At 43.4% G+C, this 71,886-nt stretch overlaps 3 protein-coding genes across 4 annotated transcripts; all 3 read left to right on the top strand.

Moving 5' to 3' along the window:
• Window positions 1-8,100: 8,100 nt before the first annotated feature.
• On the top strand, window positions 8,101-21,098 carry LOC311101145 (poly [ADP-ribose] polymerase tankyrase-2-like; the record flags this gene model as incomplete). Its single annotated transcript, XM_084142216.1, has 26 exons — window positions 8,101-8,389; window positions 8,794-9,018; window positions 9,238-9,333; window positions 9,559-9,595; window positions 9,702-9,777; window positions 9,969-10,063; window positions 10,193-10,259; window positions 10,425-10,611; window positions 10,819-10,940; window positions 11,104-11,195; window positions 11,403-11,481; window positions 14,348-14,519; window positions 14,651-14,730; window positions 14,850-14,995; window positions 15,152-15,317; window positions 15,531-15,750; window positions 16,599-16,708; window positions 17,668-17,856; window positions 18,528-18,872; window positions 19,048-19,168; window positions 19,416-19,513; window positions 19,620-19,694; window positions 19,906-20,011; window positions 20,209-20,395; window positions 20,642-20,798; window positions 21,036-21,098. 26 exons carry the CDS (start codon window positions 8,101-8,103, stop codon window positions 21,096-21,098), a joined length of 3,600 nt encoding a protein of 1,199 aa, XP_083998342.1.
• A 13,021-nt stretch (window positions 21,099-34,119) lies between these two features.
• LOC311100591 (TBC1 domain family member 12-like) lies at window positions 34,120-50,693 on the top strand. Of its 2 annotated transcripts, XM_084141513.1 has the most exons (14): window positions 34,269-35,709; window positions 36,544-36,667; window positions 38,697-38,753; window positions 43,037-43,179; window positions 43,695-43,777; window positions 44,110-44,227; window positions 46,003-46,109; window positions 46,519-46,599; window positions 47,284-47,375; window positions 47,477-47,548; window positions 47,647-47,775; window positions 47,891-48,000; window positions 48,349-48,607; window positions 49,623-50,687. In XM_084141513.1, exons 1-14 carry the CDS (start codon window positions 34,367-34,369, stop codon window positions 49,692-49,694), a joined length of 2,790 nt encoding a protein of 929 aa, XP_083997639.1. In that variant the 5' UTR covers window positions 34,269-34,366; the 3' UTR covers window positions 49,695-50,687. The 2 variants fall into 2 exon arrangements, with proteins under 2 accessions (XP_083997638.1, XP_083997639.1); XM_084141512.1 differs by lacking the exon at window positions 38,697-38,753 and having other exon boundaries at window positions 34,120-35,709; window positions 49,623-50,693.
• A 157-nt stretch (window positions 50,694-50,850) lies between these two features.
• Window positions 50,851-71,395, top strand: LOC311100839 (nucleolar complex protein 3 homolog). The gene is made up of 20 exons (XM_084141814.1): window positions 50,851-50,991; window positions 51,501-51,705; window positions 51,960-52,083; window positions 52,457-52,620; window positions 52,760-52,825; window positions 52,967-53,097; window positions 54,200-54,455; window positions 55,268-55,443; window positions 55,692-55,820; window positions 56,069-56,200; window positions 61,910-61,990; window positions 62,114-62,214; window positions 62,309-62,381; window positions 62,465-62,528; window positions 63,822-63,893; window positions 64,453-64,634; window positions 64,783-64,911; window positions 64,998-65,095; window positions 70,873-70,957; window positions 71,073-71,395. The coding sequence occupies exons 1-20, from the start codon at window positions 50,983-50,985 to the stop codon at window positions 71,205-71,207; spliced, it is 2,412 nt and encodes an 803-aa protein (XP_083997940.1). The 5' UTR covers window positions 50,851-50,982; the 3' UTR covers window positions 71,208-71,395.
• Window positions 71,396-71,886: the final 491 nt, after the last annotated feature.

The raw sequence follows: 71,886 nt of genomic DNA, 5'->3' as shown, positions 1-71,886 counted from the left end.
TGCCTAGTTTGTGCTACTTCTGACAGACTTGTACTTTGAGTATTAAGTTTGTCGTAACCTCTCCGGCCGTGAAAATAAAGATTTGCTCATTTAACTTTGACTTTGAGTCTTTAGTGGTAATTTACACAATAGAGTCTCTCCTATTTTTCTCTGCAGATCCTCTCAAGCTCGGTCAGGTTGGAAAGGGAGCGTCGCTGCACAGCTATTTTCAGGTCTCTCCAGAGATGTTTGATCGGGTTCAATTCTGGGCTCTGGCTGGGCCACTCAAGAACATTCAGAGACTTGTCCCGAAGCCACTCCTGCGTTGTCTTGGCTGTGTCCTTAGGGTCGTTGTCCTGTTGGAAAGTGAACCTTAGCTCTGGAGCAGGTTTTCATGAAGGATCTCTCTGTACTTTGCTCCGTTCATCTTTCCCTTGATCCTGACTAGTCTCCCAGTCCCTGCCGCTGAAAAACATCCCTACAGCATGATGCTGCCACCACTATGCTTCACCGTAGGGATTGTGCGTGGTTTCCTCCAGATGTGACTCTTGGCATTCAGGCGAAAGAGTTCAATCTTGGTTTCAACAGATCAGAGAATCTTGTTTCTCATGGTCTGAGAGTCCTTTAGGTGCCTTTTGGCTAATTCCAAGCGGGCTGTCATATGCCTTTACTGAGGAGTGGCTTCTGTCTGGCCACTCTACCATAAAGGCCTGATTTGTGGAGTGCTACTGTCACGATCGTCTGAAGAAGCGGACCAATACGCAGCGCGTGGAGTGAACATGATGACTTTTAATTAGAAAAGCACGTCAATACAAAACAAAAGACGAAAGTGAAGTCCAACAGTAACAAAGACTAAACTTGGAACAAAAACCCACAAACCAAGGAGAAACCACACAGTTTAAATATGGCTCCCAATCAGAGATAACGAGCCGACAGCTGACACTCGTTACCTCCGATTGGGAGTCATATGACTAATCAAGAACAATCACCCAACATAGAAATGAACAACTAGAATCCCCAACATAGAAATACACCCAAACAATGAAAATGAACAACCCTGGCTCAATAATCAAAGTCCATGGAGCCAGAGTGTCACAGTACCCCCCCCTAAAGGTGCGCACTCCGGGCGCACCAGCATACAGTCTAGGGGAGGGTCTGGGTGGGCGTCTGTCCATGGTGGCGGCTCTGGCCCAGGTCGTGGTCCCCACCCCACCTTAGTCACTATCCGCTTCCGTAGCCCCCTCCACCTGACCACCCCCCAATTAAACCCCACTGGATTAAGGGGCGGCACCGGACTAAGGGGCAGCACCGGACTAAGGGGCAGCACCGGACTAAGGGACAGTACCTGACTAAGGGGCAGCACCGGACTGAATGGCGGATCCTGGCTGGCTGGCTCTGGCGGATCCTGGCTGGACGGCTCTGGCGGATCCTGGCTGGACGGCTCTGGCGGATCCTGGCTGGCGGAAGGCTCTGGCTGATCCTGTCTGGCGGAAGGCTCTGGCTGATCCTGTCTGGCGGAAGGCTCTGGCTGATCCTGTCTGGCGGAAGGCTCTGGCTGATCCTGTCTGGCGGAAGGCTCTGGCTGATCCTGTCTGGCGGAAGGCTCTGGCTGATCCTGTCTGGCGGAAGGCTCTGGCTGCTCCTGTCTGGCGGAAGGCTCTGGCTGATCCTGTCTGGCGGAAGGCTCTGGCTGCTCCTGTCTGGCGGAGAGCTCTAGCGGCTCCGGTCTGGCGGACGGCTCTGAAGGCTCATGGCAGACGGGCGGCTTTGCAGGCTCAGTACAGACGGGCAGTTCCTGCGGCGCTTGGCAGACGGACAGTTCAGACGGCGTTGGGCAGACGGGCAGTTCAGACGGCGTTGGGCAGACGGACAGTTCAGACGGCGTTGGGCAGACGGACAGTTCAGGCCCCGTTGGGCAGACGGCAGACTCTGGCCGTCTGAGGCGCATCGTAGGCCTGGTGCGTGGTGCCGGAACAGGAGGTACCGGGCTGAGGACACGCATCTCAGGGCTAGTGCGGGGAGAAGCAACAGGGCATGCTTGGCCCTGGGGACGCACCGTAGGCCTGATGCGTGGTGCCGGAACTGGAGGTACCGGGCTGAGGACACGCATCTCAGGGCTAGTGCGGGAAGCAGCAACAGGGCATGCTTGGCCCTGGGGACGCACCGTAGGCCTGATGCGTGGTGCCGGAACTGGAGGTACCGGGCTGAGGACACGCATCTCAGGGCTAGTGCGGGGAGAAGCAACAGGGCATGCTGGACCCTGGGAACGCACATAAGGGCTAGTGCGGAGAGCCGGAACAGGGCATGCTGGACCCTGGGGACTCACATTAAGCCTAGTGCGGAGAGCAGCAACAGGACACACAGGACTCGGGAGACACACAGGAGGCTTGGGGCGTGGTGTAGGCACTGGTGGGAAAGGGCTGGCGACGCGCACCGTATCCCTGGTTCTCTGCCTCCGTTAGCCCCGTCGTCCAAGCCATGTGCCCCCCCCCAAAAACTTTTTGGGGTTGCCTCTCGTCCTTCCAACGATGATGGCCCTGCTGACGCCGTTGCTCCTCTCGCCGTCGCCTCTCCACCGTTTCGCTCCATGGACGGCGATCCATCCCATCCAGGATCTCCTCCCAAGTCCAGGACCCCTTTCCGTCCAAAATCTCCTCCCATGTCCAGGAAGCCTTTGGAGCTGGGTCCTGTTGCCGCTTGACACGCTGCTTGGTCCTTTGATGGTGGGTTTTTCTGTCACGATCGTCTGAAGAAGCGGACCAATACGCAGCGCGTGGAGTGAACATGATGACTTTTAATTAGAAAAGCACGTCAATACAAAACAAAAGACGAAAGTGAAGTCCAACAGTAACAAAGACTAAACTTGGAACAAAAACCCACAAACCAAGGAGAAACCACACAGTTTAAATATGGCTCCCAATCAGAGATAACGAGCCGACAGCTGACACTCGTTACCTCCGATTGGGAGTCATATGACTAATCAAGAACAATCACCCAACATAGAAATGAACAACTAGAATCCCCAACATAGAAATACACCCAAACAATGAAAATGAACAACCCTGGCTCAATAATCAAAGTCCATGGAGCCAGAGTGTCACAGCTACAGAGATGGTTGTCCTTCTGGAAGGTTCTCCCATCTCCACAGAGGAACCCTGGAGCTCTGTCAGATTGACAATCTGGTTTTTGGTCACCTCCCTGACCAAGGCGGTTCTCCCCAGATTGCTCAGTTTCGCCAGCTCTAGGAAGAGTCCTGGTGGTTCTAAACTTCTTTCATTAAAGAATGATGCAGGCCACTTTGTTTATGGGGACCTTCAATGCTGCAGAATTTTTATGTACCCTTCCCTAGATCTGTGCCTCGACACAATCCTGTCTCAGAGCTCTACGGACAATTCCTTCGACCTCATGGCTTGGTTTTTGCTCTGACATGCACTGTCAATTGTGGGACCTTATTTAGACAGGTGTGTGCCTTTCCAAATCATGTCCAATCAATTGAATTTACCACAGGTGGACTCCAATCAAGTTGTAGAAACATCTCAATGATGATCAATGGAAACAGGATGCACCTGAGCACAATTTCGAGTCTCATAGCAAAGCATCTGAATACTTATGTAAATAAGGTATTTCTGTTTTATTGTTTTTATAAATGTGCAAAAATTTCTAAAAACCTGTTTGTTTTTGCTTTGTCATTATGGGGTACTGTGTGTAGATTGATGAGGGAAACATTTTTATTTTTTTACATTTTAGTCATTTAGCAGACGCTCTTATCCAGTGCATACATTTTTCATACTTTCATACTTCATACAGTGAATTATAAGTGAAATAATCTGTCTGTAAACAATTGTTGGAAAAATTACTTGTGTCATGCACAAAGTAGATGTCCTAACTGACTTGCCAAAACTATAGTTTGTTAACAAGAAATGTGTGGAGTGGTTGAAAAACGAGTTTTAATGACTCCAACCTAAGTGTATGTAAACTTCCGACTTCAACTGTACATCCATAAAAATTATGCTGATTCATGATTTCGACTGGCTGAGAAAAGCTGCCTGCCTCTCTGTCTCATCCCAACTCCAGACACATTCATGACTATGGGACAGCTGGAGATCGAATTTAAATATTGAAACAATGTTGCAAATGTCGGAAAGACAGACAGCAAGGTTTATACAAATCTCCGCTGTTGAAAACTAAATGTTATTCTAAAAGAAATGTGAGATAATGTCTAGATGTTTTTTAGAGTGGAGATCAAGTTTATAAATTGCCTGGCTGGGCTGATGAGACAGTGGATTGCGCAGTCAGATGGAACAGAGTAAATAGGCATTTTAACGTCATAGATTTAGCCGGTGGTAACTTATGGAATAGATACCAGCTGGAATTCGGTTTGAACCAATTAGCATTTAGGATTAGACCCACCCATTGTATAAATAAGGGATAATCAACAAGGGGCTATGAGTTCTATGGAAAATAATGAACGACGTGGAAGGTGTGTTCCACCACACTAGTGGAGTGTACTGTAACTGACCTTCCAAGGAGTTGCATTATTTTCCAGAGAACACTGAGTGGATTATCCCTTTAATACCATGGCTATAATTTAATACATTTGCTGCTAGAAATGTGTTCATTTGCCGGTAGAAATGTGTCAACATCCACTGAAGTAGCTAGCTATATTATTATTATTATAAGTTTACTAGATAGCTACAGTAGTTGTCATGGTAACCAAACAAACAGACTTGCTAGTTTAGCTAACAAAACCATCAGTCCTAGCTTGCCATTATGAAAATCAAATTCAACAATGCCAATAATATTTTCAATTCGACTTTTGCTTTCAAAAGCAGCTCAAACATTGAACATGTAAGAATGAACTATATCCATTGAATTCTACTGTGCAAATACAGTGCATTATAGGGAAATAATGCACGTTCTAGAATGCTCTACAAGCCAATCAGAAACAAGTTTCAACAATCCTGTGGTATAATTAAGCAATATGGCATGGAGGGGTGCGGTATATGCCCAATATACCACAGCTAAGTGCTGTTCTTAGGCACAATGCAACGCAGAGTGCTGGATACAGCCTTTAGCCATGGTATATTGGCCATATACCACAAACCCCTGAGGTGCCTTATTACTATTATAAACTGGTTACCAACGCCCTGCTGATAAGGGTGGGTCGGTTGTACTCATGGATAGGACAATTTATGTAAATGAGTGTCATAGACAACTGCTTGACATCAACACCTTTTACAAGAAACTCAGAAGTGACCCCACTTCCCAATTTCAGTACACTATCTTTACTGTTCTATATGTGTATTTAAGTTCTCGTCAAATCACCAAAAAAGAACACGACTTTTTGGCTATTCAACACCATAAAATTGCCACTTTCTATACTTTGCCGAAATTTCAGAAGAATGTTACAAAAGCTCCAGGGCGCCCTATTGTAGCGGGCATTGATGCAGTAACATCCCCTTTATCGACTTTTGTTGACTTTTTCATTAGACCACTGGCAAAACAGCTCCCCTCCTTTGTAAAGGACACCAGCAGTATGATCTCTATTATTGAATCTCTTCATCCTCTCCCTGATTGTACTTTGTTTGTTACTTTTGATGTTGAGTCGTTATACACGAATATTCCACACGAGGGCAGTATTGAAGCCATGGAACATTTTCTTCTGCAATGTGACCCTAATGAACTACCTTCCAGTGCATACATTATAACATTGGCTGAAATAGTACTCACACACAACTACATCATGTTTCTAAATTATTTATTTATTCAGACGAAGGGTACTGCTATGGGATCCCCTATGGCTCCTAACTATGCTAATTTCTATGTGGGTTACATGGAGAAACAGTCAATTTTCAACCCTCTCAAAAATGTTGTCTTTATTATTTGGAAACGGTAGATTGATTGTATTTTTGTTCTACGGAGGGGTGATTCAAAACAGCTCCAGGCATTCCATGCTTTTCTCTTAACTCTTGTTCTGAGTACCTGAGATTTACTATGCAATCTGACACAGGTCATATCAATTTCCTTGATCTTCTGATTTTGTGTGAGGATAATGTTCTATACACTGATTTTTACAGGATGCCTACTGATCGTAATAATTTGTTGAGGGCTGACAGTTGTCACCCGCTTCCCTTGAAAAACAGTTTGCCCTACAGCCAATTCTGTCGAATCAAAAGAATTAGCAATAAACTATCAGATTTCGACAGAAATATGGTTGAGACGCAAAGAAAATTCAGGTCAGATTAATAATGCCAATGGTCAGATTAATACTGCCATTGAGAAAATTCAAAACAAATCGAGACATGATCTTTCAAGGACTGTCTCGCAAAAAGAAGCATTCTTGCGTTCTAACTACACGAGATCAATTGGTAAACTCTGATTTACCACCCCAAAACATCCCTGCACAACGTCTATTTGCGCCTCTACGGGATGGAAACTAGAAGTGTAATGGCTGCGTTCAATTAAATGGCACTTACAAATGTAGATCCTTCTAACACCCCCAAACAGGGAAACAGATCCCAATCAACGGTGTTATCACATGCTCCACTAAGGCAGTTATTTATCTTATGACTTGACCTTGTGGGGGGGGGGAAAAAGCGCGATTTAAAAGTATGAATCTCGGAGCATCTTAGCATAATTAGGTGCAAAAACTCGACACACCCAGTCGCAGCCCATTTTTTGGAAGTCAACCACTCCATTTCGTCCCTAAATTATATCGGCATCGAACATTTTATTGTTAAAACAGAGGCTGCCTGGATCTTTAATTTAAAGACCCTTGCTCCCTTGGTCTCAATGTAGACTTTGATCTGAAGCCATTCTTGTAATTATTGTGATTTTGCTGTACATTGTAAATGTTTGTAGGCCTATGTAGCCAAATTGTACCAATGATCGTATGCTGTCCATTCAAGTTTTTTGCATGTTCTGTTTATCTGTGAATTAACCAATGATATCAGGCCACACCCGGCCATGATTACAGACTCCTGCTGTGTCCTTCGACACTATAGAAACTAGTGACACAGTGCTTGTCTGTCGAAACGTTGGTTATTCAATTATTGCATCTGAGCTCCTAGAGTGTGCTGCTCTCCTTTTCTTTACCAACATAATTAGAACAGTAAAAATTAATTTTTGGTCATACCCTTGGTACTGTATATGGTCTGATATACCACGCCTTTCAGCCAATCAGCATGCAGGGCTTGAACCACCCGGTTTATAATCTGTATTATTCAGTGCCCCATGAAATGACACCATATGTAGATTCTACAAACCCTACGGAGTACTCCCAACCCCACTTTTATGTTGGCACAAATAATATTTGTTTCACTATAAGCCAATATGTTTTTCATATACAGTGATTTGCGTTGCGGCCTATGGAATGGGTGTAGTAAAAGGCCAGCAACACTCCGTATTATTTAGTGCCCCATGAAATGACACCATATATAGATTCTACAGACCCTACTGAGTACTCCCAACCCCACTTTTACATCAGCACAAATAGTAGTTTTTTCAATATAAGCCCAATATTGTCAACATACCACTCAGAACATTGTATTTTTCATTAGTGGTCTTAAAATAATGTTACAAAAAAATTACAAAATAAAAATAATGTATCCATTAATTCCCTCTTGCATTTGCTTATAAGCACAATAAAAATCGGCATTGATTAAAATGTAATATCTTTTGAATTAGTTATCCACCTTGCAATGTTTTGAAATGCGGGATTTTATTTTGAAGGTTTCCTCATTACCATAGTAAAGTGACGTTATCGTTAGTGCTACTTGCAGAATAGCGGTTCTGTTATTTTGGGCGTACAACCACCTTTAGTTAGGCTTTAAATATTACTTAATTAATGTATTGCTTTGTGCAATCATAATGGAGTTCGGTATTAATCGATATTTTTGCAGGTGACGCATCTGCAACATGAGAGAAGCTTCAAGCCGCCGCCTACAGGCTGATTTTAATGTGGACTGTGTATGGGATGCTTATTTGACAGCGCACTGATGTTCTCGTTGCCATCAATGATTTGACTCTGACAGTCATATTTATTGTCGATATCATAGAATTCATCGCGCATTTCATGTTTTGCAACGATATGCGATAAATTCGCAGAAACTCTTCCTTTTTATGGCCTCGGTGGCACGATTTTGGATGTCTGCATACACAAATTCCAAGCCCTACGGTTACGAAAATACCACACCATTTATGTCCACCCGACAGTGTTCAAGGGTATTGGGCTTGGGTGATGCTGTCTCCCCGGGAGTACATACACCCGTGTCCGGCGAGCCTAACAGGGAGATCTTCGAGGCCTGCAGAAACGGAGATGTGGAGCGTGTGAGGAGGCTTGTCACACTGGAGAATGTAAACAGTAGAGACACTGCTGGCAGGAAATCCACCCCGCTGCATTTCGCCGCTGGTAAGAACAGTTGATACAATGTTGCTAGGCGCAGGAAACATCTCGCTACAATGTTTCACACTGCGAATGTAACATGTATAGCAGACAATGTAACAATAAACGCTGTACAGTTAATAGTTTATTGTAACAGAATAATCCAGACACAAAGGCGTCTGTACAATGTGCACCCACAATATGCACCCACTGAATAAATTGATTAATAAAGGACTTATTTTGAGGATGTATAATGTTATTATCTTGTGTTATTATACCTGCTATTTGATTTATCAATGTATTTATTAATAAGCAGTAACAGTCATTTTCCAATTATGAAAATGAATCAAAGCATAATCACTGAGTAGGTCAGCTTATGCCTCTTTGTGGACCAGGTGCACCTATAAATCCATACAATCTCTCTTATTCAGGATTTGGCCGCAGGGATGTGGTGGACTACCTACTACAAAATGGAGCCAACGTGCATGCCCGGGATGAGGGAGGCCTCGTATCCCTCCACAACGCCTGCTCCTTCGGCCATGCTGAGGTGGTCAACCTGCTCCTGCACCACGGGGCTGATGCCAACTCCAGGGACAACTGGAACTACACACCCCTCCATGAGGCTGCCATAAAGGGGAAGAGCGATGTCTGCATAGGTACAGTTGGAAAATATACATTGTTTAAGCACAGTGACTGACTGTTCTCTTATGGCTTCAAGTATCATGGTCACATCTCCAGAAGACTCAGTCATAGATACACTTTTGTAAGAGCCAAGTATGGCAACTTTGGTGTGCCCTCTTCATATTGTTGGTGTTGAACATAAGCTATTTGTTGATGTATTGTAAATGCTGATATGGGTGAATTTGGTGTTTTAGTGCTGCTGCAACATGGAGCAGAGCCAACGATTCGTAACACAGATGGGAGGACAGCGCTGGACCTGGCTGAAGCGTCCACTAAAGCAGTGCTGACCGGTGAGTGGGAGGAACATGTTCCTCACAAGCACTTTATAAGCACTACTTTCATGATTGAGTTAGTTTGCACTAATTGCATCTATTTTGGGCATGGGAACAGAATAAAACTGTTCCTCTGGGAACCAAGAGTGACAGAACAGGTAGCTGAATGAATCAAAACAATGAAGCACAAAAGTTATCTTGGAATACATGGGCTAATATGTTTCCACACTTTCCTAATCACAGGTGAATATAGAAAAGATGACCTGCTTGAAAGTGCAAGGTGGAGTATATCTCAGATTTTTAAATGACCACCATTCAGATGCCTTGTAATCGACCGTGACCATTATTGTGCTCTACATTTTCTAATACATGTGATGCTTTCATAGGAGTGGGAATGAAGACAAGTTGATGGCCCTGCTAACACCATTGAATGTGAACTGTCATGCCAGTGACGGTCGGAAGGTAAGTCACATGCTCTCCTAAACTATTCATGAAGAGACTACATTTTTCATCACCTCTCTAACATTCCAAATGCACTAAAATGAGGCAAAAGACAGATATTTGTGCCCAAAACATGTTACCAACAAAGAGTGTGTCAGTCTGGACAAACAAACAAATCCATTTTAAATGGTCCTTTGTGGTGCATCTTTCAGTCCTCCCCACTGCATCTGGCTGCTGGCTACAACCGTGTGAAGACAGTGAAGCTGCTGTTACAGCATGGGGCTGACGTCCATGCTAAAGACAAAGGGTACGACTTGGCCTCTATGCTTTCGTCATCCTCGTTGAATCATTATTGTATGCGGCATGAAGCCATTGTATGTCTTTCCAATACTGTGCCAGCAATTTCTCTGATGGATGACTCTCTCTGACATTTCAGTGATCTGGTGCCTCTTCATAACGCCTGTTCCTATGGACATTACGAAGTCACTGAAATTTTAGTAAAGGTTTGTCTATAACACATTCTTCCTGTATGTAGCTTATGCATTTTTGTGTCACTGTGTATCAAATCTACATTTCTTAACCCAGAGGCCCATTGAACATTCAAATGCTCATTGTACAAGTCTCGTTTGACCCCCTGACTCTCCATCGCTCCTCCCTTGGTAATGCAGCATGGTGCCTGTGTGAATGCCATGGACCTGTGGCAGTTCACCCCCCTGCACGAGGCTGCCTCTAAGAATAGGGTGGACGTGTGCTCCCTGCTAGTCAGCTACGGAGCCGACCCCACTTTCCTAAACTGCCACAACAAGAGCGCCATTGACCTGTCTCCCACCTTGCAGCTCAAAGAACGCCTGGCCTGTAAGCCATGTTTATTTTTTCCTATTTTGTATTGTTCCTATTCTTTATGAACCTTATTTTTTTTGCTTAGAGGTCACCTACAATACTCTAATAAAACTTAAGGAAACAAATGATTTTAGGCAGGGGGCAACATCTTGATGATGAGCCCTGTTCTCCTTATGTAATAGTTGAAACGCTCTCTCAACTGACCTCTTGTGTCTGTGACAGATGAGTTCAGAGGTCATGCCTTGCTCCAGGCAGCACGTGAAGCTGACCTGCCCCGCCTAAAGAAGCACCTGTCACTGGAGACCATGACCTTTAAGCATCCGTTTACCCATGAAACTGCACTGGTAAGACACCTCACTACTGAGTCGCCAACGTGCTGCAGATTATACAGTCAATGTATTGCAGTGCTAGTATCACATAGATTGTTTTATTTCCCTGGGTTACTCTGTTACTCTGCTTGCCTTTCATCTAAGTAGTGTTTTAAGATCTAAGATATGTTTTTAACAGCACTGTGCAGCGACATCTCCCTATCCCAAGAGAAAACAAGTGTGTGAGTTACTGCTGAGAAAAGGGGCAAACGTGAATGAAAAGACTAAAGAGTGAGTACTGCAAAGTGTTTTCTGTGACCCTTATCCCACAAGCAATTAACAGTCACTTTACTCTTATCATTGTTGAAATGACAGATATAAATTAGTCTGAATGCTCCGATAAGACTCTGAAGTAAAGGTTGATTGTTTTTCCATTGTGCAACCCATAGAAATAGAATTACAACCACTTTAACTTGTTTGTGATGTAATTTGTCAAAGCTTCCTGACACCCTTGCACCTAGCTTCTGAAAAGTCACACAACGACATAATCGAGGTGTTGGTGAAACATGAGGCAAAGGTAAGTTCAGGTGTTATCATAGTGTTATTAATAGCATAAAGATCAAGCCAACGTGTGTATTTGCTCTATGGCCTGTGATTCAGCGAGTGTGTGTGTGTAATCACGGTGTGTGAAAATGGTGCATCAGGACTTTAAATGTAAAAAAGATCATTGGTAGCACTAGTGCTCCCAACTTAAAGTTAGGAGCACAAAATAATATCTAGGAACACCAGAATATATACAACTCTGGAAAAAATTAAGAGACCACTGCAAAAATAAAAGTTTCTCTGGTTTTACTATTTATAGGTATGTGTTGAAATGAACATTTTTGTTTTATTCTATAAACAACTGACAACATTTCTACCAAATTCCAAATAAAAATATTGTCATTTAGAGCATTTATTTGCAGAAAATGACAACTGGTCAAAATAACAAAAAAGATGCAGTGTTGTCAGACCTCGAATAATGCAAAGAAAATAAGAAAATAATGCAAAGAGAATAATGCAAAGAAAATATGTTCATTTTTAAACAACACAATACTAATGTTTTAACTAAGGAAGAGTTCAGAAATCAATATTTGGTGGAATAACCCTGATTTTCAATCACAGCTTTCATGTGTCTTGGCATGCTCTCCACCAGTCTTTCACATTGATGTTGGGTGACTTTATGCCACTCCTGGCGCAAAAATTCAAGCAGCTCTGCTTTGTTTGATGGCTTGTGACCATCCATCTTCCTCTTGATCACATTCCAGAAGTTTTCAATGGGGTTCAGGTCTGGAGATTGGGCTGGCCATGACAGGGTCTTGATCTGGTGGTCCTCCATCCACACCTTGATTGACCTGGCTGTGTGGCATGGCGCATTGTCCTGCTGGAAAAACCAATCCTCAGAGTTGGGGAACAATGTCAGAGCAAAAGGAAGCAAGTTTTCTTCCAGGACAACCTTGTACGTGGCTTGATTCATGCGTCCTTCACAAAGACACATCTGCCCGATTCCAGCATTGCTGAAGCATCCCCAGATCATCACCGATCCTCCACCAAATTTCACAGTGGGTGCGAGACACTGTGGCTTGTAGGCCTCTCCAGGTCTCCGTCTAACCATTAGACGACCAGGTGTTGGGCAAAGCTGAAAATTGGACTCATCAGAGAAGATTACCTTACTCCAGTCCTCTACGGTCCAATCCTAATGGTATTTTGCAAACCTCAGCCTGGCTCTTCTTTGCTTCTCATTGATGAAGGGCTTTTTTCTAGCTTTGCACGACTTCAGCCCTGCCCCTAGGAGCCTGTTTCGAACCGTCCTCGCCGTGCACTTCACCCCAGCTGCCGTTTGCCATTCTTTTTGTAGGTCACTTGATGTCATCCTATGGTTGTTGAGTGACATTCGAATGAGTTGGCGGTCATCCCGCTCAGTAGAGTTGTTTTCGCCCTCTGCCGGTCTGTAGCTTTGTTGTCCCCAATGTCTGCTGCTTGATCTTGTTGTTATGAACCGCCGTCTTTTACATTTTAAGGATGGAAGCAACCTGACGCTCACTGTATCCCTCTGCCAGTAAAGCCAGAATTGAACCCTTCTTTTCCTCACTCAAAACTTTCCTTTTCAACTCTTTTGGCATGGTCAATAGTTATTTTTTAATTAATATTACTTTTGAGGTACTATTAGCACTGTTTTAGCCATCCAGCAGGTCCTATTGCAAGAGGATAGTGATGACCACAACAGTGGTTTTTATACTTTCCTCGTTAAATAAGATTTGGTTCATGTGATCACCTAATCAGTACCTAATTCAGTAGAATGAGGTGTGCCTGTGTTGGAATTCAACAGACACTGGAATGGAATGGCTGTCATACATGTAGAGATGCTGATTTAAGAAAAATTTGCAGTGGTCTCTTAATTTTTTCCAGAGCTGTATATATATTTTTGTATTGCTTTAAATAAAGCAAGAGATCAGTCATTCATTCAGTCATTCATGCTACGATCATTGATCTTCTAAAGAAGCTATCCATTTTCCTTTCTTTCTGTGCCCCCAAATGTTTAGATATACTGGGCTGTTAGCTAGCTAGCTAATGAGGTAAACATGACTGAACAAGGTGTAAACAAATGCCCGTGAGTGGTTTTGGAACGACCCGCAACATGGTTTATGAACAGGGCCTAAAATGATATTTTTGGTCAGGCACTCGGAAACAACTATCATTACGACAGTTATTATCTGGGTGATTTCTTTATTCTTTTTTTGTACCCCTTTTTCTCCCCAATTTCGTGATATCCAATTGGTGGTTACAGTCTTGTCCCATCGCTGCAACTCCCATACGGACTCGGGAGAGGCGAAGGTTGAGAGCCATGCGTCCTCCGAAACACGACCCTGCCAAGCTGCACTGCTTCTTGACACACTGCTTGCTTAACCCGGAAGTCAGCCGCACCAATGTGTCGGAGGAAACGCCGTACAACTGGCGACCGTCTCAGCGTGCATGCGCCCGGCCCGTCACAGGAGTCGCTAGAGCGCGATGGGACAAGGACATCCCGGCCGGCCAAACCCTTCTAACCTGGAAGACGCTGGGCCAATTGTGCGTCACCTCATGGGTCTCCCGGTCACAGCCGAATGCGACACAGCCCGGGATCAAACCCGGATCTGTAGTGACGCCTCAAGCACTGCAGTGCCTTAGACCGCTGCGCCACTCGGGAGGCCCTGGGGGATTTTTTTTTTCTCCCCCTGGTCGCACTGGTGCTCCCAAAATAAAATGTCAGGTCACACAGGAAATATCAAGGAGCATATGCAACCAAAATGGTCACACTTCAGAGCGCTGGGTGCAATGCATGTGATTCTTGATAATACAAATTGTCAATATTTTAATTGTATCTGTCCCTATCAAATAAATGAATTACTATTATCTCCCTATAGGTCAATGCCCTGGACAACCTGGGCCAGACAGCCCTGCACCGTGCAGCCCACTGTGGCCACCTCCAGACCTGCCGTCTGCTGCTGAACTCAGGCTGCGACCCCCTCATCATGTCTCTACAGGGCTTCTCTCCATCCCAAATGGGCAATGAGCGCGTGCAGGAGATACTGCATGGTAGGCTGGAAACAGCTAGGAGTATGTTACATGTTACACAAACAGACAGGAACCTGGTTAGTGATGATCATTCAGGGTTGAAATATTTGAGCCCATTTCAAGTGTCAATACATTTCTTATTTGTCTTTCAGAGGGAACTCTGATTGGAAACTCTGATGTTGACCGGCAGTTGCTAGAAGCCTCCAAGTCTGGCGATTTGGAAATTGTTAAAGTAACTAACTCCAGTACATTTAGGCAAAATCTGTCAACCAATGTCATAATGTTAACACTCATATTACAACTGATTTGTTTCAAATGGTAACAGCATGTCTGCTGTCTTTATGTGTGCAGAAGCTGTGCACCATGCAGAATGTGAACTGTAGGGATGTAGAGGGCCGTCAATCCACCCCGCTCCACTTTGCGGCGGGGTATAACCGTGTGTCTGTGGTGGAGTACCTTCTACTGCATGGGGCTGATGTCCATGCCAAAGACAAAGGGTGAGCACAGGTCTTGACTTGGGCCAGGAGCTTTTCCTGGTCAGGTCATTTGGTCAGGAAAAACGCAAGGCTCTACCTATTCTCCAATGGGCCTGAGTTCGACTCGTCACTCAGAAGGATAATGCGTGTGCGTCTCTCTCGCTCTGTGTCCTGCAGTGGCCTGGTCCCCCTGCACAACGCCTGCTCCTATGGTCACTATGAGGTGGCTGAATTGCTGGTCATCCACGGGGCTGTCGTCAACGTAGCTGACCTGTGGAAGTTTACCCCTCTGCACGAGGCCGCTGCCAAGGGAAAATACGAGATCTGCAAACTGCTGCTGCAGGTAAGGAGTTAGTTTCTTTTCAACTGTGTTGGACCATCTGCAGTGCCACTTGGATTTGAATGATTGAGTCATCACTTATCCTGAAAACGATTACGTTTGAATTTTGAGAGACCAGATACATCCTGATCCTATGCTGTAGAACATAAATAATACAGAGCCTTCCTGTTCTAGCACACATGATCTAAACACACACCGCTATCTCTCCCCTCCCAGCACGGTGCAGACCCGACCAAGAAGAACCGAGATGGGAGCACTCCACTGGACCTGGTGAAGGACGGGGATACTGACATCCAGGACCTGCTAAGAGGAGACGCTGCCTTGCTGGACGCAGCCAAGAAGGGCTGTCTGGCCCAGGTCGAGAAGCTCTGCAGCCCTGATAATGTTAACTGTAGAGACGCACAGGGACGGCACTCGACACCGCTACACCTGGCAGGTCAGTCAGCGCACTGGAGCTTTCTGTAAGGACAGTGATCTTGAACCCTAGTCATTGAGCGCTTCAGGGTGTACAAGCCATTGTTCCAACCAAACATTCATAAGTTTAAGGATAAGTTTAAGGACCAGGGTTTAGAATATTTATTGAGGAAATGGAATGGATGTGAGAATCGATGGATTCAGGAGGGGAATAAGAATGGACCGTGTGAAGCAGAGGGCTGTAGATGAAGGATCCAGGGGGGTGGACTCTGTAGAGTTTGGCTTGGAGTCCCAGATAGACCTCATCATCAGGCTGTGGTAGTTAGGCTGCGGTGATGGCAGGCCCCCAGGAGATCCTTAGAAGAACTTAACATATACTAGATATAAGGAGAGGGGGTGCAAAACGTGATAAGGCTAGTAATGCACAGAGTTGTGTGACATGTACTGCAGAACAAAAAAAAAGAGGAGCAATATTAGTTTGGTCAGGTTTAAGTAGGGTGGCAGTGGTGATTAAGGAGAGTGAGGACAGGTGTGGAGGCTGATTAGCAATGAGTTGCAGCTGATGCTTGTTGCGGAGCTGCGTTCAAGGCAACTAGTTATGGTGTTGCAAACGAGCATGGATGCTGATTGGCAATTAGTAGCAGCTGGCGCTTGTTCAGTTACTAGGGAGCTGTGTTCAAGGCAATTAGTTAAAATGTTACATTCAAGTCTGGTCTTCTCTCCTGAATTTGATTGATTCAACTAACTTATCATTAACGGCTGAAAAGCTGGCAGCCCTTCAGGATCAGGAATGGACTATGGATTTAGGAGAATAACATTTTCAGGGAACTGCAGTTTCTGATTAAACTAATTATGTGTCTATTGTGTCAGCTGGCTACAACAACCTGGAGGTAGCAGAGTACCTGCTTCAGCATGGAGCGGAGGTCAACTCCCAGGACAAGGGAGGGCTCATCCCCCTGCACAATGCTGCCTCCTACGGAGTGAGTCCCAGTTACCCTAATCTACTGTACACACTCACAGTACAATCACGCTCTAAAGGTGTCCATTGAGTCTTCCTACTACCTGTACGGTATGATTTCTCAGAGTCACAAAAGTAAACAGGATGTATAGAGACTTGATTGATGTGCCTAGGTTTTTTAATGAAAAAGTCAGTGTCTCATACTTGGCATACCAAACACTCACCAAGTTCCTTGTCAAAGGCTTCTTTAAATGTTTTACCATGAATAGGTTTCAGAGATGACGCATACCTCTGTGCATTGATCGAAAAAGGATTATTCTGCGGCCTCTAGAACAAGCTCCTTTTAAAAAGAATGTAATCATGAATTGGTTTCAGTGATGAGGTGAGGGGTGAAGTATGTATGTTTGCCAAATGATTAGCACTCATGTCTCTGACACAAAAGGCCAGTAGATTGCTTTGATCAGACCCTTGAGAAACGAGGAGCTCATCACACCACAGTCCTCCCCCGCCGCCTTGTGCTTGCTCTAACGCCACACACAGATTGGATCCTCTCAAATAAGAGGGTTTCGTCTGGATAATCTCATGCATTACATTCACATCACTGTGGTAGAAAGTAGTGCAATGTAGAATTGCATTACAGATATAAGCTGTGGCCAGAGAAAGCAATGCAGTTGAGATTTGTTTAACGTAGGGTGATGAGATTTTTTTTAAACCAATATTAGTAACCCTTTCTTTCCCTATAGATGTTTCTCCTGCTTTTGTTTGCTTTGTTTCCTAAGTCTGTGTTGGTTGGGTTTCCATCTAAACCTAGAGAGTAGAAGAGAAAGGGTGAATTGACTTGTAGAAGTCATGCCCAGTAGAAGTCATGCCCAGTAGAAGTCCTATATCTGAGTCTGAGATACAAGTTGACCAAAAGAATGAGAGAAAGTTACAAGACACGAACCAAGAGCCAAGTGGAGTCCATTGTGTTCTCATTTGCAGCATGTGGATGTGGCTGCTTTGCTCATCAAGTACGACGCATGCGTGAACGCCACAGATAAGTGGGCGTTCACCCCACTGCACGAGGCAGCGCAGAAAGGGAGGACCCAGCTGTGTGCCCTGCTATTGGCTCACGGGGCTGACCCCGCGCTCCGCAACCAGGAAGGCCAATCACCGCTGGACCTCGTTACGGTATCCATCCACACACACTCGCTATCCTGTCTCTGAGCTGACAACCCCTCCCCAACACAGGAGTGTGTGGGAAGGGGTGACAATCTGTCATCCTCACATCCACCACACTCACCTGTTTGTCATGTCTACTGCTTTTGGATACATTAAATCCCTCAAATCACAACAACACCCTGTATATTGTGTTTGTGATTCGTGTTAACAGCACGTTAAACATCACCTATATAGAGTCTTTGGTATTCTTCCCAGAGTTTTGCTGTTGTTGAGGAGATTCAATGTCTCTCAGTGCTTGTTTCTCCACTCCCACATGGCCTGACCTTCACCAGCACCCACTGGAGGACATTACCTCTTTCTAAATAGAAGAGAGGATCTGTCTCTGGCAATGAAATGCCTGGAAAGCTCTCTCACTCTCATCATACATTGCTAAATGACTTGAATGGACTGTATGCATGTCAAGGGTTTGCTCATATAGGGGCATGTAGCCTTATTCATACTTGCTATGCTCTTATGGGTTATTGATGTGTTGGCAACGATCGCTAATGCAGTCTAATCGTGTTCCTCTGCATGGTTGTACTGTGATTGAGTCTTCAATATTTTGTGTCATTCTTCATTTCTCCTCCACGACTTGGTAAATTAGTGACAATGCCTCTTTATCCTTTCTTTACTTTCTACAGGTGGACGATGTTCGTGCCTTGTTGACAGCGGCCATGCCACCTTCAGCCCTACCCGGTTGCTATAAACCCCAGGTAATCAGTATGCCTGCCCCTGTAGGGGTGGTAGTCCCCCCCAGCCTCTCAGCCAACTCCACACCTCTGTCCACCCTGGCCTCCAGCAGCAGTCTGGACAACCAGGCCACTGCCTCCACCTGCACTGCCTTCCCTGAGCTACCTGCTCTCCTGGGGCCCTCTGGGGCTGTGGGCACGGACAAGAAGGAGGGTCCAGGTGTGGATCTGAGTATCGGACAGTTCCTCAACAACCTTGGACTGGAACACCTACTTGAGATCTTTGACAGAGAGCAGGTAAGCTGAACTCCAAAACGCAGCTTGCTTATGTCTGATAACTTAGATAAACCTCCTATATAAAAAGCTTCAAGGATGTCTTCAGCATCTGATGTTCCACAATAGGAAGCATTGCTTAAGATGCTGAAGGTGAGATCTGACATTATTTAAAGTTCACAGTTTTCCCTTTTTGAAGATAACTCTGGATGTCCTGGTAGAGATGGGACACAAGGAGCTGAAAGAGATCGGTATCAACGCCTACGGACACAGACACAAGATTATTAAAGGAGTGGAGAGACTCATTAGCGGACCTCAAAGTACGTTTACACACTATAGGATCCATGCTGTTGTCCATAACACAGGGGTTCACTTCAAATGTATGTTAATGTGTTTAGCCTTTTCAAAGTGTTTCAAAGGGCTGTTAGTGAATGCAACCCTCAAAGATTTAGATTTTTACTTGATCTTTATGTATGAAAGAACAGCATGCTTCGATTGAGGTTCACATCCTGAATGAAGTTTTTAACTACTGCAATACTAAAAGAAGTTCACGTTCATGTGATGCAGGTTTGAACCCGTACCTTACGTTGAACACTGCAAACAGTGGGACCATACTTATCGATCTGGCATCGGACGACAAGGAGTTTCAGTTGGTGGAGGAGGAGGTACAACCAACAAGATGACTCTCTATCAAAGTCTTGCATCTTATTTATCATATCTTGTTGTAAATTAGAAAAAGTTGACTCGACTTTGAGTCTTGTTTTTGAACAGCTACAGAGTACGATCAGAGAGCACAGAGATGGAGGCCTTGCCGGAGGGGTTTTCAACAGATACAACATTGCTAAGGTACAGTTGGCTGGTTTCTATCCACATTAGGAAGGCAAGCTCTGTTTTATCATGTCCACTCTAATCCAATTCCAATCCTAGACCAATTCAATCAAAGTCCAGTTAATGGAAGTCATTATACAACCGTACATTCAGTTCATGTTATTACAACTTTATTAACCACGATTGGAAGAGTATTGTTAATTCACACTTTTCCCCTCTTGAACTGCAGATCCAGAAAGTGTGCAACAAGAAGCTTTGGGAGAGGTACACCCATCGAAGGAAGGAGGTCTCCGAGGAGAATCACAATCACTCCAATGAACGGATGTTGTTTCACGGTAAGAGAATAATACACAGAATAGCACATTCCAATGAGAACCCATCATCCATGACACTCCAGAAACCACTTGGGTCATGTGTTCCAGGTTGATATTTTCTTGTCTGCATGTTGTTTGCTTTCACAAGTGTTTTGGACACTCAGAAATCCTATTTACAACAGCTCATTCCAGCATTGATTCCGCTCTTGACCCAACAGGTTCGCCGTTTGTGAACGCCATCATCCACAAGGGTTTCGATGAGAGGCATGCTTACATAGGCGGCATGTTCGGAGCTGGCATCTACTTTGCTGAGAACTCTTCTAAGAGTAACCAGTACTTCTACGGGATAGGAGGCGGCACAGGCTGCCCTCTGCACAAAGACAGGTCCTGCTACGTGTGCCAAAGGTAAACCAGCCATCCAGTCCTTTTGATGTTTCTCTACCATAGTAAACCATATCAAAGCTGAGGTCTTAGTCACCACAGTTCAACTAAACCAAGCCATAGCTGGGCACAAATAAAACACCAATGAGAGTTTCACATGGTTAAGAATGGCTCAAATGTATCAAGTGGATTGATTGAATGGAGGTTCCTTCCTGGCATCACATGTGGCATGATATCTGATTGTCTGTGGTGGGTTCTATGGGTCTTCAGGCACCTGCTGTTCTGCAGGGTGACCCTGGGCAAGTCCTTCCTGCAGTTCAGTGCCATGAAGATGGCCCACTCCCCTCCAGGACACCACTCTGTCACAGGGAGGCCCAGTGTCAACGGACTGGCACTGGCAGAGTATGTCATCTACAGAGGAGAGCAGGTATGGTAACTAGTGGCTTTGGCAACTGCATTAGTGTACGCCTTTCATTTTGACACTGAGTCAACAACTGAAGTCACAAGTGTCACTGGATTGTCATACTTTGTCATCAACCTTACATTACATGTGTAATACTGCTCCACTTGGATCGAATGTGTTAATTGTATGGTAACATGCCCTTAGGACTACCAAGCAGTTAAAATTGGCTTGATCTGACACCTCTGTAATTTACTCCTCTAGGCCTATCCAGAGTATTTGATCACCTATCAGATATTAAAGCCTGATGCCTCTGCGGATGGATAGAAGTGGAACGGAGGAGGGAAAACAAGTTAATTGTACAGAAGAACATCTCAGCCTCTTTCTGTTATGTTCCGTGCAGCAACAGCTTTACTAAATGCATGCACAAACATGTTTTGTATTTTTTATTTGAAGCACTTGTTTTTTTTTGGGGGGGGGGGGGTGGTACTGTAGCCGTTCTAACAAATGCTGTGTAGGACAACTACAACTGGTTAAAGTCTAACAGTGTAATAAATAAATAAATCTGTGTTACATTAGGGCACATTGCAAAAAGTTTAAGTAGTTATTTTATGAAGACATTGTATATACTTTTGTACTAGCATGTTAATTTATTTAAAATGTTTATGCCCAAGTTATTGTCAGTGAATTACGTATAGAATAAGTATTTCATCGAAACCACTAGTCAAAATCTGTGTTTTCAAAGTCTGCCTTGTAGGGATGTCTGAGTCATCTTCATTAGGACACATCGTAGCAAAACGTTTCAAAGGCTGTGCAATGGGAAATGAACATTTCTTATTGGACAAGCCTAGATGGTCACTCGTTGTTTCTGTCAGTTTTCTTCCATTGGTGCCTGTTGCCTAATGGCTTATTTATCCAGTATTGTAAATCAGCAGCTGTACACAATTTTGATCATTATCCAGTTAGAGGATGGATTGTTTGGGCTACATAGTGAGAGTTAAAAGATCAGGATCAGTGTCCTTTCATTCAGTAATGGTGGCCGCAGCGAAGTCTTCAAATTTGAGGACTCCTAAATTGTCATAATCTCAAGCCCCTCTACAAAGTATGTTGCTTTGAAATCTGTTTGTTTTACACAACACACAAGGGTGATGAGACTATGCAGAGAAAACAAAAAATGTCGTTTGTCAATTTCCCTCTGTCAGTGTTTGGATGCGCTGTGTGAACCTTGTCTGTCATTTAAAATAATGTGAAGTTAATTTACACTAATATGCTGTGGTTGCATAATGTTCTTGCAGCACTTTGTTCCTTTTGCATGGTATTCCTGTCTGGTTAACTCTCATTACGGAGTTGTAAGTCATGTTTAAACAGTGTTTGTTTAGTGCTACTTGGATGTATCATGGCTGGATCTGAGTGGGAATAATCTCCACACAAACAGCCACATCAAAATAAATGAGCTATTTGTGAATCCTTGGTTGTAAATTGTTTGCAGCCTACTGTAAATAATTTTTTGTAGTTGCATGTAATCACTTATGTACCAAACCTAGCTGTGTCTGTTTTTGTAAACTATCATTGTTAATTACTCATTTTTCACTTGTCAGTATGACGTCTCCCAAGATAGTGGCTATGTCCGATTACCCTTAAACCGCTTAACTGCACTCATTTTGGTGTTAGATCTAGTAGAATTCGCTCGTCTTTTCCGACACATGTTTGACAACAGCTGATAATCAGATAAATTGATGCACTGTACCAAAATGAACGAATGGCGGGAATCAACGCAATCACGCATTAGATGACGTATTCGGAGTACTATTTTCGAAATGTCACATGGCCTACTATAAACTTAATTTTTTCGCATACTATTTAGTACGCTAGTATGGATATTATATATACAGCCACTGTCTTCCTTCCTACCTAGGCTACCGCTCTCCTGCCGCACGGTTTTTATGAGCCGCTGAGTGTCCAATAGATGGCACCGTATCACTCTTCAGTTCAAGATGTTTTGACATGCAAGAGAAGACATTAAGGGCCATAGGAGTGGGCTTGTTACAGTTTAATGTAGTGGAACATTTTGTCCTTTCTGAACTGAGATATACACTACAAAGCAGGATAGCAGAATTAGTGAGACAACTTTGGTCAATTCTGAGTTCAACTTGGGATAACCATTGACAAGAAGGTGGCTCACCTTTTAGCCAGGCAGGGGAGAGTCGGGCAAAAGTAACATGCCCATTTTCTCATAACACAGAAGGTACAATGATCCAGTGGAGTCTGCGCGTTCCTAATGTGGAGGTCGACTTACCTGCAAAAAAAACAGTTCAGTCCAACCATGTTCCAACAAATTAAACAAAACGTGGTTTTGAGCGATGGAAGTAAAAAAAAAAAACGATGGAAGTGTTTTTCGGTTGTAAGAGGTGTGTTTAGTTGTTCAAGGTTCCAAACATATGTCATTTTCTTAACCCATCTAGTGACTAAATGACAGCATTGCTTTCAAGTATAATGCTAGCTAGTCTTGGGTGTTAGTTAGCCTGGGGGAAGTTACAGGACAGATGGGTGGGACGAAAGTAACAATATAAACTGATGACCTCGAATAAAATAAAGTTTAAGCACAGGCCATTGTCTCCTCTAGTTCATATTGCGTTTATTATGTTAGCAAAATATCAACAAGTGACTGAATGTTTGAAAATTATGACATTAGAATTATGCCTTAATCAATTCACTTGGTGGTTAAATATATATTTAATGATTCTCGAGGTCAATTACCTTATATCAAGCCATGGAAGTGTGATAAGCATGATGAGTTTGCCATTTGTGAAGGGAATAAAGATGTTTATAATAATATACAGTGGGGAGAACAAGTATTTGATACACTGCCGATTTTGCAGGTTTTCCTACTTGCAAAGCATGTAGAGGTCTATAATATTTATCATAGGTACACTTCAACTGTGAGAGACTAAAACAAAAATCCAGAAAATCACATTTGTATGATTTTTAAGTAATTAATTTGCATTTTATTGCATGACATAAGTATTTGATCACCTACCAACCAGTAAGAATTCTGGCTCTCACAGACCTGTTAGTTTTTCTTTAAGAAGCCCTCCTGTTCTCCACTCATTACCTGTATTAACTGCACCTGTTTGAACTCGTTACCTGTATAAAAGACACCTGTCCACACACTCAATCAAACAGACTCCAACCTCTCCACAATGGCCAAGACCAGTGAGCTGTGTAAGGACATCAGGGATAAAATTGTAGACCTGCACAAGGCTGGGATGGGCTACAGGACAATAGGCAAGCAGCTTGGTGAGAAGGCAATAACTGTTGGCGCAATTATTAGAAAATGGAAGAAGTTCAAGATGATGGTCAATCACCCTCGGTCTGGGGCTCCATGCAAGATCTCACCTCGTGGGGCATCAATGATCATGAGGAAGGTGAGGGGTCAGCCCAGAACTACACGGCAGGACCTGGTCAATGACCTGAAGAGAGCTGGGACCACAGTCTCAAAGAAAACCATTAGTAACACACTACGCCGTCATGGATTAAAATCCTGCAGCGCACGCAAGGTCCCCCTGCTCAAGCCAGCGCATGTCCAGGCCCGTCTGAAGTTTGCCAATGACCATCTGGATGATCCAGAGGAGGAATGGGAGAAGGTCATGTGGTCTGATGAGACAAAAATAGAGCTTTTTGGTCTAAACTCCACTCGCCGTGTTTGAAGGAAGAAGAAGGATGAGTACAACCCCAAGAACACCATCCCAACCGTGAAGCATGAAGGTGGAAACATCATTCTTTGGGGATGCTTTTCTGCAAAGGGGACAGGACGACTGCACCGTATTGAGGGGAGGATGGATGGGGCCATGTATCCCGAGATCTTGGCCAACAACCTCCTTCCCTCAGTAAGAGCATTGAAGATGGGTCGTGGCTGGGTCTTCCAGCATGACAATGACCCGAAACACACAGCCAGGGCAACTAAGGAGTGGTTCCGTAAGAAGCATCTCAAGGTCCTGGAGTGGCCTAGCCAGTCTCCAGACCTGAACCCAATAGAAAATCTTTGGAGGGAGCTGAAAGTCCCTATTGCCCAGCGACAGCCCCGAAACCTGAAGGATCTGGAGAAGGTCTGTATGGAGGAGTGGGCCAAAATCCCTGCTGCAGTGTGTGCAAACCTGGTCAAGACCTACAGGAAACGTATGATCTCTATAATTGCAAACAAAGGTTTCTGTACCAAATATTAAGTCCTGCTTTTCTCATGTATCAAATACTTATGTCATGCAATAAAAAGCAAATTAATTACTTAAAAATCATATAATGTGATTTTCTGGATTTTTGTTTTAGATTCCGTCTCTCACAGTTGAAGTGTACCTATGATACAAATTACAGACCTCTACATGCTTTGTAAGTAGGAAAACCTGCAAAATCTGCAGTGTATCAAATACTTGTTCTCCCCACTGTATATATATATACACACACCAGTACTATATATTAGCGAGGCCTTCCTAATTGACCTGGCCCAGGTATCCTGGATGGATATAGATCTCATTCCGTCAGTAGAGGATGCCTGGTTGTTCCTTAAAAGTAATTTCCTCTCAATCTTAAATAAACATGCCCCATTCAAAAAATACAGAACTAAGAACCGATATAGACCCTGGTTCTCCTCAGACTTGACTGCCCTTGACCAGCACAAAAACATCCTGTGGCGTACAGCATTAGCATCAAATAGCCCCCGCGATATGCAACTTTTCAGGGAAGTTAGGAACCAATATACACAAGCAGTCAGGAAAGCAAAGGGTAACTTTTTCAAACAGAAATTTGCATCCTGTAGCACTAACTCCAAAAAGTTTTGGGACACTGTAAAGTCCATGGAGAATAAGAGCACTTCCTCCCAGCTGCCCACTGCACTGAGGCTAGGAAACACTATAACCACCGATAAATCTACAATAATCGAGAATTTCAACAAGCATTTTGCTACAGCTGGCCATGCTTTCCATCTGGCTACCACTAACCCGGCCACCAACTCTGCACCCTCTGCTGCAACTTGCCCATGCCCCCCCCGCTTCTCCTTCACACAAATTCAGACAGCTGATGTTTTGAAAGCGCTGCAAAATCTGGACCCCTACAAATCAGCTGGGCTAGACATTCTGGACCCTTTCTTTCTAAAACTAGCCGCCGAAATTGTCGCAACCCCTATTACTAGTCTGTTCAACCTCTCTTTCATAACGTCTAAGATCCCCAGAGATTGGAAAGCTGCCGCGGTCATCCCCCTCTTCAAAGGGGGTGACACTCTAGATCCAAACTGCTACAGACCTATATCCATCCTGCCCTGCCTTTCGAAAGTATTCGAAAGCCAAGTTAACAAACAGATCATCGACCATTTCGAATACCACCGTACCTTCTCCGCTATGCAATCCGGTTTCCGAGCTGGTCACGGGTGCACTTCAGCCACACTCAAGGTCCTAAACGATATTATAACCGCGATTGATAATAGACAGTACTGTGCAGCCGTCTTCATCGACCTGGCCAAGGCTTTCGACTCTGTCAACCACCGCATTCTTATTGGCAGACTAAATAGCCTTGGTTTCTCAAATGACTGCCTCGCCTGGTTCACCAACTACTTCTCAGATAGAGTTCAGTGTGTCAAATCGGAGGGCCTGTTGTCTGGACCTATGGCAGTCTCTATGGGGGTGCCACAGGGTTCAATTCTTGGGCCGACACTTTTCTCCGTGTATATCAATGATGTCGCTCTTGCTGCTGGTGACTCTCAGATCCACCTCTACGCAGACGACACCATTTTGTATACATCTGGCCCTTCATTGGACACTGTGTTAACAAACCTCCAAACGAGCTTCAATGCCATACAACAATCCTTCAGTAGCCTTCAACTGCTCTTAAACACTAGTAAAACTAAATGCATGCTTTTCAATCGAACGCTGCTAGCACCCGCCCACCCGACTAGAATCACCACTCTCGACGGGTCTGACCTAGAGTATGTGGACAACTACAAATATCTAGGTGTCTGGTTAGACTGTAAACTCAACTTCCAGACTCACATAAAGAATCTCCAATCCAAAGTTAAATCTAGAATCGGCTTCCTATTTCGCAACAAAGCCTCCTTCACTCATGCTGCCAAACATGCCCTCGTAAAACTGACTATCCTACCGATCCTTGACTTCGGCGATGTCATTTACAAAATAGCCTCCAACACTACTCAGCAAATTGGATGTAGTCTATCACAGTGCCATCCGTTTTGTCTCCAAAGCCCCATACACTACCCACCACTGTGACCTGTACGCTCTTGTTGGCTGGTCCTCACTACATGTTCGTCGTCAAACCCACTGGCTCCAGGCCATCTATAAATCACTGCTAGGCAAATCCCCGCCTTATCTTAGCTCATTGGTCACCATAGCAGCACCCACCCGTAGTCTGCGCTCCAGCAGGTATATCTCTCTGGTCATTCCCAAAGCCAACACCTCCTTTGGCCGCCATTCCTTCCAGTTCTCTGCTGCCAATGACTGGAACGAATTGCAAAAATCTCTGAAGCTGGAGACTCTTATCTCCCTCAATAACTTTAAGCATCAGTTGTCAGAGCACCTTACCGATCACTGCACCTGTACACAGCCCATCTGAAATTAGCCCACCCAACTACCTCATCCCTATATTGTTATTTATTTTGCTCTTTTGCACCCCAGTATCTCTATTTGCACATAATCTCTTGCACATCTAGCATTCCAGTGTTAATACTATTGTAATTATTCTGCACTATAGCCTATTTATTGCCTTACCTCCATAACTTGCTACATTTGCACACACTGTATATATATTTTCTGTTGTATTTCTGACTTTATGTTGTTGTTTTTTTTACCCCATATGTAACTCTGTGTTGTTTTTATTGCACTACTTTGCTTTATCTTGGCCAGGTCGCAGTTGTAAATGAGAACCTGTTCTCAACTGGCTTACCTGGTTAAATAAAGGTGAAATAAATAAAAAAATATATATATATATATACTACCAGTCAAAAGTTTGGACACACCTACTCATTCAAGGGTTTTTCTTTATTTTTTACATTGTAGAATAATAGTGAAGACATCAAAACTATGAAAAAAGCACATAAGGAATCATGTAGTAACCAAAAAAGTGTTAAACAAATCAAAATATATTTGAGATTCTTCAAATAGCCACCCTTTGACTTGATGACAGCTTTGCACACTCTTGGCATTCTTTCAACCAGCTTCATGAGGTAGTCACCTGGAATGCATTTAAATTAACAGGTGTGCCTTCTTAAAAGTTAATTTGTGGAATTTATTTCGTTCTTAATGCATTTGAGCCAATCAGTTGTGTTGTGACAAGTTAGGGGGGTATACAGAAGACAGCCCTATTTGGTAATAAGACCAAGTCGATATTATGGCAAGAACAGCTCAAATAAGCAAAGAGAAACGACAGTCCATCATTACTTTATGACATGAAGGTCAGTCAATCCGGAAAATTTCAAGAACTTTGAATGTTTCTTCAAGTGCAGTCGCAAAAACCATCAAGCACTATGATGAAACTGGCTCTCATGAGGACCGCCACAGGAATGGAAGACCCAGAGTTACCTCTGCTGCAGAGGATAAGTTCATTAGAGTTACCAGCCTCAGAAATTGCAGCCCAAATAAATGCTTCACAGAGTTCAAGTCACAGACACATCTCAACATCAACTGTTCAGAGGGGACTGTGTGAATCAGGCCTTCATGGTCAAATTGCTACAAAGAAACCACTACTAAAGGACACCATTAAGAAGAAGAGACTTGCTTGGGCCAAGAAACACGAGCAATGGACATTAGACCGGTGGAAATTTGTCCTTTGGTCTGGAGTCGAAATTTGACATATTTGGTAACTTTTGTCAAACGTTTCGGGTAGCCTTCCACAAGCTTCCCACAATAAGTTGGGTGAATTTTGGCCCATTCCTCCTGACAGAGCTGGTGTAACTGAGTCAGGTTTGTAGGCCTCCTTGCTCGCACACGCTTTTACAGTTCTGCCCACAAATGTTCTATAGGATTAGGGTCAGGGCTTTGAGATGGCCACTCCAATACCTTGACTTTGTTGTCCTTAAGCCATTTTGCCACAACTTTGGAAGTATGCTTGGGGTCATTGTCCATTTGGAAGACCCATTTGCGACCAAGCTTTAACTTCCTGACTGATGTCTTGAGATGTTGCTTCAATATATCCACATAATTTTCCTTCCTCATGATGCCATCTATTTTGTGAAGTGCACCAGTCCCTCCTGCAGCAAAGCACCCCCACAGCATGATGCTGCCACCCCCGTGCTTCACGGTTGGGATGGTGTTCTTCGGCTTGCAAGCTACCCCGTTTTTCCTCCAAACATAACGATGGTCATTATAGTCAAACAGTTCTATTTTTGTTTCATCAGACCAGAGGACATTTCTCCAAAAAAGTACGATCTTTGTCCCCATGTGCAGTTGCAAACCGCAGTTTTTCTATGGCGGTTTTGGAGCAGTGGCTTCTTCCTTGCTGAACAGCCTTTCAGGTTATGTCGATATAGGACTCGTTTTACTGTGGATATAGATAATTTTGTACCTGTTTCCTCCAGCATCTTCACAAGGTCCTTTGCTGTTGTTCTGGGATTGAGTTGCACTTTTCGCACCAAAGTACGTTCATCTCTAGGAGACAGAAGGCGTCTCCTTCTTGAGCGGTATGACGGCAGCGTGGTACCTTCAGGCATTTGGAAATTGCTCCCAAGGATGAACCAGACTTGTGTAGGTCTACAATTTTTTTTCTGAGGTCTTGGCAGATTTCTTTTGATTTTCCCATGATGTCAAGCAGAGAGGCACTGAGTTTGAAGGTAGGCCTGAAATACATCCACAGGTACACCTCCAATTGACTCATATGATGTCAATTAGCCTATCAGAAGTTTCTAAAGTCATGACATCATTTTCTGGAATTTTCCAAGCTGTTTAAAGGCACAGTCAACTTAGTGTATGTAAACTTCTGACCCACTGGAATTGTGATACAGTGAATTATTGTCACGATCGTTTACGTACGAGACGGACCAAGGCGCAGCGTGATAAGCGTACATTTTATTTAAGTACTTAACACACGACAAAACAAAAAACAAACGATACGTGAAGTCCTAGGTTACACAAAACAAACCTTTACGGAACAAGATCCCACACGACTAGTGCCAAACAGGCTGCCTGCGTGGCGACGTGCACCACTGGCTTGGCGCGAGGGACAGGAACATTTATTGGGGCTGTCTCTCGGGCTTCCTCCTCGGCCGGCACCTCCTGCGTTGCCGCTGCTCCTCTCTATAGCGCGCCTCCACAGTCTCCTCCCAAGGACGGCGATCCATTCCGGCCTGAATCTCCTCCCAAGTCCAGGATCCCTTCCCGTCCAGGATCTCCTCCCACGTCCAGGCTGTCTGTTCCTGGACACGCTGCTTGGTCCTTAGTTGGTGGGATCTTCTGTCACGATCGTTTACGTACGAGACGGACCAAGGCGCAGCGTGATAAGCGTACATTTTATTTAAGTACTTAACACACGACAAAACAACAAACAAACGATACGTGAAGTCCTAGGTTACACAAAACAAACCTTTACAGAACAAGATCCCACACCGACTAGTGCCAAACAGGCTGCCTAAGTATGGTCCCCAATCAGAGACAACGAGTTACAGCTGCCTCTGATTGGGAACCACCCTGGCCAACATAGATCCACACGATCTAGAAACAAACATAGAAAATAATATATAGAAACTCCACACCCTGGCTCAACATTTAAGAGTCCCCAGAGCCAGGGCGTGACAGTACCCCCCCCCCCCCCCCCCCCCCAAAAGGCGTGGACTGCGACCGCGCCACACAAACACAACAGGGTAGGGGCCGGGTCCGGGCGTGACCACCGCTTTCTCTCCACCTCCCCGTTGCGCCCCTGGTCTGGTCTGGCACCGCTGACTGGAGCTGGACCCGACGACGGTGGATCGATCTGTACAGGCTCCGGACTGGAGCCGCTGGCCGGAGCTGGATTGGGAACCGGTGGAGCGGATTCCTCTGGCTCCGGAGTGGATCCGCTGACAGGAGTTGGACCGGACCCCGGTGGAGCGGATTGCTCTGGCTCCGGAGTGGAGCAGCTGACTGGTGCCGGACCAGGCACCGGTGGAACAGGCACGGGCCGTGCCGGACTGGACACACGCACCACTGGCTTGGTGCGGGGAGCAGGAGCGGGCCGGACCGGGCTGACGACACGCACCACTGGCTTGGTGCGGGGAGCAGGAGCGGGCCAGACCAGGCTGACGACGCGCACCACTGGCTTGGTGCGGGGAGCAGGAACGGGCCGGACCGGGCTGACGACGCGCACCACTGTCTTGGTGCAAGGGCAGGAACAGGCCGGACCGGGCTGACGACGCGCACCACTGGCTTGGTGCGAGGGGCAGGAACAGGCCGGATCGGGCTGGCGACGCGCACCACTGGCTTGGCGCGAGGGACAGGAACAGGCCGGACCGGGCTGGCGACGCGCACCACTGGCTTGGCGCGAGGGACAGGAACAGGCCGGACCGGGCTGGCGACGTGCACCACTGGCTTGGCGCGAGGGACAGGAACATTTATTGGGGCTGTCTCTCGGGCTTCCTCCTCGGCCGGCACCTCCTGCGTTGCCGCTGCTCCTCTCTATAGCGCGCCTCCACAGTCTCCTCCCAAGGACGGCGATCCATTCCGGCCTGAATCTCCTCCCAAGTCCAGGATCCCTTCCCGTCCAGGATCTCCTCCCACGTCCAGGCTGTCTGTTCCTGGACACGCTGCTTGGTCCTTAGTTGGTGGGATCTTCTGTCACGATCGTTTACGTACGAGACGGACCAAGGCGCAGCGTGATAAGCGTACATTTTATTTAAGTACTTAACACACGACAAAACAACAAACAAACGATACGTGAAGTCCTAGGTTACACAAAACAAACCTTTACAGAACAAGATCCCACACCGACTAGTGCCAAACAGGCTGCCTAAGTATGGTCCCCAATCAGAGACAACGAGTTACAGCTGCCTCTGATTGGGAACCACCCTGGCCAACATAGATCCACACGATCTAGAAACGAACATAGAAAATAATATATAGAAACTCCACACCCTGGGTCAACATTTAAGAGTCCCCAGAGCCAGGGCGTGACAATTATAAGTGAAATAATCTGTCTGTAACAATTGTTGGAAAAATTACTTGTGTCATGCACAAAGTAGATGTCCTAACTGACTTGCCAAAACGGTAGTTTGTTAACAAGAAATGTGTGGAGTGGTTGAAAAACCAGTTTTAATGACTCCAACCTAAGTGTATGTAAACTTCCGACTTCAACTGTAGATGGGTTAATCCATTTTTAATTCAGGCTGTAACACAACAAAATGTGGAATAAGTCAAGGGGTATGAATACTTTCTGAAGGCACTGTACATCCCAAAGAGCATCTCTACCAAATTTTGCGCCAGTAGCGACGTGTGGGTAAAATCACTTGGGAAGCCAGAAGAAAAATGCCATTTTACAACCTGTGTTGTGATAATTGCGTTGTTTGCTCTATAACCTGTTTGTTCATATGCTTTGCAACCTTGATATATAGGCCTAAGGCCGAGACAATAAGAAGACACAGTGGCAGAATAAATTCAACCACACCTTTTTTTCATCACAAAACTGGAGAGCAACCTCTGTCCGGTGAAGTCTACAAAGCATATTGCATGTAACAAACAGTTACATGACCTACAGCATGGTCAAGCAAGTTAATGTTTTGGACATTTTTTGACTAGTAAACAACTATTGATTTAGAACCACAGAGAGTTACCACGTCGCAAAGAATACATGAGCTGCCGCCACTATTCTAGCACCATTTCAACTTCAACATTTCAACATCATATCAAATCACTTATGCTTAGTCTAATACAGTGACAACTAAAAGATACCAGAAACAATTTAGTCCAATCAACATAAGCTAAATATGATGTGGCTGGCCATGGTTCTGATTTGTGTGTGTGTGTGTGTGTGTGCTTGCGCGTTAGTGCATGTAGAAAAAACATGTTGACTCACCCTACTTGTGGAGAAACGCCAATGCCATCCTCTCTTTCATGTTGACGAAACGGTCTATCACTCTGTCATACAGTACATGCTTTTATTTTTTGTTGTCCCTACCTGGCTAAAATGGTTGCCCGCTAGCCTAACTTCCTTTCATGGGCAACGTTAGCTAGTTAACATTAGCCTTCTACATGCTACATATTGAACTTCCATCCTCTCAGTCCAGGGGCACAATTTATGAATTTATGGTTGGATCAGAATTGCCGTTATAGTCATTGGCTAGTACGGAGAATTAAGTAAAACTACAAGTCCAAATCCCTATCTCCATCCCATGGTTAATTTAGGAAAGAGACAATTTTAGGACAACAACACAAGTAGATGCAACAATTCAAGTTGACCTATTTCTCTTGATGTGATGTGATTGGAGTGAAGCCAAAGCCAAACTGGCTACCCTTTACACTTCTTTTTTGGTGCTCCAGGACCATTCACAGTTGAGCTCACTCAGTTTAGCTCAAGTCTGATTGGCTATTATTTTATACAGTTTTTTATCAAGGGAGGCCAAGTGCTCGCTAGCTTCCCTTGCATTCAATGCTAGGGGCGGCAACAATGTCATACTTGACCAAACAGCATCAGACACAGAGACAGAGGTCGCTGTTTCGCTCACTCAGATGCTTTCTCCGGTGAGATTCAGCCTCTTACAAATTGATGGAAAATTATGAAACACAGAGATGAAAGATACATTAGGCCTATATATAATTTTTTTCTTGGTCCCATGAATACATTCCACTGTAAATTAACGTTTGTATCCGTCACGTCACGGTCTCATCACTTTTTGACGCGAAGGCCCCGGACTATAGGGTCTGTCGTCTGTGCAGCAGGCTGAACGTGTGATGCCCCTAGGCATCTTATTTAGATGCCTCTAAGCATCTACTGGTAAATGAGACGAATCAGTGCCCACTGCCCAAGTGGTTATTTTCATTGGCGCTGTCCGTGGTGCTGAAACTAAACTGGGCTCTACAGGTTGCCTGTGTATATGAAGTGAACCAAATTAAACTGTAGCCTATTGTGTGATCAACTCTTTCCAGACCTTAGGCTACCACCATTGTTGTGAGTCCCTTTACAGAAGACGGGATACTTATGCTGAATAAACGAAGCCTGAATATCTGCGCGTTGTGCTTAAAAAAAAACTAGTGTCGGATAAACCAGGCGTGTTATAGCTCCGTACGGACAGCAGATGGCCCCTCATCCCATATTTTCCGTCTGGATTTGCTTTCCCCTCCTACGTCATTGGAATCTCAAAATGGCTCCTGCTCACGGCCGAAATGGGGGCGGCTGCCGGTTTTTCTAATAACAGAAAGGATACACGACCAGGCGACTGATATTCTCCCCTTTCCTGCCGCTGTCGCTCGGAATAGCAACCGTATTTTGATTTGCGTCATTATGTAATGAGGGATACTCTCTGAGATCATGATAGGCATAATAGCTAGACAAGGAACAACGGGGACCGTGCAAGCAGAGCTGAACCAGCCACCACAGCGTTTTTGTTATGGAGCGGTGGTGTGGGGAATGTGAATGACATGGAAAAGGCATATAATGGCTCTTCTCCACCGGCTTTCTCTGTTGATGTGAACGAAAAGGGAACCAGCAGCACATCTCTCACCCAGCCACTGTCAGACGGTACCGCCGACGCGGCAGCTCGTCTCTCTAAACATGTCAGCAGGGATGAAACGGGTTGCAGTGACAGCAGAGAGTCGGGTGAAGCAGGAGAGGATATTGGCCGTTCCACAGTTTTAGTTACTGACAGCCCATCCGGTGGCACTGTAAGCAATTGTGTTATTCCTGAGCCAGGTAGCGACTCTGCTACAAACGGGTTTACTGGGTCAACAATGGTAGGCTCCAAGGCAGGGAACTGCTCTGCTATCACTGCAGTGAATCGAGAGGAAATGGACAGGAATGCTCTCCAGGGGATCTCACTGGCTGAGAAGAACAAGGATTCCTCTGCAGAAGAACTAGATGCCTGTCATCCACCATTGAACTTTGTGACAGCAGCTGAGACTGTGGAGTCATTGACACACTCCTGCAATGGACAGCTTGAACTGAGCTGCACAGCTGCCTCCCGGACTGGTCCACAGGGGCTCTCGAATTGGGACACAGACAGTGTTATACAGAGCACCCTCAGCAGTGATGCTGTTAGTAGGCCACAGATTAACTGGAGTACGACCCCTGACAAGGAGGCCAAAATGGCAAACGGTGGATTATTTATAGGACCCAGCAGCGCCAAGTTACACACAGAGACAGTTGTAACAATTATTTTGGATGGTGCTGCAACCGGTCTCTCTAACACAAAGTGTGAAAACCCCTCCTCAATTGCAGTGAGTGCAAGGGAAGGCCATGACGAATCCTGCAATATCAGAGAGGAACCTGACGAAGCCGGGGCCCAGCCTAGGACACAAGCTAACGTGGCAGGAGATCTGTCTGATGGTGCTACTTCAAATCTCACCTCTCAGGGTTTACCATCAAGCCCAGCACCAACGAAAGACCCCTGTGGGGTCAGTGTTAAACCAGACACCTGTCAGGGAGAGGAACCGTCAGCATCTGGTCACCTAGGAGATGATCCATCCTCCAGACCCCATCCTCAGGCCCTCAGGACCAGGACTGTACCCAACAGTCTGAGCTATGACTCCTCCACCTTTCTCAGCCCAGGGGATGAGGACGGGGAGACATTCGTGGAGCTGGGGGCCCAGGGCCACAGTGACCTCAGGTTCATGGACGTCAGTCTGAGCTCCAGGAACACCTTTGAGTCCAGCAGACGTCAGTCCGCCCCAGGAGATATACCAGAGGGCCTGAGTGTAGTCTCGGTAGACCCCTCTGAACTGGCTTTACAGTCCAAAAGACCCGGCATTGCTGAGTATTTTGGCAGGTAAATGAGTTGTTGTATTTGTTGGCTGAGATTATTTGCATGGTGACAAGTGCATGTTTTGCAAGGACAAGAGAGGTACAAACTTTGTCACAGTCTGCTTACTTCTCTTCACATCAATGTTTGCCTTTATGCTCTGTATAGCCATATTAATGCTGTAATTTAAACCCTTTACAACAGCAGTCACTGCCATTAATCTTGCTCTCCTAGCAAAACTGTGTCTTGGTCCTGTAACAGCACACCAGGACATAATGAACAAAGCCAGAACTAGAACTATGCCTCTGCCTCATTCAACATTTAGAGCAGGCAGAGACCTGGTGGAAATGGAGCCAGCTGCAGTGAATGCTGTAGTAATGGTGTTCCCACACACAGACATCCTCTAGGTTGTTACACTTTACATTAGGTATCAATTAATTAGAAACGGTTAATTATTAATTATAGATAATTTATAAATCTGTAATAAATACTTAGAACATGATTGGTATCTATAATATAGTAATTAACAGTTTATGAACTACTAATAACTCCTTTATAAACCCTTTTGAGCATACCTTCATGTAAAGTGTTAACCCCTAGGTTTATGATCCCACATAGGCTCAGGTGAAATTGATCTAATTGATGAAATAAGAGTGGCAGCATATCACTCACTCAGTGTCAACTGAACTGACCATATCAGTATGACATATGTCCGATCTAGGAAATGATTCAGAGAGACATTAATATCCCTGATTTCTCAGTACGTCGACTCATCAAAACCGTTTAGCTGACAGGGATTAAAATAAGCGTGTCATCATTCATAATTGCCCACTCATTGTCCTGGCTTTTCTGTCTGGTCAGGAGTTTATTTTCCAAGAAGCAGAGAGAGCCGAAAGGTCCGTCTCAGAATGTCCCTGGTTGGAAGCTGTTTGGAAAAGTCCCCGCTAGAGAGAGCGCTCCCAAGGACTCCAGGACCATACAGCAGGTTGGTGTCCCAGGCCCTTATTCTTAAAGCATGTCAGATTAGGAGTGTTGATCTAGGATCAGTTTTGTCTTTTAGATCATAATGAATAGGATTTCATGGACATGGAGGCCATGGGCCCGTATACATAAAGCATCTCAGAGTTACAGTGCTGATCTAGGATCAGGTCATCCATGTCCATATAATCTTATTCATTATTATTTGAAAGACAAAACTGATCCTAGATCCACACTCCTATTCCGAGAAGCTTTTTGAATGCAGGCCCTGATGTCACTGTGCTACTACATCTACAGTAGTTATTCACAGACCTATTAACTTCCTATTAACTGACCTTCTAACTGCCTGTACAGTATTGTGTATGGGAGAGAAAGCTATCTGACCCTGCCTGGAGTGAATCCAGCAAGTGCGTCATCTAGGAATGTACTAGTAAAGTCGAGGTGGATGCCATGAGCTCAATATTTAGCCTAGATCTTTTTTTCCACGCGCTAGTCAGGACTTAATCCCTATTTATCTGGGTTATGTCAGCCGTACGTACCTAACCTCAATTTGTTAACATAGTAACAAGTAAAGGACTACAACTGTTTGATCTCCAATCAAGTCATTTACACCCCTTCTGTTCAACTCCTTCACCTATGATACATTTCATTGCAGCCCTTTGTTTTGTATCACATGATTCACTAGTTGTCACTTGAAACAGACACAGTAAAATTGCAGCCTTGTGCAATATGCAATGACACAGCATAACAATCAATCCCTACGCCCTATTCTCACAAGAACTCACCTATACCTGTCTGACCAGGTAGCAAACTGATAGCATCTCACACTCACAGATATCATTCCTTCTGAGAATCCTATAATAGAGTGCCTGGTAATAATGGCATCAGAGCTTAAATATAGTAGTGTGATAAAGGCTTTAGTCAGCCTGTACTTGGCCTACTCCTTCCCAACACCGACAAGAGAGAGTAGGGCATGGTAGGGTTCAGGTCATCCAGGTTGGAGGCTGGCAGGCCCGTCTGCCACTGCAGTTATTGAGGGTGTATACTCCAGTTGGCTCTGGGGCTGGCTAGCTGCCTGGGTAAGGAGTAGGTCTTACACAAGGTGTATGCCTCTTGCCTACTTCCTGGAACGTTGAGCCTCGGCTGAGCTTGAATTATGCCAATCTCCTAGCCTCAGCCGTCTCATGCCCTCAGCCGCTGGCTCTGTCCTTCCTCTCCCTCTCTCTCCCTCTTCTCCTCACTCCCTGTCTCCCTCTCTACTTCCCCTACTCTGCCAAGCAGGTACAACTCCGTCTCCACACTCGTTGGAGGCACTAATGCATGTTTTCATGCCGGGATGGAAACAGACACCAAAGCCAATTAAATGTTTCCCTTCACTGGATTAGTAATGCACTCAACTCTAGTACAGACAGCTGCAGACGGAGATGAGAGCGTTTATAAGCCTCACTACTCTGCTACTGAGATTATGACTAGAAGAAAGTGAGCTCATCTAGAGTGAGCTACAGAGGTTAGAGCAGGGATCTAGGTGTCAGAGGTTCCATCCGTAATGTATTCCAGTATAGAAGCTCAGATGATGGGTTGATCTTTCATGCAGTTTTCCTACATGCAGGGGTAGGGATTAAATTGCATCTCCAACAGAGGCCCTTTCAATAAAGTTGACTATCTTCCTTACCTTGGCCAAAGGGTAAAGATGCTTATGTGGATTGGATGTGTATTGAAGGGTCACACTGTATTTGGATAGTCCGAATAGTCCATCTGTAGATGCTGTACAGATGGTCATACTATCAACAAACGTATCTGTTGAAAAGCAACCTCTTGCTAAGGTTACGTTAGGGTTAGGTTTAGAATAAGGTTTAGGGATAGAGTTAATAGATAGTTAGATGAAATGTTACTGATTAGTCTGTAGAGCATCTACAGATGGACTATCCAAATAAAGTGGTTACCTTGAATTACTTGACATGTTATTTTTTGTTTGATAGACACTTTGGACTTTGGAGGGGTTGAACTGAGTGTAAACTTTGTTCTTCTTTCATCAGGAGAGTATTCCAGATGGTCTCACGTCTGTGTCCACACCAAATCTCTTAAGCGCAGGGGTATGGACTTTCTCGAGTTTCCTTTTCAGTCATCTTCTCAATCTCCTATCTGCATGGGGCTGCCAAGCAACCATTTCCATTGACCATCCAACTCATGTCCATTCCCACCCTAGCACTGACAGGGGAGAGGGAAATGTATGCTAGGAAAAAAAAACATAATTAAACACAGTATCAAGTAATCTTCAACAATCCCAAGGTCTCTGAGACGCTTGCCATAGCTCCAGCAGCTCATAGACTCTGTGGATCAAAATGTTGTAATCCAGAGTGTTGTAATCCAGTTTTCCTTACATACATCTAGTGTAATAGATCTATTAGATTTGCCTGTATTCCTTATTATAGACAGCAAACGTTCAGGCAGCTACACAGACACTATGGAAACTAGTCTAGAGCTCCCAGTTAAATTGTGCTTGAGAGCATTTTTTAACTCTCTAAATGGTTAAATTAGTGAGAAATAGATGTCCATTGTTGCAATAGTTTGAGTGGGCAACATATACAGTGGGGGAAAAAAGTATTTAGTCAGCCACCAATTGTGCAAATTCTCCCACTTAAAAAGATGAGAGAGGCCTGTAATTTTCATCATAGGTACACGTCAACTATGACAGACAAATTGAGAATTTTTTTTCCAGAAAATCACATTGTAGGATTTTTAATGAATTTATTTGCAAAATATGGTGGAAAATAAGTATTTGGTCACCTACAAACAAGCAAGATTTCTGGCTCTCACAGACCTGTAACTTCTTCTGTCCTCTACTCGTTACCTGTATTAATGGCACCTGTTTGAACTTGTTATCAGTATAAAATACACCTGTCCAGAACCTCAAACAGTCACACTCCAAACTCCACTATGGCCAAGACCAAAGAGCTGTCAAAGGACACCAGAAACAAAATTGTAGACCTGCACCAGGCTGGGAAGACTGAATCTGCAATAGGTAAGCAGCTTGGTTTGAAGAAATCAACTTTGGGAGCAATTATTAGGAAATGGAAGATGGCTCCACGCAAGATCTCACCCCGTGGGGTCAAAATGATCACAAGAACGGTGAGCAAAAATCCCAGAACCACACGGGGGGACCTAGTGAACAAAAATCCCAGAACCACACGGGGGGACCTAGTGAATGACCTGCAGAGAGCTGGGACCAAAGTAACAAAGCCTACCATCAGTAACACACTACGCCGCCAGGGACTCAAATCCTGCAGTGCCAGACGTGTCCCCCTGCTTAAGCCAGTACATGTCCAGGCCCGTCTGAAGTTTGCTAGAGTGCATTTGGATGATCCAGAAGAGGATTGGGAGAATGTCATATGGTCAGATGAAACCAAAATAGAACTTTTTGGTAAAAACTCAACTCGTCGTGTTTGGAGGACAAAGAATGCTGAGTTGCATCCAAAGAACACCATACCTACTGTGAAGCATGGGGGTGGAAACATCATGCTTTGGGGCTGTTTTTCTGCAAAGGGACCAGGACGACTGATCCGTGTAAAGGAAAGAATGAATGGGGCCATGTATCGTGAGATTTTGAGTGAAAACCTCCTTCCATCAGCAAGGGCATTGAAGATGAAACGTGGCTGGGTCTTTCAGCATGACAATGATCCCAAACACACCTCCCGGGCAACGAAGGAGTGGCTTCGTAAGAAGCATTTCAAGGTCCTGGAGTGGCCTAGCCAGTCTCCAGATCTCATCCCCATAGAAAATCTTTGGAGGGAGTTGAAAGTCTGTGTTGCCCAGCGACAGCCCCAAAACATCACTGCTCTAGAGGAGATCTGCATGGAGGAATGGGCCAAAATACCAGCAACAGTGTGTGAAAACCTTGTGAAGACTTACAGAAAACGTTTGACCTGTGTCATTGCCAACAAAGGGTATATAACAAAGTATTGAGAAACTTTTGTTATTGACCAAATACTTATTTTCCACCATAATTTGCAAATAAATTCATTAAAAATCCTACAATGTGATTTTCTGGATTTTTTTTTTTCTAATTTTGTCTGTCATAGTTGACGTGTACCTATGATGAAAATTACAGGCCTCTCTCATCTTTTTAAGTGGGAGAACTTGCACAATTGGTGGCTGACTAAATACTTTTTTTCCCCACTGTACTATCGTCTGAAGTTGACATGTTGAATTGTTTTGCCGTATTCAATTATTTAATAATACGCTAATTTCCCTAATGTGGACAGTTTGTGTTACTACCTTAAATAAACTCGCATTTTCACCTCATGCAATGAAGTGAAATTACATATAATTTTAACCTCAGATAGGTGATCTTAATATAAACATTTATAGGAATCAAGATGGCACTAAATCGATTGATTTAAATAGATTAATATCTTTGGTTTGGTACCATTGATTTTATCATACGCGCCTTTCCGTTGCAGGTCTTAGAACGCAGTTGTCATTTTCAAACTCAAATGGCAAGGGAAAATCGGGGCGCTCTCTTTATAAAAGCCGCTGGACACAAACAAATACACATATTTGATAGTCAAGCTATCAATCAAATGAGAGCCAACCCCTGTCACTGTGTAGAACTACCTGTGGAGAAATTATTTGTTGAAATGATCCAGGTTCCTTTTTCGTATTGCCATCTACCGTAAACTTTGTGCCACAAGGAGATTAGTTGATAAATGGCTACTACAGGTTCTCATCTATTGACTGGTATATGTAGTATACACAAGTTCGTTGTTGTCTTTCAGAAGAGCGCAAATGGCACATGTAGCGGCAGCGAATTGTCCCAGTACCATTGATTTCCATACAATATCGATGTGAGTGATTAATCTGTGCACGCTATTGATTACAGTAGAACAAGCTAATCAATTTCAGCCTGGAGTGACTGCTTGGTAAATGTTGATGTGTGAGCAGTTTTTAAGGAACTAATTTAGCAAAATACAAGTAATCTGAACACAAGCGTGACACGGGTGTAGGGAGTCATTTTTATGTCTTGGTCTTCAACATGCAGTATCACAACTTATTTCAGCATATTGATTATGAATTTGGACATTTAAAACCAGTGTTTTGACACTAGGCTATAAATTAAAAATATGACAGGAAGCAGCAACAGTATCATTTTCAACTTATGTCTTAAGAATATAGAAGTTACTTTTAACATGATTTTTCAACAAGATTCTACCTATTTAGGTAAATACTACTGCATGAGTCCAAAAACGTGCTTGATTTTGATGATATTAGTGAAATCCTGAAAATTATTTTGTCCTGGCTAACCTTATCTGCAAATGTTACGATTTTTGGTTTACCTTACATTTATATATTTGACTTGTTGTTTATGAATACACTGTTGATTACATTATGATTTTATATACACTTTGACATTACAAGTGTTCCCAGAGCTCTATATGCTTTTCTGGTATATACTTTGTGATTTATATATGATAGTATAAAGTAATCCTTCTACCCACAACACAAGACAATGTAGCCATTGACATCCATACAGTAGCCGTTTCATGCATCGTGAAAGGTCAACGGTGAGCCTTGTATTGTGTAGTGGATCTGAGGGATGTATGGTGATACTAGTCACTTGATCTATTAGATGGTCATTGCACCAACTTGCACGAGACAAACGCATTGGATATCAGTGGCATTTATTGACCCCTAGACATGACTCATGATGTACACCCTGAGGATGCTCTCTCTCTCTCTCTCTCTCTCTCTCTCTCTCTCTCTCTCTCTCTCTCTCTCTCTCTCTCTCTCTCTCTCTCTCTCTCTCTCCCTCTCTCTCTCTCTCTCCAGATCTCTCTCTCCACAGTCATCAACAACCATCACACACTTCTCAGTCCCACCATTTTCTCTCTCTCTCTCTCTCTCTCTCTCTCTCTCTCTCTCTCTCTCTCTCTCCACAGTCATCAACAACCATCACACACTCCTCAGTCCCACCATTTTCTCTCTCTCTCTCTCTCTCTCTCTCTCTCTCTCTCTCTCTCTCTCTCTCTCTCTCTCTCTCTCTCTCTCTCTCTCACAGTCATCAACAACCATCACACACTCCTCAGTCCCACCATTTTCTCTCTCTCTCTCTCTCTCTCTCTCTCCACAGTCATCAACAACCATCACACACCCCTCAGTCCCTCCATTTTCTCTCTCTCTCTCTCCCCCCTGCCCCATAGGCTGCTGCCTGCATGGGCCCCGTGATCTCCACAAGCCTGTCAGCTGATCCTGTCACCCCTCGCGGCTAAAGCCACTATCTTTCCTCCCTTTCAAATTTAAACCCAAGAGGCTAGTTTACCTGTATTTGGGCTGTGTTTTCTAGGACCTATGGGGATTCAGGTTTTATATGTATCTGCAGGAGTTTGAGGCCAGGGTGGGCAAGGCTGGGCCTGGGGGAACGCCAGCTGGGCTGTCCCCTACTCAGCCTCAACAGAGCCGGAGGAAGAACCTGGAGTTTGAGCCACTGTCCACCACAGCTCTTATACTGGAGGACAGGCCTGCGTAAGTCCACAATCTCTCTCTCTGCTTTATTTCTGTCCCGTCTTTCCATTTCTTTGTCTGTTCCTCTATTCCTCTGTTGTTGTTTATTATGCCCTCCAGTCCTTGTAGATCACAGTGTGATCTGGGTCTATATTACACACAATACATTATTTTCAACTAGGCTCAGGCCAGGCTGTGGTGTCTATTAAAAACACAGTGAGAAACACAGCGTCCAAAGACAAGTGGTGTTGTGTTTCTCTGTCTGTGGGTCTCCTTGGTCAACTCAGTTGCTCTCTCTGTTCCAAGACCTCAGGCCCTCATTAAGAATAGATGTATGAAATCTGAGTGTGTTGTCTGAACCATGGCAAAGTCAGTCTCTCTTTGTAGGTGTTTCTCTCTCTTTAATCCTCAATGTGTTGAACTTGACTAAAAGTAACCATTTTGTGTCCTCATTTGCTGTGATATGCACTGATTACGGTGAAACTGACACTGATAGACACTGGCACTGTGTCTCCTCTCCTCTGCTTTCTCTGCAGGAACCTTCCTGCCAAGTCTGTGGAGGAGGCCCAGCGTCACCGCCAGGAGTATGATGAGATGGTGGCCGAGGCCAAGAAGAGAGGTACTGTTAATGTATTCCTCTCTCACCCCTTCACTTTCACTGTCTTTTCAGGGCTGTGTAATGGAGGTCAGCAGCATTTAACCTGTCCACTGTATAGACCTCCAGATGTTACTTAGCTCATTCTGTCAGTTGTAGCTGTTGCTAAAGCCAGACCTTGTACATACTTTTGCCACTTTACATCATGATAAAAATTGTAAAGCAGAAGGAAAATAAATTAGAGATTTTTAAAGCATTTATAAGCATCTGTTAACATTTATAAGCATTTATAATGGCTTATTCATTAAAAGTTATTATAAAGTGTAACCAAAGGATGTGTGCCCTCCTCCCCACAGAATTGAAGGAGGCCCAGAGGAAAAGGAAAGAGATGAAGGAGAGGTTTAAGCAGGAGGAAAGCATCGCCAACGCCATGGTGGTCTGGAACAACGACATCCTGCCCAACTGGGAAAACACGTGAGTTAGCTAGTTAGTCACTTCCTGCTAAACAACTCTCAACTGGCATGGAGCAGCCATGTACCGTATCCAGTCAGTACAGTACAGTGGAAGTCGGTGCCGTTTAAGGTGAGGGAGGATGCTAATTTTTTTTAGGAGCATGGTTTATTTCTATTCCAGCATATTGGATGACTGTCATTCAAATTCCATTCACCCTGCTCAATGTAACATCGATAGGTTTAGGCTACTACATGATACTCTAATTTCCCCTTTACCCATCATGAGGTTGCTACAACCTAGCCTATGAATGAAAGTTTACAACGTAGGTGCACAGATAAAGATAATTTTGAGTAATCAAGATGACAGACAGTGACACATTCAATACCGCCTTGCACACTCTTGCTTGCAATGTTTATCCCCGTTTTATTCAGTTTGCTTCCATTTAAGAAACGTTTTTCAACAGAATCGGCAGAATGAATACACCCCTGATCACACGCAAACACAGTTCACTTTCATAGAAGCCACATAGAAAACAGCATGATCACTTTGCTCGTTTTATATATAATTCCTTCTCGCAACTATCTACGCGCTCTCCTCCTCTGGCCTTTTCCCTTCGCTTGTGGACTTCAGTGCACAACACATCAGCTGTCTGTGACCAGTCAAAAAAACCTTTCCAAGCCAAACCTTCAAATCATGACCATTGAACGCTAACCGCAGCCTACATCGTTGCACGTCATAGTCAACATACTAGAACTAACGCGTTAGTAAACCCGCTACAATCACGCAGTACAGTGTACAGTCAGAAAGCAGTTTCTCAGTTACACCGGTGGGCCCCAGTGGCAATAAATTAATAAAACCAAAAGCTTACCTTGACTTGGAAGAGTTCCAGTGTTGGATAGCCATAGCCAGCTAGCTAACGTAGCATCCCTCTCTGTTTGAGCCGGGTGTTTGAGTAGGCTAAACTAGCTAGCTAGCTGCATTCACTAGAAAAGTGAAAGTAAAAACATCCTACCAAATATCTCATCTCTCTCTCTCTCTTGCTTCTCCTTAATTTTGGAAGATATTAATTTGTTAAAAACAGTTTAACTATTGTCTTTCTCTCTTTGAGTCAACTACTAACCACATTTTATGCACTGCAGTGCTAGCTAGCTGTAGCTTATGCTTTCAGTACTAGATTCATTATCTGATCCTTTGATTGGGTGGACAACATGTCAGTTCATGCTGCAAGAGCTCGGATAGGTTGGAGGACATCCTCCGGAAGTTGTCATAATTACTGTGTAAGGCTTTGGTAGGGGGTGAGAACCAAGAGCCTCCTAGGTTTTGTATTGAAGTCAATGTACCCAGAGGAGGACAGAAGCTAGCTGTCCTCAGGCTACACCATGGCGCTACCCTACAGAGTGCTGCTGATGTTACTGTAGACCTTCATTGCAAAACAGTGTGTTTTAATCAATTATTTGGTGACATGTGAATATATTTAGTATAGTTTTATCTAAAAAGGATAACTTTTATAATGTTTCACTATTTTTATTTTTATGAAATTCACTGAGGAGGATGGTCCTCCCCTTCCTCCTCTAAGGAGCCTCCACTGGTACAGTATTCAGTCTGTGACTCAGCCAGTCAGTTATTCAGCCAGTCAGCCATTCAATTAGCCAGCCAATCAGCCAGTGAACCAGTCGGCTTAATCAGCCAGTCAGTTAGTCAGTAAACCAGACGGTCAGTAAACCAGTCAGTCAGGCAGTCAGTCAGGGCTCCCATGTGCAGTAGACCCATGCCAGTCTGTTTGTGTCCCCCTGTAGGCGTAACACTCGACGGGTGAGAGAGCTCTGGTGGCAGGGCTTGCCCCCCAATGTCAGAGGAAAGGTCTGGAGCCTGGCCATCGGCAACGAGCTCAACATCACCCCAGGTATGTATGGTGTTTCAATAGTCATAACTCATAGAACTCCCATCATAATTCAGTATTCCCATTGGCAAAATATGATCAGATTTGCCTTCAGAAAAAGCAATACAAAGTGAAGGAAGTTATGTGTCAATACACATAACAAAGTACATTGAAATGTATTAAAATAGCCAAGGTTATACATCTAAAAATGTAGTGCCAAGGTATTGTTTGTTTTCTAACAAAACAAGCACTTTCACCACATTCAGCCTGTTGTGTATTTAGTGATAGGAATGTCTGGATGCCCTACTTGTTTTACTGCCAGGAAGTGCCTTTGTGGTTTACAGAAAAATGCATAATAGACGTCTCAGTTGGAGAACCCACCACCTGACTCATTGAGAGAGTGATCTTCTTTCCTTTCCTCCCTTTTCTACAGAGCTGTATGAAATCTTCCTCTCCAGAGCCAAGGAGAGATGGAGGAGTTTCAGTGAGACGGGTTCAGAGACAGAGGCAGATGGTTGGTCTGAGGCGGGGGGGGGGGGGGGGGGGGGGGGGGGGGGGAGACTGTGAATCTCAGCCTCAGACACACACACATCCATTCTCCTCTCTCTCTCTTTGAGACAAAGCTATTTCCTCTCGTTGCTTCACATCTGAGGTCCTTGACACATTATGGCACAAAAACCTAGCAGTGCTGCCGGCATATTGGCGTCACATTACTGCACAAATCCCCCTCACTCAGCAGCAATTTGCAGGCTTGTTGCAAAGGCTTTCTGTTGTTTTTCCTCCATTGATCTGTAAAGCGTCTGTTTCTACCATTATGTCAGACTATCTGCCCTTTGGTCCAATACTGAGAGTCAATAGTGACACATTCAAAGCTCTAACATCTGTAGCGCATCAGAAAGACTGTGTTTTTGCCAACGAGAGCCTTAGGAGATGGATCCAACAGGACTTAATAGAGCTGAACAGAGAGATTTGCAGCATGTCTCCTCTTGGCATCATTTTAGGTTACAAAATATTGGCACTGCAGCTGTGTCTCTGTATCTGTCATTGATTGCTGAGTTACTCGGTCTATCATGCACAAACAACGATACAGAGAGATCAAACAAGCTGGAGATCAGTTTATTTTAGGAAACTGAAATGGTTACGTTTGTCCTTTCTCTTATAATGTTTTTAACATAATCTGTTTGTGTTTCGATACTAGATGGGGCATCCTTAGCAGACAGAGAGTCCAGTCTGGACCTGATCAAGCTGGACATATCCCGCACATTCCCCCCTCTTTTTATCTTCCAGAAGGTACAGTACATCTCTTACCCCACGTGTGTGTGTGTGTGTGTGTGTGTGTGTGCGCGCGTGCTCCATGTCAGTTCTCATCCTCTGATTGTCTTCCACCACAGGGTGGGCCATATCATGATCTCCTCCACAGTGTGCTGGGGGCCTACACCTGTTACAGACCTGACGTGGGATATGTGAGTAACACTTCAAAACAGCAGTCTCAGTCCTTATGTTCTCCCATACTGTACATGCGGTGGTTGTAAAGTGAAATGGCGGTTCTCTTCTCTTTCAGGTCCAGGGAATGTCCTTCATAGCTGCAGTGTTAATCCTCAACCTGGAGGAAGCTGATGCCTTCATCGCGTTCGCTAACCTGCTCAACAAGCCCTGCCAGCTGGCCTTTTTTAGAGTGGACCATGATCTGGTGAGACGCACTTCCACAGGGCCTACAGTGGGAAATTGTCCTCTCTTTAAAACTACTTTAACAGTACTGAATTAGTCGTCACTGAATCTCTCCCTACCCTTTAATTCTTCTCTAGATGCTGAAATACTTTGCTGCGTTCGAGGTGTTCTTTGAAGAGAACCTCCCAAGACTATTTAACCACTTCCAGAGCTCCAAACTCACCCCAGATCTCTATCTCATAGACTGGTAAGTAGCTATGGTATCTCTATGAACATTTGAAAGTATGTAAATAAATGAAAGTATGTAGCAGCTCTCTGTAGTGTGGCCTTCAAGCTGTTATCTCACACTTTTAGTTCCAGTCATGCTATCAGCTCAGTATTCACAGTTATAAGAGCACAGCTACTGAATGCTCTAGATTAACTTATCTGCTTTCCCCATTCCGCTAACTGCCATTATTGGCCTTTGTGTGTGTGTGTGTGTGTGTGTGTGTGTGTGTGTGTGTGTGTGTGTGTGTGTGTGTGTGTGTGTGTGTGTGTGTGTGTGTGTGTGTGTGTGTGTGTGCGTTCGATCGTGCATGCATGCTTCTGTGTACAGGATTTTCACTCTGTACAGTAAGTCGTTGCCATTGGACGTGGCGTGTCGCGTGTGGGACGTATTCTGTCGTGACGGCGAGGAGTTCCTGTTCCGGACGGGTCTAGGGATCCTGCGTCTGTACGAGGACGTGCTCCTACAGATGGATTTCATCCACAGCGCCCAGTTTCTGACACGCCTCCCTGAGGATATAGGCTCGGATCGGCTGTTCACCTGCATTGCGGCCGCGCCCATGCTCAATGGAAACAAAAAGTGGTCCCAGGTCAGTTCCTCTAAACATGAGAAGACATGAATGTGGGAAAATGGACACGTTTGCACGGAGTGGCAATAAACATACAAGAATGTTATTATGTGGTTAGGTTGAAGCTATTTATGTAGCCTATTGTGTGAACTGGGACATGCTCCCAGAATTCCTCAAAAATAGCCTGTAATTATGTCCAGTCCCTGGTCTGCCCATCCGTCACGCGTGACACTGGTGTGACCAGGAGCGGTTTAGGAATGACGCATTACTCAGCCAATGCAATATAGAAGACATCTTTATCATAGATTCACACTTGTTGGGTCCTACAATTCATATACTACAGCACCTACAGGTGAATGTACATTGAGTACACAAACATTAGGAACACCTTCCTTTTTGGCCCTTAGAACAGCCTCAATTAGTCGGGTCATGGACTCTACAAGGTGTCGAAAGCGTTCCACAGGAATGCTGGCCCATGTTGACTCCAATGCTTCCCACAGTTGTGTCAAGTTAGATGGATGTCATTTGGGTGATGGACCATTCTTGATACACACGGGAAACTGTTGAGTGTGAAAAACACAGCAGTTTTGCAGTTTTTGACACAAACCGGTGCGCCTGGCACCTACTACCATACCCCGTTCAAAGGCACTTAAATCTTTTGGCTTGCCCATTCACCCTCTGAATGGCACACATACACAATCCATGTCTCAAGGCTTAAAAATAATTCTTTAACCTGTCTCCTCCCCTTCATCTACACTGATTGAAGTGGATTTAACAAATTACATCAATAAGGGATCATAGCTTTCACCTGGATTCACCAGGTCAGTCTATGTTATGGAAAGAGCAGGTGTTCTTAATGTTTTGTATACTCTGTGTATGTCAATTACAGAAATACATAAGAAAGAACCAGTATGATAGTCTGCTTTATTTGTGGAAATGTAGCTACACAGCACCACCTACAGGTATTTATTTGTGTGTGCCTAAAAAGAATGATCGGGTTGCAGTTTTATGCTAAGATTTGCTCTCTCCTCTCCAGGTATTTAATGCATTGATAAAGGACAACAAGGACGTGGACAGGAATTGCAACCCAGCACTTAAGAGTTCATGATTCAGCAGTGGAACATTTTAATGATCATGTTCCTCTCTTTAATTGAGAGGCTTTGATCACCTTAGATTGACCATGGTAAATGGACCTTAAAGAATGATGTCATACTTGAAGATGGAGGCCTTGAGCACCATTGGCAGTTTTATTGAATTGAGAGTATTTATGGTAGTATATCATGAATATATGATGACATACTGAAGTTAGATGTAATGTATTGGGTCTGTCTAGTCCCATCAGAAAGGTCTGGAGTTTCTTAGATTGAGTGAGGCCCTTAGTTACACCTGTGGATTTTCTCACTAACATGACAAGATATTTATTGAAAATGCACCTCCAAGCATACATTTACAGTATATGACTTAATGGACCAAGCCAATATAACAACATAGAACAAAATGAAAACAGTGACACAGCCCTTCCATTTCTTAAGTCTCTGAAGCTTGACATTGAATAGTTTCTGCTCAACTAAACTAACAGTAATAGGTTTTCATTACAGTGAGCAGTAAGCACTTGTTTCCGAAAGACCAATAGAAAGTGCAAAAGAGAACGTGTGGCACATGAGGCTTTGGTGTTTTGCTTTTGTGCTGAATGAATCCACAGTGAAGCTCATATATTGTTGTGAATGAAAGAGCAATGAGACACTCATTCAAAGCACCTATTCATGAAACATAATTTACTTTTAAAACTTGGTCTCGTTTGTGATGTTGTTCACATCTTTTGTTACTTTACATTTGACCAAATGCTTATATGTTGATGCAACATATTTTTTCATCAATGCTGTAGTTCATGGTTCTACAGGACATTTTTCGTATCTTATATATTGGATATAAAAAAAGTTGTATATTGTTTCTTTTGCATTTTTTCTATGCTCTTTATTGTACAGTTTTCATACTACTAAGGTAGAACAATTGTAAATATATTTGAAATTAATTAAAAAGTACCTCTGTGATACTGTATCAGATCAGAAGTTATGAATTATGTGAATAAATCAAAGAGATGATCATTACATTTTAAATGTCTATTTATTCCCAGACAGCCAGTTTTTCTTGACTGCCACAGCACACACCCAAGCAAACCAGTCTTCCCAACCACTGGGTGGCATTATTATAAAAACATTTTATCTATGAAGAGATCACACTTAAGTTTTACTTCCATGATCTTTACCTAGTAGAGAAAAAAATACTTCCGGAATAGGAAAGAAACACGTGTGGAAACATTTTACAGTTTATAGCTAACTATTATTATAATGTATCGATTTAAACAAGTGCTCCATCTTTAAAATAAGTATTTTACGATGGCTCCGGTAAGTACATCGTGTTATAGCTAGCTAAGTAGCTAGATAGATAGTAACGCTGCTAACGGTAGCTGAATTGCTTTAGCTACATAGCTAGCTAGCTGATGTCTAGCTATGTACTTTTTCATTTTGTCAGCAGGCAATGGCTGGAATTTACGCTGAACATTTTGTCAACTACTGTTACTCACCATTATTATAGTGGACACTATTATCGACACATTTTCGCGAAATTGCTCTATTGTAAACAGCCTGTCATCATTGCTTCAACTAGAAATACACTAACTATTAGCTAACTAGTTATGTCTGCACTGCTTGCAGTTCTGACAGTGTGATTTGCAGAGAGGAACCCTAGCTATGTGTTGTTGGCTTATATAAGACTTCACATTGCTTGACATGCATTCATTTCATAACCTAGTCAGTCAAATCTAGCTGTACTAGCTAGTGACTATTCAACCCCAAATCATCACCCAGGTTGTCCTTATGAATACAAAGCAGTGACAACCTTTTCTCACCAACAGCCAAGGAGTAAGAAGAGGAAGCCGAGCTTTCGCAGGCTACTGAAGACAAGCAATGTGAAGCTTGACAACAAGCTAAAGAATCGTCAGTTCAAGAAGGAGAGCACTGACAAGAAACACCGCAAGGAGCAGAAGAAGCTCCGGGCAGCTATCAAAGATGCTGCCTTGAAGACCCCCCTCCCTCTGGAGCGCTACAAGAAGAGGCCAGGTGTGTGCAGCATGACTACCCATCCATACAGTAGTATAGCCTAACATCTAGGCCCTGACATCTAGCACTCAAGCTGAATGATGTCTGTACTGTAGTCAGTAACATGGTTTGGTTTACAATCCATGCACTCTTCCACACTATGGCATCAAAATAATTACGTAACCTATATAAAGTTATCATTATCATCATCGATTGTTTTTGTTAGACCTGTTTGGTGGCATTGATTACATGTCCCTGTCTGGGGTCTGTTACAGAGGATGAAGAGGAGGAGGAGTTTGTGGAGTCCCTGCCAATGGACATGATGGATGAAGATGACCTGGAGCAGATCAAGGCAATGGCTCAGAAAGCCTCTTTCCTCACCAGAGACCTGTCATCAAGGTAATTACAAGAGCTCGGGAAATCCATACAAATGTGAGAACTCCTTCAAGACTGTTGGAAAAGCATTCCAGGTGAAGCTGGTTGAGAGAATGCCAAGAGTGTGCAAAGCTGTCATCAAGGCAAAGGGTGGCTATTTTGAAGAATCTCAAATATAAAATATATTTTTATTTGTTTAACACTTTTTTTGGTTACTACATGATTCCATATGTGTTATTTCATAGTTTTGATGTCTTCACTATTACTCTACAATGTAGAAAATAGTAAAAATAAAGAAAAACCCTTCAATGAGTAGGTGTTCTAAAACTTTTGACCGGTAGTGTATGTCTGTAACTTATCTCCTCAACCTTACTTGTTTCTACTTGAATACCTGCAGTGGTCCAGTGCATGCCAAAAAGCGCAAGGGGGAGCAGCAGGGGCCAGAGAGTTATGAGAAGATGCCCAGAAAGATGCAGCTAACAGAGGAAAAGGAGGTCATTCACCTCCTGCCAATCAAAGACAAGATTAGAGGCCTCATCCCTCAAAGCATGGAGAAACCTGGTAGGATTATTCATATGTGTGTTACCCCTGAACATCTTCACCTCTAAGTTTACATATTCACCTAAGTCATATTGTTAAAACGTTTTAGAATTTACAGCTCTATTGATACAATTGAGTTGTATTGTTTTGTCTTTTTTAGTTGTACCAAAAAAGGCTGAGGAGGAGGAAGGAGATGTCCCAACTGGCTTGGAGCAATTTGAAAACGGTACCAGCATCATGAACACCTTTTTGAATTGAGTCAGCCATCCTCTCTGTGAAGGATGTATTGTTACACCAACTATTGGTAGCCCAGTCCTAGTCAGTAGATTAGGTGCTTCTCTCTGATGTTGCTGGTATTTTTCCACAGAGGATGAGGCTGTGACCGGGCCGGCCCTGACCCCTCAAGAGCAGCTGAAGCTCCGCACACAGAAGCTGACCGACAGGAAACTACGCATCGCTAGTCTAGGATCAGACATCCTCTCAGACCCCACCACCAACGTAAGCCCTGGTTCAAACAACGCTGCATCTCAGCACCGAACCAAAAAATACATCACTTTCTCTATGGAAGAGCGGGGATAGAGTGCCATCTGAAACCACGCAGTGCGCCTTGTCGGACTTCTGACGATAGTTTGGGAGCCTCTGCTGCTCTTGAGGCACAGTGCATGTGAAGCACGCCTCTGTTTCATGCAGCACGCCAGAGCAGTTCTTCCACTGTCGGGAGAAATGGTGATGCATATATTAATATAGTGTAAATTGCATGCAAAAAAAGGTTGCTTCGCTACCACACACACAACAGAAGCACAATCATGGCCTCGGATCCGCAGGTGGACGCGTTAGAACAGACCCAGGGTCTGTTTCTGTGGCGGCAGAAATGCTAATAGGCTCATGGTTAGTGTAGTTTATGCTGGTTTTTTAAACCAGCAACTGACAGTAAAAAAACAACTTCTCAACACGTTCATAACCGATGGGCAATATATCAACATGCAAATTGTTTTGCAATCTCAGGAGAAAATAGAACGTTTGCGTTGCACATAATATCGCTATGCTAACATATCTATCTCATGGTTTATTTTAGGGATGAGGAGACTTCGGGATTCCTTAGTAAAAGGGAGTTATGAAATCTGAAGACACTTTACATTTACCGATACACATGAAACTGATCATATTCACGGTTTCAAACATTAACTTCTGCGCCGCACAGGTGTGTGAATCGTCTTTCTTTGCCTTTTTAGTGCAATAAACTTTGTGCTTTCTTTAACACAGAAGAGGTCGCTGTTATGCCTGAATTCGACCCGAAACTAACAAGGAAGTCTGCAGTGTTGAGAGCAGTTGTATGAAACCAATCGATACGTCAAGAAAAGCCAGCCCGCTTTTTATTTCTATTCAGTTCGACATCATAAGTTAGGCGTCTGAACTGTGCGTTAGACTCCTCGGGCTACTGTTGCTTCCTAGTCCCCTTGGCAAAATAGTATTATTTTATGTCACATACCAATAATCACATAGCAGAGAGAAAGAGACTTGGGAAATGTTTTGTTTGACTGTCCTTGGTATTTATGTTTTCTGTATAAAACCAATGTATGAACTTTCTGTCTGTGTTCAGATCAAGAAGCTGAAAGAGCTGCGAGCCATGCTGATGGAGACAGACCCCTATGTGGCTGTGACGGTCAGAAAGCTGGTCATGGTCTCTCTGATGGAGGTCTTCAAGGATATCGTTCCGTCGTACAGAATTAGACCCCTGACAGAGACAGAGAAAGCCTCAAAGGTGAAGAAAGAGACCCAGCAGCTGAGGGAGTTTGAGGAGGGCTTGGTGAGCCAGTACAAGTTCTACCTGGAGAACCTGGAGCAGACTGTCAAAGGTAACCCACTAATATATTTATTTGTTGATATTGATGACTTGTTATGACTGGCTGGTGTCTGCTGTGACTGGCTGGTGTCTGCTGTGACTGGCTGGTGTCTGCTGTGACTGGCTGGTGTCTGCTGTGACTGGCTGGTGTCTGCTGTGATTGGCTGATGTCTGCTGTGATTGGCTGATGTCTGCTGTGACTGGCTGATGTCTGCTGTGACTGGCTGATGTCTGCTGTGACTGGCTGATGTCTGCTGTGACTGGCTGATGTCTGCTGTGACTGGCTGATGTCTGCTGTGACTGGCTGATGTCTGCTGTGACTGGTTGATGTCTGCTGTGACTGGCTGATGTTGATGGCTTGTGACTAGTTCATATAGACGGGTTGGTTGTTTAGCAACAAAAGAAATGCGTGCGCAACAATGGGGCAAAACAGACAGGGTTGGCTTAGACTGTTGAAATGTAAGCTATATATTTAGTCTCCAAATGTTTAGCTAGCAAGCCATATTAGCATAGACATGACATCAGTCAAAACACCTCAAAACAAGACATGGTATCAATAACAAGATGGAAACAAGCCACCTACGATTCCCCACATGGCAGCTTCTTGTCATTGTTGCTAGCTATCTGACTTTTCAGAATCATAAAAACGCACACCTTCCGGCCACATCAATGCCCGCGCATCATATTCCTGATGTCAGCCAACCCGTCTATTTGTTATGACTGGTTGATATTGATGACTTGTTGTGACTGGTTCATTGTTCTTATTTTGACTAGTTGATATTAATTACTGGCTGCTGTTGGTTGTAACCATTTGCTGCCCTGTAGACTGGAAGCAGAAGAAGAGAAAGAGGAGCGAGGCGGTGTCTCTGCAGTCTTATAAGGGCCTGGCTGAGGTGGCCATCCGCTGTATCTGTGAGCTGCTGGTGGCCCTGCCACACTTCAACTTCCACAACAACATCATCGTCATGGTGGTGCCCCTGATGAACGACACTATCAAGCGGGTGAGTCTGGGAGGCCCATTTCAGGCCCATAGTTCTAAATCTTGTAACGTGATATTCACTACAATATTAGCTTTAGACTTTGTAGCTATAGACTACAATGGGAATGGGCTCTGTAGAGACTAGTTTCTCTTAATTAAGATTACTTTGACTATCAATCAAAAGCAGTGGTTTTATCTTAGATGTACGAGGGGTGGGTTTGTCTCTTGTCTGACTGTGTTAACTGAGTTGATGTTATCTTGTTTGTCCAGGTGTCTGACATGTGCTGTGAAGCAGTCAAGAAGCTACTGAAACAGGACAAACAGGGCCAGGCCTCACTAGGGACAGTCAAAGTTATCTCCGGACTGGTCAAAAGCAGAAACTATGATGTCAGACCAGAGGTACTATTCACCTACTATTCAAGTCGTTTTGATGACATGGCTCTTAAAGAAATGCATCAAAGGCCCCCTGTAGCTCAGTTGGTAGAGCATGGCGCTTGCAACGCCAGGGTTGTGGGTTCGTTTCCCACAGGGGGCCAGTATGAAAAATGTATGCACTCACTTAACTGTAAGTTGCTCTGGATAAGAGCGTCTGCTAAATGACTAAAAATCTAAAAAATTTAAAATGTTCCCACTTCTTCACCCCACAGCTACTCAAGGTTCTCCTCTGCCTGAGGATAAAGGAGGTGGAGGTGAAGAAAGATACAGATGACACAGCTCCCAAAAAGAAGTTCATGAACTATAAAGACAAAAAGAAGAATCTGTCCAGGATGCAAAGGAAGGTCAGTAGCCCAAGCACCTGTGTGTAGGGACGTCAAACATTCAGCCTGTTGCAAAGCCCTATGGACACTCTAGTCTACAGCACCTGGTTAAAGTGTGTTTAGCTCAGATTGGTGATGATACTGTAAAAGTTTGTAGTCATCTCGATTACACAAAATCGATGACCTAAAACCGATCAATATCTTTGGTTTTGTACTAGGCTTGGGCAGTATCCAGATAGTCATACCTTCATACAGCCCTTGTGCCATACCGGGATATTTGGTAATACCGGCACTGACCACAAGGGCCGCTGTTTTCAAACCCCACTGATACTCTGTAATACGAAGGTTAGCAATGCTAACAAGTACATGTAAATTCACAAAGAGAATGCTAACGAGAGCATTGCTACTCACAGTTCGCTGCATGCACAAAACAAATATTAGCGCCAGCAAGGCTCTTGATCCAGGAGGGGATTCTCTGCTGTTACCAAGTGAATCCTTGGTTTTGGAAGAAGCTAACCACTTGGCTAGCTAGATTTTTATTTTATTTTACCTTTATTTAACTAGGCAAGTCAGTTAAGAACAAATTCTTATTTACAATGACGGCCTACACCGGCCAAACCCGGACGACGCTGTGCCAATTGTGCGCCACCCTATGGGACTCCCAATCACGGCCGGTTGTGATACAGCCTGGAATCGACACCTCAAGCGTTGAGCACTGAGATGCAGTGCCTTAGACCGCTGCGCCACTCGGGAGCCCGAGCTAGCTAGATAGCTAACTGGCTACTAAATTAGCAAACCAAACAACACAACTGTAGAGAATTTAGCACATTTTAGACAGTTAACTTAATAGTTATAAGATATCTAGCTGGCAAACATTTCGTTTTGAATTCCATACTGTAATTAGACCACCTGGTGCATGCTGCACAATAGTGAGTGACTAAAGACTAGCCTCTCATCGTTGTGTGCTTGTAAACAAATACCACGTGACTGGAGACTACCGCAAGCTTCATAATAATGTGGCAGGTGAAATGAAGAACACAATGTTCTTTATTTCCTAACGTATTGCACAAGTTGACTGGAGGTATTTACTTAAAGTACCTACAAATATTCACATTTATTAAGAAATAGTTTTTAAAAAATATTCAATTTTATTTGGAACGGCAAGCCAGACAAAATTAAACGGGCCTATTTATATAATGAATATGATTTCGGAGAACAGAAATGATTAAATATTAAAGCATTAGACCTATCACTAAAAGCTTCAGTCATACAAAAGTTATACTGAAATCTGAACTGGTTCTCTAGCAAATTAGTAAGATTGTCTCACCCAATGTTCAAGAATGGCCTTTTTCCCTTTATTCAGATTACAACCTCTCACTTTCAGTTATTTGAAAAGGAAATCATCTCCCAAATATCACTATTTCTAAAACAAGCCATAGAAAGTTGGTTGCAATTTCAATTTAATCCTCCAGAAACGACAGAACAAATAATGCAACAAATATTGTAGTTAAACTCAAATATACTAATTGATTAAAAAACCTTCTTCTATCATCGGTAGGACAGGTGGAGTTATGTCGCACATGTAGCTAACAAAAACATATGAAAATGTCTGCTCTACCCAAAATTACAACCAAATAATTGCAGCATTACCGCAAAAATGGAAGAGGAAAGTGGAAGGGGGAAAAAGTAAGGAACTTGTCTGTCGGCCTTGCATTAAAGAACATAATTGGTTAAAGAAAACTGTGATAAATAAAAAAAGGTATACCAGTTTCATTTAAGGACCAAAGGATTGACAGCCGTCCCAAAATAGTTGGGAAAAGATTTTTGACGTACCAATCCCATGGCATAGTGTTTATGAACTGATACGCAAAACGACGCCGGATTCAAAACTTAGAATTTTTCAATTTAAATTGTAAGTCGCTCTGGATAAGAGTGTCTGCTAAATTACTAAAATGTAAATTATTATATAAAATTCTTGCTACCAATAGAATGTTATTTATATGGGATATACAATCTTCTCAGCTCTGCAGATTTTGCTGCAAAGAGACAGAATCATTAGATCATTTGTTTTGGTACTGTCCATTTGTAGCTTGTTTTTGGACACAGGTCCAGGAATGGCTAAAGGATTGCAATATTTACCTGGAGCTAACCCTGCAGATAGCATTACTGGGTGATCTGAAAAGTCATAGTCATTCAATCAATAATAATAATACTTTTAGCAAAAATGTTTCTTTTCAATTCACAATCTGTAGAAACAATGAGAATAGAAGGGTTCAGAACTTTTGTGAAACATCACAGTACAGTTGAAAAATATATGGCAAATAGAAATCCAATATGGACGGTGTTAAGAGATAGATGGAAGGTGTTGAATGGAGCTGAAGGATGGGACTAATAACAACTAACAACAACTAATAACAACAAGATAACTAATAATGTAAGCATACTGTGTCCATAATAAGTATATAGGCTATAGGTTGGGAGCTTTTATTGTAAGTAATTCTTACAATTATTGTAAAATTAACTGTGTCCATAAAATGTATGTATAAGCTGGAAGTAGAGGCCTAAGCATTGTTGTTCACCAGTTTACTCCAATTAGGTAAGGGGTGGTGGGGTTGGAAAGTAATAAAGGGAAATATATTTTAAAAAAGGATATCTATATATATGTGTGTGTGTGTGTGTGTATATATATGTATGTATGTATGTATGTATGTATGTATATTTGCTAGAAGAAGAAAAAACATGGGGGATTGGAAGTGATGCAGACAATTACATTGATGGAAGTTACAATCTATCTGCAATATTAAAGCTCATCTACCCCCTAAAAAAAAAAAAAAAAAAGTTTCAACGGTATTTAAAAATCCTCCCGTGGCTTTTTCCAAATACCTCTGTATACGGTATATACCCAAGCTTTTTTTGTACCATTTTGATTTTGTCATATGCGCTGGGGTTCGCAGGACTTAGAACTCTGTCATTTACGAATTCAAATGACATGAACAATTTGTACAAAAATTACTGGCAACACACCAATACATTGATTTTGAGAGTCAAACTATCAGTGCCCTATAAAATCTGCGTTGTGGAAAATGCAGACAGAATCACACAATCCAGACATTAAAACGAAATTCAACTTAGTATGAAATCAAGTAAACGTATTGAACTTATTAGAACATTTATTAATTTGCCCAAGTGGATCATAAAATGCATCAGTAATTCGTTTTTTTTTCTGCAGCTTTCTGAAACGGGACAGGAATGCCCATCTGTGTGTTTTGTGCGCTGTGCCCGTACAGTGCATTTGGAAAGTATTCAGACCCCTTGACTTTTCCACATTTATTTTTTTACTTTACAGCCTTACTCTAAAATGGATTAAAACATTTTTTTCCCTCATCAATCTACACACAATACCCCACAATGACAAAGCAAAAACAGGTTTTTAGACATTTTAGCACATTTTTACAAATAAAATGATTTGATATTTACGTAAGTATACAGACCCTTTACTCAGTACTTTGTTGAAGCACCTTTTGGCAGCGATTACAGCCTCACGTCTTCTTGGGTATGACGCTACAAGCTTGGCAAACTTGTATTTGGGTATTTCTCCCATTCTTCTCTGCAGATCCTCTCAAGCTCTGTCAGGTTGGATGGGGAGCGTCGATGCACAGCTATTTTCAGATCTCTCCAGAGATGTTCGATCGGGTTCAAGTCCAGGCTCTGGCTGGGCCACTCAAGGACATTCAGAGACTTGTCCCGAAGCCACTCCTGCGTTGTCTTGGCTGTGTGCTTAGGGTCATTGTCCTGTTGGAAGGTGAACCTTCGCCCCAGTCTGAGGTCCTGAGCGCTCTGGAGCAGGTTTTCATCAAGGATCTCTCTGTACTTTGCTCCGTTCATCTTTCCCTCAATCCTGACTAGTCTCCCAGTCCCTGCCGCTGAAAAACATCCCCACAGCATGATGCTGCCACCACCGTGCTTCACCGTAGGGATGTTGCCAGGTTTCTTCCAGACGTGACGCTTGGCATTCAGGCCAAAGAGTTCAATCTTGGTTTCATCAGACCCTTCCCCAGATCTGTGCCTTGACACAATCCTGTCTCGGAGCTCTACGGACAATTCCTTCGACCTCATTGCTTGGTTTTTGCTCTGACATGCACTGTCAACTGTGGGACCTTATATATATATATACTGGTGTGTGCCTTTCCAAATCATGTCCAATCAATTGATTTTACCACAGGTGAACTCCCAAGTTGTAGAAACATCTCAAGGATGATCAATGGAAACAGGATGCACCTGAGCTCAATTTCGAGTCTCATAGCAAAAACGGGTTTGTTTGTCATTATGGGGTATTGTATGTAGATTTAGGATTATTATTATTTTTTGTCCATTTTAGAATAAGGCTGTAACATAACAAAATGTGGAAAAAGTCGAGGGGGTCTGAATACTTTCCGAAGGCACTGTATGTCTAGTCTACATTTTGTGTAGCTGTTAGCGATAATGATAACCGTCTGCTGGTAGATGGAAAGGCTTTCCCAAAAAACGTATCAATTAAATGTTAACTACAAACTAGCCTATGCTACCTGGCAGAATGATATCATGATTATTTGCATCACTCCAGTGGCCATTTGTTCTGCACACCCTGCAATCATATGAGCGCTACAGAAACTACACTAACTAAACAATGGTCTCTGGCTGGTGCCCATTGCATTAAAGGGTAACTACACCCAAAATATAAAAAATGCTTCGATTTTACCCAGACCACAAAAGTGGTCTCTTGATGTGGGTTAAGCATTGTTGTCGACTTATAACATCCAATTTATAACATCCAATTTAGTTTTTCTATTAGTCTCCCGAGTGGCGCAGTGGTCTAAGGCACTGCATCGCAGTGCTATCTGTCGTAGCTGGCCGCGACCGGGAGACCCATGGGGCGGCGTGCAATTGGCCCAGCGTCGTCCAGGGTAGGGGAAGGAATGGCCTGGATGTAAATGTATTACAAAAAGTGTGATTTTTGAGAGCTAAAACCTGGAAATACGAAACGGAGAAAACGGAATTTGGGAAACAATGGAATCAGGCAAAAAGATAACAGATTTGATAGGGCCCTAAACTATCGCTTAAACTACAGCCAACCCTTGTCAATGTAGATATCCTATGGCCCCAAATGTACTTCGTTGAAGTTAAATAACAACGCAACTGATTTGTTTCCTTTACTGTTTCGGCAGCCTCCCAAAATCTCTATCCACTAGTTTTGAATTTAGATGAGTCTTCAACAAATTCTCGTTTAACCAGTGATGTAAAAATCATTCTCAGATTCCGTTTTTGGTGCGTGTGCAGCTTCTAAGGCGATAATATGAATACTATTGTTGCACATGTATGTGTAGAGAGTACATTTTATGTTTAGATTTTCTATATATCATGAACTGTTTCTGCGAATCAGTTATGGATTCTGACATGTTAAAAATATGTTTTGACATTGAGCTATTTATCAAAATGTTTTGTCAACTGGAAGCAGCGACAGCATCATTTAACTTATGTTTTAGGAACATAAATTGAACTTTCAACAATCATTTCCAATGGTATTGAACTGCTGAATGAGTCCAAAAACATGCTGTGATTTATTTTGATGTTTTAGCAGAAATCACATAAACCGGTTTGCCTTGCCTATTGTGTGTCTGCCTGTGTACAATCTGTACATTTTTTATGTGTCTGTGAAAAGAGTGTAATGTATGTGTCCTGTCATCCTTACAGTGGAAGAAGGCTGAAGAGAAACTAGAGAAAGAGCTGCTAGAGGCTGAGGCATCAGAGAGCAAAGACAAGAAGCTCAAACTGGTGAGTGTTTATTCTCCAAAGTTACAACAGACCTGAAACGACTCAATTTGTTTTTGTGAAAACACTTTTACACTTCTCACGACAAAAGGTCTAACATCATTCCAATTGTTCTCTCTCTCCTAGCACACAGAGACTTTGAACATAGTGTTCTTGATATACTTCAGAGTACTGAAGAAAGCTCAAAAGTCGATCCTGCTTCCCTCCGTTTTAGAAGGTCTAGCAAAGTAAGAGAGACTACCTGTTTCCAGAGACATGAGTCACTTTCTGACAAATTGAAATATGGAGGCTTTCTTTTAAGACAAATATTTTTCTCCTAAGGTTTGCCCATCTGATCAACCTGGAGTTCTTTGATGACTTGTTGAACGTTCTCCAACATCTTATCCAATCAGGAGTGAGTATACATATTCTACCAATCCTATCAAAATGCTATTCACATCATCTTGTATGATTGCCTAATGACTTTTCTCTCCGTAGGATCTGACCTATCGGGAAAGCCTTCACTGCATTCAGACAGCTTTCAACATTCTCTCTGGTCAAGGTCAGTGATGGTTTATGATGACTTCAATAATAAACATGATTAAAAACCTCACTGAATACTGTGTATATAACATACTGTTTGTGCTTAAAGGATAGGTTCACTTTTTTAACCAAATCAGTATTTTGAATGTAAATGTCCAGACACTTCTTTTGCGATTTCACTTGGTTTTGAGAAACTTACCCCTTCAGCGATATACTTCCTCATGCTCGTTTGCAGTTGCATGGGCACAGATAAAACATTAACAAAGACTCCAAAAACACCCATATACGTCCTTTTACAAACAGCAACACTCCTAGTATAGTGATTTAGGTCTTTAGATGTTGTACACATGAAACATTGTCATTCGAACTTTATCCGCAATGTTATATTCCATTTTGTTGTACTCAAGCGATACTTCTTAATGTAGCTCGCGCATGCGCACACAGAAAAGTATCGCTGGAGTCCAACAAAATGTTGTTGTGGAAATCTGTTGGAGCTCAAGTCGACTACAAAACCCAATTAAATGCGCTCTCAGGGCATGCTGGTTGTAATACCAAAGTCAATGTCAGCATGTGATCTAGCTAGTAAGCTGCAAAATCCCCGGAAATAACTGCACTATCAATTTAGGAGTCTAAAATCTCACCATGTTCAAGCTGCAGCTAGATCGCCACATCTCAAACTGCGAGGTTGCTCTTTGCAATGGCCCCCTCCTCACACCACACAGACAGAGGGCCAAGGGGGGAGAGGAGGAAGAATCGCTTTGCGTGATAGTAGTTTAAGGAAAAACGCAGTGGAACAATTTGGTCCACTGTTAGTTTGAGTACGTCAGTGGAATATATACTTCATCATGTTGATATAAATGGCTGATTGTGTTCTAGACACAATATGCTTACATCGTATTAGGGTCACATGGCGAATCGGGGGTCAAGGTATTTTTTCAAATTGTTAAAACATTTGTATCAATGTTAGCGCCAATCTCCGGGAGGGTCAATAGGATAATTAACGTGGTAGGTTAGGAGAATTAGCATAAGGTTAGGGAAAGGTTTAGGGTTAGCTAAAATGCTACAATTGTCCCAGACGTGACTCAATCATATCTAGGTACATCCAGGTCTGCCCTGAGAACAGTCTTGGTTTCCACTAATGCAATGCTGCGGCAATATGGTGCGTGATGTTAGACACAAAAAATGCTGATTTAGTAGACGGACCACTTAGAACATAAACAACACATTTTTCTCAGTCACGGATCGCAAACGATGAAAACATTTGTTTTTATGTAGTATACTATTCCTTTAATAAATTTCCCTCTGCGAACAGGTGATGTCCTCAATATTGACCCACTGAAGTTCTACACCCATCTGTACAAGACACTGCTCAAACTCAATGCTGGTAAGTCAAACTACCCTATAGCTTATTCAAACCCATGTCTGGCTCTTTGACACAAGATCCATTGTGCTCTGAAGGTCCACCTGTACCTGGAGTGACTGTTCATAAGTCTTAAAGGTCAATGCAGCCGTTTGTATCTCAATATCAAATAATTTCAGGGTAACTATTAAGTACCTTACTGTGAATTAAAATGGTCAAAAATAAACAAATAGCTTCTTAGCAATTTCTCAAGCAATAATTTTCTTAGGACTGTCTGGGAGTGGTCAGAGTGGGGAAAATGTGCAGTTATTGGTAGAGAGCTTTGGAACTCTCTTTCTTATTGGTCTGTTAATTAATTTACCGCATGGTGATATCACCATGGAAGGCCAAAACTCCATCCCCCCCAAAACAGGCTGAAATTCCAGGAGGTATTTTCAAACACCTCTTACACTAAAAGGGCAGTATCATTTTCACAATTTCACAGTATTATTCCAACCTCATAGTGTGGAAATGTATATAAAGCACCAGAAAATCTCATTTGTGACTGCACTGGGCATTTAAAAAATGTGGATGCTTTTCCCAGGTGCATCTAATGATGACATCAGCATCGTGCTGCGTTGTCTCGACGTGATGCTGACCAAGCGCAGGAAACAGGTGACCCTGCAGCGCGCCCTGGCCTTTGTCAAGAGACTGAGCACGCTCAGTCTGCACACACTGCCCAACGCTACGGTGGGCATCCTGGCATCCAACAGGACGTTGATACATGTAAGTGTTTATCGTGTGTGCATCTGCGTGTATTATGGAGAGAGATTGTGAGAGAGAGAGTGCATGAAGTGTGTAAGATTGAGTCATGAGTGTGTGAGAGCATATGTGTGTGATTTAAGAAAGCTGTGCTCCCCATCTCTCTCCGCAGACCTTCCCCAAGTGTGACATCCTCCTAGACAATGAGGCTCAGGGTAGTGGGGTGTTCCTTCCTGAGCTGGATGAGCCAGAGTACTGCAACCCTCAGAACACTGCCCTGTGGGAGCTACACACACTTAGGGTAAATACGCAGAAAGCACACACACACAAAAAATAAATAATACACATACAGGTATAGCTGATGGCGTTGCTGTTGTTGTGTTGCAGAGACATTACCACCCAGTGGTCAGGAGGTTTGCCACTCACCTCTGTGCAGGGGCTCCTAGTGAAGGATCTGGAGCGCTAATCGTTCAACTCGCTAGAAGGTAAGAACAAGAGGATCCCGTAACTTCAAATCTCACATTTAATTCATCCTCTATCAAAAGCCATTTGCTGCTCCTCCAGTTCTCTAACAAATACTCATACAAGACCCATGGTTCGTATGGTCATGAAAATCCTGGAAAAGTCATGGAATTTTAAAATGGTGTTCTCGACGAACAGTTATTGTGCTGACATTGCTTCCAGAGGCAGTTTGGAACTCGTAGTGAATGTTGCAACCCAGGCCAGACGATTGTTACGCACTACACGCTTCTGCACTTGGCGGTCCCGTTCTGTGAGCTTGTGTGGCCTACCACTTCACGGCTGAGCCGTTGTTGCTCCTAGATGTTTCCACTTCACAATAACAGCACTTACAGTTGACCGGGGAAGCAGGGCAGAAATTTGACGAACAGACTTGTTGGAAAGGTGGCATCCTATGACGGTGCCACTTTGAAAGTCACTGAGCTCTTCAGTAAGGCCATTCTACTGCCAATGTTTGTCTATGGAGATTACATGGCTGTGTGCTCGATTTTATACACCTGTTAGCAACGGGTGTGGCTGAAATAGCCGAATCCACTAATTTGAAGGGGTGTCCACATACTTTTGTGTAGTTATTTACCTGTCATGTGACATTTACTTGGCCCCACCTTTATTTCTATAGACATCTGCTTCTGTCCACAATGCTGCCTGAGGAAGACTTGAGTAGTGGAAACGCGTTGCAGTTTAGCGTCCTGATTTACAATGCTGACTGCTCCTACAGTGGGGAAAAAATGTATTTAGTCAGCCACCAATTGTGCAAGTTCTCCCACTTAAAAAGATGAGAGAGGCCTGTAATTTTCATCATAGGTACACGTCAACTATGACAGACAAAATGAGAAATGTTTTTCCAGAAAATCACATTGTAGGATTTTTTATGAATTTATTTGCAAATTATGGTGGAAAATAAGTATTTGGTCACCTACAAACAAGCAAGATTTCTGGCTCTCACAGACCTGTAACTTCTTTAAGAGGCTCCTCTGTCCTCCACTCGTTACCTGTATTAATGGCACCTGTTTGAACTTGTTATCAGTATAAAAGACACCTGTCCACAACCTCAAACAGTCACACTCCAAACTCCACTATGGCCAAGACCAAAGAGCTGTCAAAGGACACCAGAAACAAAATTGTAGACCTGCACCAGGCTGGAAAGACTGAATCTGCAATAGGTAAGCAGCTTGGTTTGAAGAAATCAACTGTGGGAGCAATTATTAGGAAATGGAAGACATACAAGACCACTGATAATCTCCCTCGATCTGGGGCTCCACGCAAGATCTCACCCCGTGGGGTCAAAATGATCACAAGAACGGTGAGCAAAAATCCCAGAACCACACAGGGGGACCTAGTGAATGACCTGCAGAGAGCTGGGACCAAAGTAACAAAGCCTACCATCAGTAACACACTACGCCGCCAGGGACTCAAATCCTGCAGTGCTAGACGTGTCCCCCTGCTTAAGCCAGTACATGTCCAGGCCCGTCTGAAGTTTGCTAGAGTGCATTTGGATGATCCAGAAGAGGATTGGGAGAATGTCATATGGTCAGATGAAACCAAAATATAACTTTTTGGTAAAAACTCAACTCGTCGTGTTTGGAGGACAAAGAATGCTGAGTTGCATCCAAAGAACACCATACCTACTGTGAAGCATGGGGGTGGAAACATCATGCTTTGGGGCTGTTTTTCTGCAAAGGGACCAGGACGACTGATCCGTGTAAAGGAAAGAATGAATGGGGCCATGTATCGTGAGATTTTGAGTGAAAACCTCCTTCCATCAGCAAGGGCATTGAAGATGAAACGTGGCTGGGTCTTTCAGCATGACAATGATCCCAAACACACCGCCCGGGCCTAGCCAGTCTCCAGATCTCAACCCCATAGAAAATCTTTGGAGGGAGTTGAAAGTCTGTGTTGCCCAGCGACAGCCCCAAAACATCACTGCTCTAGAGGAGATCTGCATGGAGGAATGGGCCAAAATACCAGCAACAGTGTGTGAAAACCTTGTGAAGACTTACAGAAAACGTTTGACCTGTGTCATTGCCAACAAAGGGTATATAACAAAGTATTGAGAAACTTTTGTTATTGACCAAATACTTATTTTCCACCAGAATTTGCAAATAAATTCATTAAAAATCCTACAATGTGATTTTCTGGATTTCTTTTCTCATTTTGTCTGTCATAGTTGACGTGTACCTATGATGAAAATTACAGGTCTCTCTCATCTTTTTAAGTGGGAGAACTTGCACAATTGGTGGCTGACTAAATACTTTTTTTCCCCCCACTATATATATATTCTTTATTGAACTATTAACAGAATATATTTACAAAAGTTTATTGAAATGTGCTGGCCTTCTTTCTTGGATTACCCGACATTTAATGGTCTACCTTCCCACTGCCCTCATCTCACCCGCGTTTGATTAACAAATTCAAGCACCACTAATTTAGAAAAAAACATTGATTTGTCCCCTTTGCAGTAAGACATTGTCTCTTGCAGTCACGTTGCGCTTATGAAAATATATATAGCGTAAGGATGTGGTACTGGTGACGTTAAACACTTCTCCAATCGTTGTTGAGATCTGATATTCTATGCAGCGCAAGACAAGAGACGGGCCAATGTCATGTCAACCAATAACATTTATCAAATCCTTTCGGGCTAAATTCCAGCTAAACTATGAGAGGAGTTAGGCCTAACTGTAACTTACAAAAAGCGTCCTAATGACGAAGAGCGTGGTTCTGCCACTTCTCACACAATGGTGCTGATTTAGTAAAGTTGAAAATTGAAAAGATGTCTTGGAATATCACAATGATTAATTAGTATTCTACATAACAGAACCAAATATAGTAGCATAGTATAACGTTAGTTACACCCCCCAAAAACACCTAATTTAATGAGATTTTAGGATGGTTAGCTGAAAGTAAAAAAGAAAAATGAATGCGGCCAAAACGCAACAGCGAGCGCCACTGGGCAGAATGTACTTTGATTTAAACAAAATGCAGGAAGGCTATATAATTAACACCATCTGCTCTAATTTGCTCACAAAACAGTAATTCAAGAATATCTAAATGCATATTCCCATGAAATTGATTGAGGTCAAATTATTGGCATGCAGATGCAGTTTAGATGTTTCACCAGTAAAACGTGAAAAATTATCATTCACAGTTGACAGTGATGGCCTATTTTGAAATTAGGTATACCTAACTTGGTGTTTGAGGGTATAAAAAAATATAACGTTTTCTTGAGACAATGTGTGGGCATACGCAGACGTTGCAATTGGAGGATGAATTTTATGCACAGGCCTATTCTATAATAATATTCAAAAGACTACATCTGTCAGTACAAACTTCGAGAAATTATGATGGCATTTACATTTTTAAGGCGCTCCGGCGCCTAAAAATGTATCTGCACCATGAGGGGGATTTTGGAGGGGGGGTTGCTTCTGCCCAATTTCTGTATTAATGTAGGCTACACTGTCCCGCATTTTAAAATGTGGTCACCCTAGCCGCGAAGGCCATACAAAGTTGATTTACTTTTTGGAACGATTCATTAAAACAATTATTTTTGACAACAAATGATTCACTTCACCATTGTATTAGTTGGGATTTGAATCGCAAACAGTAATTTTAGGAAAAAATATTAGATGTAGCCTTTCTTTTGGATTATGTGGCTTCAAAACTTGTTTTGTAGATACTTCCAGTTCATTTGGCCATCCAATGTATGGGACATGGCAACTTAATAGATGCTAGTCACCCTGCAAAGTAAACACTTCTAAGATTGCTAAATATGACTACACTAGAAAAAGGTACATTTCCTGAAGAAAATTTGTGGGCTTGCTTCAGCTGAATAAAAATATTTGTAGCCTACTATAGCCATTTGAACTTTGATAAAGTGCATTCGGAAAGTATTCAGACCCCTTGACTTTTTCCACATTTTGTTACGTTACAACCTTATTCTAAAATGGATTAAATAAATACAAATCCTCATCCATCTACACACAATACCCCATAATGACAACGCGAAAACAGGTTTTTAGAAAGTTTTGCAAATGTATAAAAAAACATACTTTATTGACATAGGTATTCAAACCCTTTGCTATGAGACTCGAAATTGAGCTCAGGTGCATCCTGTTCCCATTGATCATCCTTGATGTTTCTACAACCTGATTGGAGTCCACATGTGGTAAATTAAATTGATTGGACAGGATTGTGTCGAGGCACAGATCTGGGGAAGGGTACCAAAAAATGTCTGCAGCATTGATGGTCCCCAAGAACAGTGGCCGCCATCATTCTTAAATGGAAGAAGTTTGGAAGCACCAAGACTCTTCCTAGAACTGGCCGCCTGGCCAAACTGAGCAATCAGGGGAGAAGGGCCTTGGTCAGGGAGGTGACCAAGAACCCGATGGTCACTCTGACAGAGCTCCAGAGTTCCTCTGTGGAGATGGGAAAACCTTCCAGAAGGACAACCATCTCTGCAGCACTCCACCAATCAGGCCTTTATGGTAGAGTGGCCAGACGGAAGCCACTCCGTAAAAGGCACGACAGCCCTCTTGGAGTTTGCCAAAAGGCACCTAAAGACTCTCAGACCATGAGAAACAAGATTCTCTGTTCTGATGAAACCAAGATTGAACTCTTTGGCCTAAATGCCAAGCGTCACGTCTAGAGGAAACCTGGCACCATCCCTACGGTGAAGCATAGTGGTGGCAGCATCATGCTGTGGGGATGTTTTTCAGTGGCAGGGACTGGGAGACTAGTCAGGCTCGAGGGAAAGATGAACGGAGCAAAGTACAGAGAGATACTTGATGAAAACCTGCTCCAGAGCGCTCAAGACTGGGGCGAAGGTTCACCTTACGACAGGACAACGACCTTAAGCACACAACCAAGACAACGCAGGAGTGGCTTCTGGACAAGTCTCTGAATGTCCTTGAGTGGTCCAGCCAGAGCCCAGACTTGAACCCAATCGAACATCTCTGGAGAGACCTGAAAATAGCTGTGGAGCGACGCTCCCCATCTAACATGACAGAGCTTGAGAGGATCTGCAGAGAAGAATGGGAGAAACTCCCCAAATACAGGTGTGCCAAGCTTGTAGCGTCATACCCAAGAAGACTTGTCAGGTGCTTCAACAAAGTACTGAGGAAAGGGTCTGAATACTTATGTAAATGGGATATTTGTTTTTTATGTAATACATTTGCAAAAAGTTATGAAACAGTTTTTGCTTTGTCATTATGGGGTATTGTTTGTAGGTTGATGAGGGGAAAAAAACTACTTAATCCATTTTAGAATTAGGCTGTAACGTAAAGAAAATGTGGAAAAAGTCAAGGGGTCTGAATACTTTCCGAATGCACTTGTTTCAAGCAAATTATTTCAAATGCCATAAAACGTATTTGGTTGTAATTTTATACATCAAGGGTGGTCACCCAGTAGCTCTACGGAATGAGGGTTGACCACATGTGTTTTATACAGTTCCCTAACAGGTACTTGGGGGGGGTTAAGTTCCTTGCACAACGACAGGACATGGTACGTGCGATCAGAGAGCAGCCTCCCAGTGTCGATACCATATTATGCTTAATTTTTTATACGTACATAGAGACGCCGCCAGTTGTTGGTCATGGAAATTTGGTTAAAAGTCATGAAATTCCATCTTTCAAAATGTGTATGAACCCTGAAGACTAAAGTAATTCTCAACGGTGCATGAGATATTAACCAAAGATGTGTGCATGTGCAGTATGAAAAAAGTGCTAGCTTCACTTTTAACCCCTCTCAGGCACCCAGTGGAGCTGTTTGAGGACTACAGAGCTAAAGACATGACATTCAATCCTCCAGTGGCAGCGCCTAACACAAAGAAGAAGGTACAGTAGTACACTTCCCTCTTTGTCCATATATATTCCAGAATTTTATTAGGCCCACTTTACTGAATTGTCTTTGTGCTAATCTTATCTCCAAACACTTTGCATTGTGTTGCAGGATTATTTCACGATAGGCACTGCCCTGCTGGATGATAAATTAAAGCAACAGATTGATCGTGTTCTCTCAGCGGAGGAAGAGGATCCTATGTCGCTGGATTTCTCTGCAATTCTACCACAGACCAACAGCTCATAATACTTCAGACCCCACCGGAAAAACACCCCCTTTCCTTTGTGCCCATGCCTGTATTTTAGATCTAAGTGGACTGTAATAAACAATCAACCGTTGACTGGTTTCTGTTGGTGACAGTGCTGTTTGATCATTGTCTTTGCGGTTGACATTTTTGACAAGAATGTACAAAATAATGGATACATTAAAGTATTGTTGAGTTAAACCACCTGCCTCATTGATTACTCATATCCCTGACCTACAGTGCCTTCAGAAAGTTGTCACACCCCTTGACTTTTTCCACGTTTTGTTACAACCTGAATTTAAAAAGGATTCAATTAAGATTGTGTCACTGGCCTACACACAATGTCCCATAATGTGAAAGTGGAATTATGTCTTGAGTCAATAAGTATTCAACCCCTTTGTTATGGCAAGCCTAATTAAATTGAGTAGAAATGTGCTTAACTCACATAAATTGCATGGACTCACTCTGTAGCATGATTTTTGAATGACTACCTCATCTCACACATGCTGTAAGGTCCCTCAGTTGAGCAGTGAATTTCAAAAACAGACCAGTGAGGTTTTCCAATGCCTCGCAAAGAAGGGCACCTATTGGTAGATTGGTAAGATTTTTTTTTAAAAAGCAGACCTTAAGTAAAACTGCAAAGAATGTAACTTTTTGTCCTGAATACAAAGCGTCATGTTT

Source organism: Coregonus lavaretus (genome assembly GCF_964263955.1).
Source record: "Coregonus lavaretus genome assembly, chromosome: 25".
In the NCBI taxonomy this organism is placed as follows: domain Eukaryota; kingdom Metazoa; phylum Chordata; class Actinopteri; order Salmoniformes; family Salmonidae; genus Coregonus; species Coregonus lavaretus.
This window is presented reverse-complemented; position numbering and strand designations above follow the sequence as displayed.

Bases quoted from the DNA above. Each gene is read 5' to 3' on its own strand.
- LOC311100839 (XM_084141814.1), top strand. The intron at 52,084-52,456 runs GTAATTACAAGA...GAATACCTGCAG, and splicing joins ACCAGAGACCTGTCATCAAG to TGGTCCAGTGCATGCCAAAA. The intron at 52,621-52,759 runs GTAGGATTATTC...TGTCTTTTTTAG, and splicing joins TCAAAGCATGGAGAAACCTG to TTGTACCAAAAAAGGCTGAG.
- LOC311100591 (XM_084141513.1), top strand. From the start codon at position 34,367: ATGGAAAAGGCATATAATGGCTCTTCTCCACCGGCTTTCTCTGTTGAT. The intron at 38,754-43,036 runs GTATGGACTTTC...ATGTATCTGCAG, and splicing joins CAAATCTCTTAAGCGCAGGG to GAGTTTGAGGCCAGGGTGGG. The intron at 46,110-46,518 runs GTATGTATGGTG...CCTTTTCTACAG, and splicing joins CGAGCTCAACATCACCCCAG to AGCTGTATGAAATCTTCCTC.